Source organism: Pinus tabuliformis, chromosome X, assembly GCF_031772625.1.
Source record: "Pinus tabuliformis cultivar Carrire ecotype Pingquan chromosome X, CPIR1, whole genome shotgun sequence".
NCBI classification, from domain to species: domain Eukaryota; kingdom Viridiplantae; phylum Streptophyta; class Pinopsida; order Pinales; family Pinaceae; genus Pinus; species Pinus tabuliformis.
The window spans coordinates 637,798,377-637,870,465 of record NC_142308.1 but is presented as its reverse complement, the minus strand read 5'-3'; the positions used below and the strand labels follow the sequence as shown (position 1 = coordinate 637,870,465).

Here is a 72,089-nt window from a genome sequence, read left to right as displayed (position 1 = left end):
GTAAAAAGTTCGCTTTCCCTTGCAAACTTTGGAGTTGGCGCAAACTCGAAGGAGGAGGCAATTTGATGATAGCCTCGACTTTCGAGGGATCGACGCGAATGCCGGCTTTTGAAACAACAAATCCCAGCAATCGACCTGTTTCTATACAGAAAACACACTTGTGGGGATTCAACCGAATTCGATAATGCCTACACCTCATAAAGATTGCTCGTAGGTGGACAAGGTGATCAGCTCGATGTAAAGAATGAGCAGGCAAATCATCGAGATAGGGTTGCACAATGTGCTTGATGTCATGAAATGCATAAGACATCGCCCGTTGAAAAGTAGCGCCGGCATTCTTAAGCCCAAAAGGTAATTTGCAATAAGCAAATGTCCCCCATGGACAAATGAATGCCGTTTTTGGTTGGTCGGCAGGTAGAATATTGATTTGATTATAGCCCGAGAAACCATCCATGAAGGAAAACATTTCACTTCCGGCACAATCATCAATAATTTGATCGATATAAGGCGTAGGATAGTTGTCTTTTGGACAAGCTCGATTTATATCCCTATAGTCGATACAGATTCTTATTGTTCCTTGTTTCTTATTGACCGGAACAATATTCGATACCCAATCCGTTAACGGGATCGGATAAATGAAACCTGCTTTCAACAGCTTTTCGACTTCTGCTTTAATCGCAGCCGCTTTTCGAGGGTGAATTTGACGCAACCGTTGCCGGACGGGTTTAGCATCCGGGTAGGTCTTTATTTCATGAACAACAATGGCAGGATCAATTCCCGGCATTTCCTCGTAAGACCAGGCAAACACGTCGCGGAATTCTTGGAATAGGGCCTTGTAAGTTTGGATTTCATCTTCTGTACAAGCGGCACCTATATGAATGTTTTCCTCGATTCCGGGCTTCACTGAAATATCAATGGGAATAGTACGAGAAATATTCCCTAAATTCAACTCTGAATCAGAATGTTTCGTTGGATCCTGAGCGTCTTTGACATATTCAGCGGTAAAGATAGATGAAAAATCATTTTCAAATGCATCATCCTTAGGTAAAAACGAAGATCTGTGATGGAGATCCTCCCATGGTAGATCGTCTACACTTAGGATTTCGCGAAGTTGTTCGTCAGATGACACGACTTCGGGAAACGTTATCCGTTCTAAGGGTGAGGTGAAAAGTGACTCTTCACTGACCACATTCATTTGGTCGACTTCGGTTGAATGAAAGTCGGTAAAAGACATGAGAGCTTCATAAGCAATTTCATATGGACTCAAAGGCATAGCATTACCGAGTGAGTCTATCTCAGAGTCAGATGGGACGAACCAAGGATCATCATAAATAATGTTTTCTGATGTAATCATATGAATTGTTGCAAACGAAGGATCTGCGTTGAGTGGAGGGAGAGGAAAAGTTCCCAGTAAACCGGAATCCTTAACTAAACCTACACCAACGTCCCTATAAGGGATTGTCGTCTTACCGACATGCTGGATACTCTCTGAAGAGGCTGGGTCGGATGAAAAGTATGTCAGCTGATCAATAGTCACGATCTTACCGTTGTGTGGAAACTTAATTACTCTGAAGACCGATGAAACGACCGCTGTCATAGCATATGACCAACTTCGACCCAAAAGAAGGTTGTAGTCTAGAGGGGCATCAACCACTTCCACATCCAGACTAACGGTTTTACCTTCAACCCCTATAGGCAATTCTTGTAGAATACCAAACGGACGGAACCCACGGCCATCAAAGGCCTTAAGGATGGTGGGGGATTGGTTCAACGAAGGAGAACCAAGCGATCTCCAACATTGAATCGACATAATACACGTAGAAGCTCCCTCATCAATCACAGTCCGATGAATAGGCCTGTTTTTGACTATCACTGGAATTTGGAAAGCCATTTGATGGGGGAGACGTGGCGTACTATTTTCTAGATCAAAGATCATTAGGTTCGGGTCCTGAACATCGACAGCTCCGATAGCCGACAAAAGCAATTTCCGTTGTGCTGGGCATGATTGCAGCACTTCGAGTGCCGACATTGCTGAAGGTGAAACAGCTAAGTCCTCAACAATGTTGTAATTCTGGGCTGCTCTCGCATGTGGATTGAAAGCAGACCTTCGAAGTACACCCTTGGCGGGCGGCTTAATCACTAAGTCTGGGTTAGGTTTTTCGATCTGTAGTGGATCGGAACCAGGAGCTGAGGTTGATGGGTTAGAGTGAGAAGATTCTGCTTCCTTACCATCAACAGGAGCCTTACTACCATAATCTTGCGATCGAGTCGCAATCCTCACATGAGACATCATCAAAATGGGTTCTTCACTGGCATTCGAAGAAGAACCTATCATCTTATTCTCCTGCTCCGGAAATGGATTCTTTAACACAGCAGGAGTGGGAGAACCTTTGACTATTTTCACAACCTCGGCCCGATGAGGGCAATCTCTCGTAAAATGATCCTCTTCACAAATAAGACAAGGATATCGAGGTTTGCATTTTTCGTCATTGGTTTCCGACTTTTCAGTTTTCTCCTTTGGAGCCTTGTCTGCTTTAGCCTTCTTTCCTTTCTTCTTTCCACCGTTTTTTGATTTGGCCGTAGATGACTCTACAGCGTGAATGTCGGCAGTGAGTTCAGGAGAAGACTCTCCTGTCGGAGAATCAGGCAAAGTGATAATTGGAGTAGTTGAAGCCTTGGAAGACTTCTTCTTGCTCTTCGTAGTCACGATACCAATCATACCATCAGCGGCATGAGATCCCGAAGGAGCAGCAGCGATTTGATTCGACTTTGGAAGATCCGGAATCTTCTCGTGTAACGTACCCGACTGAGTGTAAACTAAGTCAAGGTATTGTGCCTGAGCAATGACTTGCTCCTCAGTAACTACTCCGGCCTTAGCTACATCTTCAGTAATCTTCGGTAATAATGATTTGACAAACCATTCAGCTAAGATTTGGTCCGGGATAAAAACTTTCACTAATCTCCTTCGACGTCTCCACTCATGAATGTGATCAGAAATATACGTGGACGTCGATTGTTTTAGTGAAGTTAATAACTCCGTGCCGTTATCGTATCTGACCGGCAACTGAAAGTGAGTTAAGAACGAGGTAGCTAACTGGCTAAAGTTGTAAAAAGAGGCCCGTGGTAACTCAATGTACCACTTGGCCGCGAGACCAATGAGTGTACGCTGGAAAAGACGTAAGCGGATAGAATCATCTGAGATAGAATTCGAAGCACACCAGAGGTGGTAAGTCATCACATGATTGGACGGATCCTCTCCAGACTTACCTTCGAACTTGGGTATATCGCTGGGCAACTTATTTGGCATTGGCGGCCAGAACTGAAGATATTGAATTGGATCATTAGTTAGGCGCGTCAAGTCGGGTAAATCCAAAGTTGCAATAAACGGTAACTGCCGGTTAGGATCTCTAAAACTCTCGGTCACAATACCAGTCCCAGGAGGAGGATATCCAGGATAACTAGGAACAGGAGTCGCATTTGGGATATTATATCCTCCTGGAAAACCAGGATTAACCGGACCGTACTGGGGTTGTTGAGGTTGTTGATAAGTGTACCCAGGATACGGTTGATACTGGTAAACCGGTTGTTGGACAGCTTGCCCATGTTGGTACTGTCCCTGGTACGGAGGTTGAACAAATTGAGGTTGAGTAGTGACAACCGTACTTATACCAGGCTGACCTACAGGCATCTGGACCGTGGTTTGAATCGTAGATCCAGACAACGGTAAAGATGTCTGAGGTGTGGTAACAGGGACAGTAGAAACTGGAGCCGTCGATACTCCAGAAGTAAGTATGGTAGATGTAGCGGTAGTTGCAGCAGCCGTTTGAGATGGAGTACTAGGTGCAATTGACGGCTGAGTAACTACCGAAGCTACAGAAGTTTGAACATTTGGCTGGACAGGTTGCGGTTGCTGGGTTGGACCAGAAACTACGGGTTGTCCAGCTTGAGGAACCATCTGTACACTTGGCTGCAACACCTGTTGACCCTGTGATGGATCCCACACTAACATTCCAGGGTATTGACTCGTAACAGGTTGAGGATACTGAGATCCATAACCAGATTGAGGGTAGGATTGATAATTGTAAGGTGCAGTTCCCATACTTGGAACATATGACTGACCTTGAGCCGGTTGATAACCTTGACTTGAGTATTGACCTTGAGGTTGATAACCTTGAGGTAAATACTAATACTGGGGTTGACCTTGACCTTGAGGTTGGTACCCTTGAGGTTGATAACCTTGGGGTTGATACCCTTGAGGTTGCCATCCTTGGGGTTGCCATCCTTGAGGTTGATATTGATACTGAGGTTGACCTTGGGGTACATATTGAGGCTGAGGTTGACCTTGAGGCACGTATTGCACCATAGGTACATACTGACTTTGAGGTTGCCCCCCAGACACGATTTGTGTACCTTGAGGTTGCCCCCCAGGTGTTAACTGCGGTTGCCCCCCAGGCGGTAATTGGCCACCTTGAGGTTGGGAAACGGGAACTGAACCTGACATCATGTAAATGTCTCCTACACCCAATGGTACATTACCACTATTTCCAGCAAATAACCCATGATCAACGGGTTGAGGAGATGCCCCCGCAAAGGTACCAGAAAGTGACTGATACCCAGTGGGAACAGAAGGACCGCCGTGTAAAAACGATTCAGGACTTTGAGTAAACACGGACGACTGACCAGACATATTTACAGGAGTATAAATACCTCCAGGTGGAAAAGGAGTACGAGGTGTAGAAAAACCTACTGAGTTGTCTAAAAAATTGGTTAACGCAAGGTACCAAGAAGTACTTCTAGGCGGACTGTAAAAGATGGATTCACGCTCCCTTAGATCAATAGTAAGTTGACCTTCAAGGTGAGAGACACCTATATCTTCTTCTGGAGCAAGTTCTTCTATAGCAATCAAACCAGAAGGTAGATTTTCGGTGATAATTCTTTCTATTCTCGGTGAATCAGGGACACTAGAAGTTGGAGTAACAGGTTCGGAAATTTCAGGTTCTTCGCCTGTTTCACTGGCAGATGAAAAACTACCAGCAAGCTCGGAAACTGTAACAGTTTCGGGATTGTAACCTGTTTCTAAACTTTGGTAATCTGGATGGACTACCAAGGAAGATTCTCCTTCTTCAGGTGAACCTACTCTACTGTCACTAGGAGGAGTTACAAGGACCTTTAACCCTTCGTACTGACCCGGAATGTCTTCAGGAGATTCACCCCGCGATTTACGGAGTTTTCTTAACAAATCTATTCCGGTAACAATCTCAGGAGACTTGCCCCGAAGTCGACGGGACTGTCTCGGTAATTCCGCCACAATTAAAGATTTTTAACTACAACACACGAAAACAAAGTAAAAATTTCAAATCAAACCACCTAAAGTCTTCTAAAGAAGCAAACAAATTTGAAGCACACGCCTAAATAATCTAGAGCGTCAAACCAAACACAAACAGTAGTCTTCCGGACCAAAAGCGCTAGTTGGTGATTAGGCCCAACCTCGCAGGATTCAGTACAGAAATGGCGGGTGGAACAGTTACCCCGGCAACCTGCTTAATGAATAGACCGGCACAAGTTCCTCCACTTTAACCGTCTCGAAGTGAAGTGAACCCCCCGGAAAATCCAAGTGAGTATAACCGACGTCTGCTCCAGGTACAGTGGGACCTTCCCTCCACCGTCACCTCGGTAGAACCCTAAAGATTATGGTCACTAAAGTTACCAATCACAACAATTACACCTGGGGGAACAGTCTAAACTCCGACAGCACGCAAGGGCAGAGTAACAAGCTCAATCCCCTTACCGGCTCCTTGACAATAATCCAAGGTTTACCGATAAGTGACCCCTGGCTCCTCGACAATGGTTAATCCGAGGTTTACCGTTTGTAATACGTACTGTCTGGCGTCGTTCCCAACGAGGGGGGAATGATCCCCTCACTGGTTCGGACACGAGCTCGTGCTTCTCCTTTAAGAGGAGCTTTCCCAGAGTGCAACTGAAACAATTGGATTTAATCTACTCAAGATAAACTATCTGTTTGGTTTTGTAGTCTTGGAGAGTTAAGTACTCACCTACTCCAAGACCCTAGCCTAAGCTATGTTGGTGTTTCAGAGCCCTAGAAAAATAAAAATTACTAGATTGATTTTAATTTAAGCGTTACTTTTAAGGTTGTTTCTTAAGTCAAAAGGTGATGGAAGTGAAACCAGTGGTGTGTTGACTCGACTCGAAACCACTACAAAATGCACCTAGGATGATTTACCCACTACTTTACTTTTTCGATGAATTGCTTAACTAAAAAGTTGAGAGAATGCAATCTTTATAAAAGCAACTTCTTAATTGAAGACAATCAAAGAAACAATTCGTTTGTCTTTTCCAAGCATAAAAACATGACCGCTCTTTACATGCACGAAAAAACTCTTTTTCTCTTTCAAAAACAAAAAGCTACTTGAAACAAGACTTTTAAAGAAGATGTTTTTGTATTTTTCTTTTAATAAAGCAAATAAATCTAAGGTAACAAAAATCAATCTTAACAACTATTAAAATCTACGAAAATTCACTCATAAGCAAACTAAAAGGTAAATTTACTCTAAGCAATCTTAACGAGGCCAAAACCAACAATGATTATTCTAAGGTGTTTTACTTGATCACAATCAAATCAAGGACTAGCTTATTGCAGAACCAAAAACTAGTCAAAACAAAACTCTAATCTTTTTGTTCTTTTGTAAAATGGAAATCAACACTTTATAAACAAGTAATTCGAAATTTGACCCAAAACAACTTAAATGGTAAGCTGCTCACACAAGGAGACTTTACGACAGGCCCGACTTCTAAGAAGGCTGACAAACCAGAGAGATCTAAGGCTGGACAACTTTCTACCGTCAAAGTCACTACAGGATCTATCCAAAAATCAAACCCTAGGCCTAAACTTCGTTGAAATCCACTAAAACACTCAAAGCTCACAAAACAAGTTCAGGTGAAAATTTTTGACAGGGTACTAAAGGATCTGGGCAGAAAATACTAAGAAAAAACAAAATCTAAAAGCAATTAAAGCAAAAAATGGAATTTTCCTAAATTTTACAGGAAGACGCAGGCAACCCGTTAGAACAGGCGCGGGCCCGCTCTGTGCAAACGGTAACAGCGCGTCCAAAGACGCACTGTGCAGTACTCAGAGGGTGCGTCCTTCTGGAAAAGTTAAGAAAAACCAAATCTAACTAAATCTAAAGCTAAGCCACCCAAATACTAATTCTCACAGTCAAAAACCAGAAAATAAAAATGATTTTCTCAGAGCAAAGTTCACACAAAGGAAAAGACTTTCTCATTAATGGATTCCCCAGTGGAGTCGCCAATTTGTCGTGGCGGAAAAAGTCGTTTGTGCGGACACAACTGACCTCCCTAGGAGTCTAAACTCTCTAGCGACAAACAAGACAAAATGGAGTGATCTTTCTCTAAATATACCTTTTAAAACATGAAAACTACAAGTGTTTAGGCTTACCTTATTCCAAAACGCTGTTGTTGAAGTCCGTCCTTGCCGATCCGGATGAGCTCCTCCTTCACATCAATTCCTGCAACCACAAACAATCAAACAATTACCAAGCACTTGCATTTCATATAATAGAACATATATTCAACATGCAGACCAAGGAACACATGAAATAACTCATTAACACAAGCTATTGAGAAAAATAAACCAGTTTGTATTAATAACGAAACAAAGAAACTCTTACAACCTGGCCTTGGTGTTGTGCAAGTTCCTCCCAGGGTCCATCAAGGGTTTTCCTCTACTTTAACAAAGCTCACCCACTTCCAAGTAGAATCAAGCAAAGACAATCTCTCCTTACAAGGTTCTAAATGGGAGTCCTAATTCCTGCAGCATTTACCCAAAGAAAATGTATAGCTTCAACCTCTCCTCCCTCTGGCTCAATGCCTTTATTTATAGTGCTGTAAAGAGGTTATTTAGGTCCACCATCAATGGGATAATCCCCCTCTTTGGGTGGGATAGCTCCCTTATTGATGGGATAAGTTCCTCCTTAATAGGGATACATGAACCAACTGGAGGCGCATCCATTTCATCAAACCGACCTCTAGAAAGTTCTAGAAGTAACCACAAGTAACTTTTTTAAGATGAAACTTGCGCATTTTGCCTTTTACAGAAGGACGCACCTGTCCCTTAACATACAGAGCGTCCAGGGACGCAGCTTTTGTGAACATTGTGAGCGTCCCCGCAGGTAAGGCTAGAGAGAACCTGCGACCCCAGAGATAAACACATTTTTTACAAGACTTTCTCTCTTCTTTGAGTTTGAGATGGATAGCAGAGGCATAATACTTGCCTAAGAGGGTAGCATGACTGTTGATTTGAGCCATACTAACTGTAAGTAGTCATGGTGACATTTTTTAGTGTAACATGCTCTCTATTGTTTTTCTGCTTGTTCTTTTCTCTGCCTTTCTGCCTGTTGCTTCTTTTGCCTTTCCTCCTGTTGCTTCTTCTGATCTTTTGTTATAACAGGAGGCTGGCTTGACTGTTGCCGACCAGGCTCGCTTGAAGACGTCGCTGGGGTTGTTGCCAGTAAATCTAGAGGCAGAGTTTGCAACCTCTGCTCCCTAAGTTTATTGAACTCAGTTAACCCTTCATCATTATATTTCAATCGAGCAAGTTCTTTAGCTTGACCTATTGTTTCGACTGAAACGAATAGGTCGTCAAACCAATCTTCTTGATGGTCAAATTTTGTTAATTTGGCCTGTTCCAATGCAGCATAGGCATTTTTATTTGGATCATATAGCCTATTTGGGATAGGGTTAAGGACTGAATCTTTGTGGCTTCCTTTTCTGCATGTTTGAGATCATGCAGAGTATAGACACCAATTCTCAAGGGAAAAGAGGGCCAGCCCCTCTTCTTTTCTTTCTTGAGAGTCTGTGTAGTACTCTCTGCCATAATTTGATAGGCGATTTCTCTTGCTAGCAGTTTATCTGGAATATACAAAGGGAGAACATGCGGATTGGCTTGGCTGCCGAAAACCCTAATGTAGGTAAATCTCTCTTCTCCAAACCAACTCGCTACCGCCGGTAAATCAAAGGAAGCTAAATAGGAGATTCTGGGAATGGGCTTATCAAAAATAGAATAATGAATGGGAACCATAAAGCCATTGCAGATTTGGTACAAATGGTGCTTGTAAGAAGATTTCCACAATTTCTGGTGGTATATATGAATGGGTGAGGGGTCTTGGGCAGTCCACCTCCAACCGAGGACGGGAAACTCAGAATTGAAACATAATGTATCTAAAATATATGCACTGTAATAAAACGGGGGAATTTTCCTTTCAGTGACAACAGAATTAGCTCTAAAATCACGAACAGCTACGGCTAGCTTATCAGAGAGAATAGTGGCCTAATCCATAATTGTGTTGTTTACTGCTGCTTCGATTAGAGGAACCATCTCTATGGTAAAGTTAGCAGAGTCATGTAATCCCCATAGCCTACACATCATTATCCCCGCATAGCAATAGGGAGAAGCCAAAGAATTGACTGAGTACTTACCGGAAGACTCGTGCTTGTGTTTGGCTGGATTCTGTCTCCAATCCCGGATAGGTTCGGATTCGACTTCATTATCACTTGCAAATTTCTCCAGGAACGTCTTGTTATACACTTTCTCTGGCTCAGGCAAATGATACATTTGCCTTAGATGCTCTGGCTTGAACGATCCAAAAATCCTCCCATCTCTGGTGTTAAAAGTTCTGTCGAGGATTGGAATTTCCTCAATTGCCCATCGCACAACGTCTGTGTAGGGGAGAATCTGTTCTCTGGCCGCTATCCTATGAAGGAAAGAGTCGGCTAAATCTTTGAGAGTGCAATCAGACTTGCGAGTAGGATCCGCAGTAGCTTCCGTCACTGTCTTTTCTGGTTGTTCGGCTTCAATCAAATTATACATGCCTTGCCATGTAGCTCTGGTAAGACCTGTGCATGTAGTATCTGATATTAAGCCCTTATTTTTATCTGCGGCAGTTTGTCCTGCAACTGATGTAGCAGCGGAACCCACGGTCTTCTTAGATTTGTTTCCCATCATGCTCAGGCTTCTGTTGAAAGATGAATTCTGCACAAAGGCAAGAAAAACCGTAACATAGAAATATAATAATGAGGACCTATGGTGGGAGAGATATATCAATCGAAGCGTGCCGAGAGATTAACTCTCAAAAATGGCTGCGGATCCAATCAATGAGAAGATATTACAGATATATTAAATGGTTGTTTAAGGCCTGCTACTCCTTAAATGCTTATTACACCGTTATCCGGTTGAATGACTCCCTTAAGCGTGCAATGGATATTTTGGCGGTTGAACACAGGTGATCGTTAATCGAAGGGGCAAAACTTTAAATACGAATACATCACCTTATCCCTCCATTTAACGGCTTTTTCGAAATCCGCGCTCTATCGATCGGATATCAATAATACTTTAGATCTTCAAGCTATGCCTTTTGAAATTCCGATCGCCGATAGCGATATCGCATCGTTTTAGGAGAACAGGTATTATATAATCATAAGCATAGGATCCTCCCGAACGCCGATTGCGACGTCGCATCGGATTAGTGTGAAGAAATATAACAAGGTGCATTTAGAGTGAATTTCCGATTCCCCGATCGCCGATATCGCATCGCATCGGGGGTAAGACCTGGGCGCCTTATTAATGTGCATGGGATGTTGCCGACTGCCGATTGCGTAATTGCATCGGATCAGAGTAAATGACTTAAGATGCTTTGACCGCATACGAAGTATCGCCGATAGCCGATCGCCGATATCGCGTCGCGTCAGAGCTTATGTTATGTGCGTTTTTAAGATGTGTATGGAGTATTGCCGATCGCCGATTGCGATATCGCATCGGGGGTAATCAATGTGCCGCTTATTTATATTTCTTATGTCATTGCGATATGCGATCTTGCGATCGCTTTATCGCAATGACAAAGATTTGCCTTATTTCTTTAAATGGCTTTTTTCAAAAAGGGTTTTATAAAATGAATTCATTTGATTATTGGACCTCTTTTGAACAATAAAAGCATTGATACCAATTAAACTTTAAAGGGACCCATTTCATACGTTAATATTTATAAATAAAGATGATATGAAATGGGAGGTTGTTGTAGAGCACAACAATTGGCGATTCGCTGGAAGAACCAGTTATCTCTTTCAAAAATAAAAACATTTAAGCTTTTTCAAAAATAGAGTTTCAATCAATGGGGAAAATTCTAATATAACTAGATTTCTATGTATTCTGAGAAAAATGAAACGATTTTGTTGACTTCCTCTTTTTTAAGAAAATAAAAACATTCTAAGCTTTAAAATAGGCCTTTATTGGTTTATAATGATAAAATAGAATACCTTTCCAAATCAGCCTTTATAGTAAACTCATATGTCATAGGTAGAGCCTCTGCTGCCAGCAAACATCTATAGTTTCGACAGGGATACCTTTTAACCATGTGATTGTCCATTGTCCCATCCAATTAAGAGTGTGATTAACAGAATGAATTCAAAATATTATTTCATATTTTGTACTTCATTTCCTTTTCTGTTGTTGATAAGATAAAAAGCCATTGTCCTGGTTTGGTGGCCAGCTATTGACAATGCCACTCACTGATAGTAGTCTAACTGAATAAGTTGGCTCGTGATGAGACCCCTTGTCTTGTAATTTCAAGCCATTACCCTGTTTTGGTTTGCAGTATTGGTAATGTCAGATAAACTATTTCTCTATGAACATGGTAAGCAGGCTTGTAATAAGACCTCTTATCTTTAATATCTTATATTTTAGAATTACACTCTGAATAATCATAAACTTTAGTGAATGGGGTGAACAAATTTCTCCTTAAGAGTAAATGGATGACAGGGTAAGAGTTGAAGATGCTGAGATTGGATTGATTTCTATCTTGATATTGATAACCTTTTGAGACCAATTTGAAAACAGAAAATGATTTACAATATTTCTATGCTTTGAGGGGAGTTGACAAAACTTGAATTGTGATTTCAGAATATAATGATATCTAATTCCGTAGAAATTATCCTTTTTGGTTAAAAGTTCTATCATTTAAAAGCAAATGTTCATACTAGTTCTGTGGGACAACTTTTCAAACACAGCAAAAGGTCAATGGGAGACATCTCACAACCTTATTTCCTAAAAATCCTACAAACTATAAAATCCTACTGAAATGAAAGGAGAAGGGGTTACCTCCTCAGTTAAAGAATTTCTTCAAGATAAGGCCATTAACAGGGAGAGAGTCTCTCAAACCTGATAAATCTTGCAGTATAAAGGTTGAATGGCCTATCTTCTCACAGATCTGAAACGGTCCAAGCCACAACTTCTGGAACTTGGAGTGTTTACCCTTGTCCTCATGGGCTTTGTCCCATTTCAGAACTAAATCACCGACTTGGAATTGTTTTGAACCGGATGAGACTGAATCAAAAGCTGCTTTGATGACTTGCTGATGTTTGGCATGGATAACCTTGGCTTTTTCTCTTTCCTCCTCTAATTTTAGAATCTGGTCATGTCTAAACTGAATAGAAGAGGAAGGAGTTTCCTCAATAAACTGCACTAGGGCTAAAGAAGGAAGAACAAGATTTGTGGGTAGGATTGCTTCTTTTCCATATACAAGATTAAATGGAGAAGTTCCAATAGAAGCTTTCTGTGTTATCCTATCAGCCCATAATGCAAACACTAAGGATTTGTGCCAATTTCTCTGATTTTGTTCGATAGTTTGCTTAATGATTTTAATCAGATTCTTATTAGTAGATTCCGCTAAACCATTTCCTTGGGGATAGTAATTAGCAGAATATTTTAACTTAAATCCTATTTTAATAGCGAAATCAAACATAGCATTGCCTGAAAAGTAAGATGCATTATCAAAAACAAGAGCGTTTGGGACACCAAACCTGGTAATAATGAATTGGTCTATGAATTCAATGATTGCTTCAGAATTTGTTGTCTTTAAAGGGATTGCCTCAACCCACTTAGTAAAATAATCGGTAGCAGTAAGGTTATACTTATGCTGTTTGGAAGATGGTGGAGTAATCTCCCCAATGATGTCCAATCCCCATTGCTCAAATGGTTGTTCAATGTTGACTGGTTGCAGAGGGAAAGCTGGTTTACGTTGTCTTCCACTAGCAGTTTGACAATTGAGACATTTCCTTACATACTCATGGGCATCTTTAAACAGAGTAGGCCAATAGTAACCAGCATGAATAATTTTGTGAGCTGTTGTGTCAGCTCCGAAATGTCCTCCTGCTGGTCCATCATGTAATTCCTGCAAAACCTTTTGGGCTTCAGGTTTCTCAAGGCATCTTAACAAGATAGAATCATAATTCTGCCTAAAAATGACGTCATCAATGATTGTAAAATTCTTCGCTTTTAACCTAATGGCCCTTTTGTTTTTGTAAGACAAATTCGGAGGTGCATAACCATTCTTTAAATAAAAGATTAAATCTGCATATTGAGATCCAGAATCAGTAACACTTATCTGATTAATTTCTTGAGTTTGATCTGTATCGCTTGATTCTGGAATGTTGGATGCTCCTGCCAATATCCTGCAAAAACCTTGGCCCCTAACAATCTTTGCTGGCTTAATTTCTAAGTCATACTCTTGAAGCGCTGTGACCCAATTTTCCCTTTTTTCACCCAGCTCTTTTTGGATTAATAGTTGCCTAACTACCGGGAAAGGAACTATTACTTTTGTATGGGTTTTCAAAAGGAAGGGTCTATAATGTTTGACCGCTTTAAATACAGCAAAGGCTTGTTTTTCTACATCGGAGTAATTTAATTCAGCACCCTGAAGATTTGAGCTGAAGAATGATATGGGTGCTTCCAAATTATGAGCATTTGGCTGCGTGAGAACTGCAGCATAAGACACGTCGGATGCAATGATATACAATGTAAAATGATTAGAAAAATTTGGAGTATTCAAGGCTGGGGCATTGATTATTGATTGCTTGATTACATCAAAAGCTTGCTTTTCTGTTGATCCCCACTTGAAGACTGAATTCTTCTTGATCATTGTCTGAAGTGGTAATATAATTTGAGAAAAATCTGGAACAAATCGTTTAACAAAATTGATCTGGCCTAAAAATGACTGCATCGACTTTTTATTGTGTGGGAAAGGGATTTCAAAAATTTCCTTGATCCGATCAGGATCAATATAAATGCCATCTTTGGATACAATAAAGCCTAAGAGTTTTCCTTGATCAAGAGCAAAGAAAGACTTTTTTGGGTTCAGAGAAATACCATATCTTTTGCATCGCTGAAAGATTTGATTTAAATCATGCAAATGATTATACCTCTTCTTAGAAAATACAGTAATATCGTCCAGATAGACGACTACTGTTCGATCAATCAACCCTCTAAAGGCTATATCCATAGCTCTCTGGAATGTCGCTCCTGCATTTATAAGTCCGAAAGGCATTTTCTGATACGCATATGTTCCCCATTTTGTTCTGAATGTGGTTTTAAGTTGGTCATCAGGATGAACCAGAACTTGGTTATATCCTGAGAATCCATCAAGAAAGGACATCAATTCAGAGCCTACCACTGATTGGAGTATTTTCTCCATAGTAGGTAATGGGAAGTTGTCTTTCAAGCTTGCTTTGTTTAAATTTCTGAAATCAATACAAATTCGAATGTCGCCATTTTTCTTTCTGACTGGCACCATATTAGAGACCCAGTTTGAGTGTCGGATAGGAAAAATAATCTTGGCTTTCAAGAGCTTGTTAAGTTCCGACTTTATCTGGCTCTCTAAATTTGGATGTATTTTTCTTAACTTCTGCTGAATCGGTTTATGATCAGGAAGCATAGGAATGGTATGCTGGATAATAGATGTATCATATGTCTTCAAATCATCATACTTCCAAGCAAAGACCTGTTTGTTTTTTCTTAACAGTTTGATGAATGCCTCCTTCTCTTCCAAAGAAAGTCCTAATCCTAAATTGATGTTTTGAGGAGCATGGTCAGTACCTAGATTTATCAATTCAAACCTAAGGGTAGAACTTTGAAGCTTTGCATTAATTACAGGTTTAAACCTGTCTTTGATATCATAAAGATCTTCGAGATTTACCACTGGTTTAGGAATTGAATTTTCCTGAGGTGTTTCTTTCATCTGTAGATCATGGTCATTTTCCTCAATAATTTGATTGTCATAGGACTTTTCGGAAGTTAGAAATTGCAAGATATCTTCATCATGGTTAAATACTCTCCAATTAGTGACATTGTCGGGAATTGAAGGCCTAAAAAGCAATTCTACGGAAAATCTATCAAGGCTGTAGTCTTCAGAAGGTAGAAGCTTGGAAGCTACATTGGCTAGTAGGTCGGCTGCCGAGTTTTGTGACCTAGGAATGGAGGAAATGTTAAATGCTGAAAAGTGTGAGGTAAGATCCTGTACTAGCGATTGATAATGCTTGAGGTGATTTGAAAGACAATGAATTGCATTCCTCACCTGTTTAACAATAATTTCCGAATCACCGAATACTTTTAGATATTGCACTTTAAGGCCTATTGCTTTATATAATCCCTGGACTAAAGCTTCATATTCGGCTGTGTTGTTAGTGCATTCAAATTCTAACCTACAAGACAGCATTGTCTTTTCTCCTTGTGGACTAACCAAAATGCAACCTGCTCCTGAACCCTCGCTGGACTTAGAGCCGTCAAAATATAAAGACCAAAATAAAGAAGTATTAACAAAGATATTTACATTTTCCTCAGCATCATTAAAACATCTAGACTTATCAGTTTGTGAAAAAATTTCAATCTGAGATGTAAAATGATTAACTGAAAAAGGAGATGGTTGGGCAACAAAGTTGCCAAAGAATGACTCTGACGAATAATTCCCCAAAAAGTTGTTGTTGAACGCTACAGGTTGGTTTTCTTGCTCAAATTCAGTAACTGTGTGGGTCATGTGCTTCTCTCGATCGATCCTTATTTGATTTGGCTTCCCCTTGTAGGGAAGCCACATATGTGACCAATCTGTGGAAACATACCCATGCAATTTTTCGGACCAATCCCTACTCAAAATTAAACCGTAAAATTCAGGTATGTCAGCTATTAAGATGTCAATCCTCTGTACAATTCTGGGATCGGCAGACAACCTGATAGTTACGGAATTAATTTCTCCCACAACCTGCACTTTGGTCCTGTCCAACTGTACAATATGAATAGCGGATTTCTGGGGTTCAATGTTCATTTTAGAGCAAACTGAATCTGGCATTATGTTAGATGATGCCCCTGAATCAATTAAAGAGTTGTGCAAGTTTCTGTTATAAATCTCATAGGTCAGCAGGAAGGGTGGAGTATGAGAATTCGATCTATCTCCAATTAGAACTGAATCAGTAGCTTCAACCATAACTGGAGGAGGTTGGCCTGAATCATTAGCAGCTTTTGCACTGGGAAGGGGTGTAGAGGGAACATCATTCAATTCTTTAAGAAGTAATTTTTGCTGATGCTTTAATTTAGTAAGTTCAAACATAGTTATGTTTGCTTTAGTTTTCTTCATGTCATCAACAATGTTATATTCCATTGAATCGGATACCACTAATGTTTTGGATGTTGAAGGAGAATTAGAAGTTGAAGCCTGGTTTTGGGGAATTACTACAGGCGATTTCTTTGGGGGAACTTTTTCCTTTGTTGTGGTAGCACCTGCACTCCTTTTCTTTGAAGTTGCCTGGGCAGGTTCAGAAGTACTTTTACTTCTTGTAGTAACTGGGAAGGCTTCTTCTTCGTTATCGGTATCAGAGTTGGGGAGTATAAAATCCCACATTCCGTGGCATTCAGCTACTTCTTCTTCATCATCAGTTTGTGAGGTTGTTTCCTCTTCCTCTTCTTCTTGCTCTGAATCAGCGTTAGATATGACATTAGGTGGCTTTGTTTCAGTTTTCTTATAAGTCCTAAATGGTCTTTTGTTTGAGGTTTCGGCCACCTGTTTCTTTATTTCAACCATTTCGTTAGACAAAGTTTTCAGGACCTTTTGCAAACCCTCCATGTCGTATGGGTCTTTTGGGATTTTCTTCTTGGAATCCTCTTTAAATGAGACTTTTTTGGCTTTTCTGTCTTCCAAAGCAGCTTTCTTCTCTAGAGCATTGATGCGCTTTTCCACAACAAGTGCTTCTCTCATGTTTTCAGCTAAGGTAGGTTTCCCAGCCCTGTCCACAAAAATGGCTATGTTGGCAGGTAGGGCGGTAATATACCATTCGCTTCGAATTTTTTCACTTGGTTTGGAAGCTGTAGGGATTTTATTCAGGAGTTTATTAAATCTAGCGTTAAATTCCTTTATTGGTTCCCTATGCTCTATTCTCAGATTGGAGAGGTCGTTTATTAAAGTAGCTAAGGACCTATCATCTCCATATTTGGTAAGAAACTGCTCTTGGCAAGTGTTCCAACTGGTAATTGAACCAGAGGGTAAGGAAAAATACCAGGATCCTGCTGATCCTTGCAAGGTGTAAGGGAATAGTCTTACAACAACATCTTGTTCTGTCACTCCTTTCAAGTTAACTGCTAACATAAAATTATTAATGTGTTCTTCAGCCTGGGTCCCGTCATCTGGGTTAAATTTAGGTAGCCATTTTTCAGGAGAATCTGGTAAAGGATGCAATGGTGCAGGCATCTTGACTGCACCTGGCCTAGTCCATGGGTCTGCCATTATAATAGCAACAGTGGTTGATACTACTGTTGGAATTCCAGATGTATGGGAAGGAATTAATGATGAGGAATGAACAGGTTGGGATGTTGAGGCTTCTAATCCCTGGTGAACGACAATATGTAATGGGGAAGTGGGTGGTTGACTTTGCAGAGGGGAAGATGCAATGGAGGACGTGGATGAAAACTCTTCACTATCAGATCCTTCAGTAATTTTCTTCGCCTTTTTCCTTTTGGGTAAAGGGAACTCAGTGGGTTCAATACCGAGTTTTTCGCTCTGAAGTCTAGTGAGAGGATGAGTTAAATTGAACTGCGAAGTCGCACTGCTTTGTGATACCTCAGATTTCTGTGGTGAAATCGAGAAGCTCTGAAGTTTATGGATTAGAGACTGGACTTCAGGTGATTCAAGACTTAATTGTTCTGGAGTATGATGGGTTTGAGCAGTGGTAGTTGATTCCCCTTCTCCTTGTTTGGATACCGGCGAACCAGTATGCAAATGGGAAGATCGAGGGGATTCGGAGGGAGAATTACTCTTAGAATGGCTTATAGGTTTTGACTTATGTGCCATTCACAGTTGATGGCCCTCCTTCTAGCGCCAATAATGTTGATGCCTCGAAAATCGCTGCAACAACATTGGGGAAACCACCCGATCCAGACCTTAATACAACTCCTTTTCTGTTTGGAATAGTGGCTCCGACTGGGGATAATGGGACCAGTTTCCCAAAAATTATAGGTAAACGGGATCTATGAATGACTTATAGAATATGCTGGCGATAAGCGAATAACTAAAACTATCAGTAAAATATAATAACTATGATCTATCCTGGGGACTTATTGATTTCTAAAGCGTAGCGTTTGATGATCTGTGCTTTAAGACAGGCATATAGATGACTCCATCTCTAAAACATAGATATTAAATCATTCAAGACTGTTGTGCATAAATAGTTACGCAAAGCGATAACAGCGAAATTACCACACTTTATCATTTATATCATTGTTACATGCATGATTAAAGGAAAAGGCATATCGCAACACATCCAATAGTGGAATGAGATAGAGATTTGCTGTTACAGCACATACATGTATTCAACAATAGCAAGGATAATTACAAAACAATTCATATAAAAGGAATGAATACAGACGCAGATAAAAGTACCATATAAACTGCTTGGCACTCCCATATATCAATCGCTATGTCGCAGTTCTTCCTTCGACTCAGAAAACATCCCCAACAAAAGACAGTAGTGCGCAATTGCATAAAGAAACTTCCTTGTCAAATTAAGAACGATTGGTCGAGTTTCATAAAAGAATATAGGCTAAAGCACAGTAGTGAAAACTTCAGTCTTTAAGTCTATTACAAAATTTTACGACCCTTTCCAAAACAATGAAAGGGTCTATAAATACTAAACTAATCTAAATATCTAATAAACAGAAATCCTACATAATTGGCATCAATAAATATTGATCCTATTTCCTGGAGCGATCTGGCAATCGACGGCAATGATTCATCAGGTAGGCTCTTTGCCTTTAAACCTGAGCTGACTTATCGCTAGCATTGGCTCTACTTCAGGCGGTTTGTTGAGGCGCGAACTGAGCTGAGCAGCGTATGTGGCATCTTGAATATCGGGAATTATACACCCGAGTGCATTAGTTAAACACTTGAGGGCAGACCTTTGTGTGTGTGGCTTGATCAGAAAGAGCCAATATGCATCGAAAGTCAAAGTGTTAACCCCAGCGATTAATCTCCCCTTCTCCTCTAAGTCAGGATAACTTGTTTGCTAAATCATATTTGTTGTTGTTATGCTTCCAGGTGTACACTGGGAGATCATGTTTGCCAGGTAGAGGGTGTTGTTGATCGGATCAATCATATTGCTGGGAGTTAATTTACATCTTGAAGCCGCCCTTTCTGCTTTCATCACTTGAGTGTGCCATTCTGTAAAGAGTATGTCCTTGTATGTTTCTTGGATTCTAGGCAAATTCGCTGCTTTTCCCACATCAGAATCTTGCCAATCAAGATATGCGATTATGGTTTCTTCAGCTTGGTCTAACTCATTCCTGGCTTTCTCTACCTGCTGACATACTGATGTAGTTAGTTCGCACAATGGTTCTGCCTCAGTGAGTTGATTACATAGGAGCCTAATCTGCGATATTAATGCATTATTTATTTGCGATGCCTCTGCTCTGAAATCCTCCACTTTTTGGGTGCCTTTTATGACTTCGAGCCGTGATGACAATTGAGATATTTGCTCGTCCTTCGTTTTCATCATCAGCTCATTTGTTGTCCTCAACTGTGCCAATGCCTCCGATAATTCTTTTTGTTTTTGGATCGCACTTTGGTCGATCCTCTGCCTTTCTTCCTGCAATTGTTGGGTTAATTGATCATTCATTTGCTGTTGTACCAGCAACTGCTCCTCTACTTGCGCTGCCTTCTGCTTTGTCTCGGTCAATTCTGCCTGTAGTGCAAAAATTTCTTGGTCCTTAGTCTTTAGTAGAAGACTTACCTCTGATGCCTTGTCGATAGTCGCTGCAGAATAGGCACCTGCATACTGTGACAGCTTTGTTAGGTCAGCGGAGGGGTCCAATTCCTCCTTCCATACTACATTACCCGTGACTGTTTGCTCTGGAAAGATAGAAGGTTGATCAGTCCTTCGTCTTTTCCTTGATCGCTTTACAACTGCTCTATGCCTCGGGCTGTAGAAAGCATCCAAGGGAGGAATATCTTCCACCTGGAGAACGATTTGATCGGAAGGGTCTTTAGGAATTACTTCAACATCCTTGGAAATGGGTGGGCCGCTGGTTCCACTTAGAACCTGAGGAGAAGTTATGTCCTGTGTGTCATTTGTTTTGGAGGTGTCTGTATCTTTGGCACATTCCATTCCACTGATAATAGAGTCAAATTGCTTCCACTGTTGGAGCAATTCGGGATCAATGGTGGTTTGTTTCTGCTTCTCGTCTTGGGACTCGCTCCGCTCTTTTTCCTGCTCTTTCCTCTGCCGCTCCTCTTGCTCTCCCCTCTGCTTTTCTTCTTGTTCCCTTTTCTGCCTATCTGCCAGTTCTTTTTTCTGTTTCTCCTCTTGTTCCCTCTTCTGTTGTTCCTCTACCTCTTTCTTCTTTTTCTCTTCTTGTTCCATTTGTGCTCTCTGTTGTTTTTCTGCTTGTTCTTTTCTCTGCCTTTCTGCCTGTTGCTTCTTTTGCCTTTCCTCGTGTTGCTTCTTCTGATCTTTTGTTATAACAGGAGGCTGGCTTGACTGTTTCCGACCACGCTCGCTTGAAGACATTGCTGGGGTTGTTGCCAGTAAATCTAGAGGCAGAGTTTGCAACCTCTCCTCTCTAAGTTTATTGAACTCAGTTAACCCTTCATCATTATATTTCAATCGAGCAAGTTCTTTAGCTTGACCTATTGTTTCGACTGAAACGAATAGGTTGTCAAACCAATCTTCTTGATGGTCAAATTTTGTTAATTTGGCCTGTTCCAATGCAGCATAGGCATTTTTCTTTGGATCATATAGCCTATTTGGGATAGTGGCCAGGGTTAAGGACTGAATCTTTGTGGCTTCCTTTTCTGCATGTTTGAGATCATGCAGAGTATAGACACCAATTATCAAGGGAAAAGAGGGCCAGCCCCTCTTCTTTTCTTTCTTGAGAGTCTGTGTAGTACTCTCTGCCATAATTTGATAGGCGATTTCTCTTGCTAGCAGTTTATCTGGAATATACAAAGGGAGAACATGCGGATTGGCTTGGCTGCCGAAAACCCTAATGTAGGTAAATCTCTCTTCTCCAAACCAACTCGCTACCGCCGGTAAATCAAAGGAAGCTAGATAGGAGATTCTGGGAATGGGCTTATCAAAAATAGAATAATGAATGGGAACCATAAAGCCATTGCAGATTTGGTACAAATGGTGCTTGTAAGAAGATTTCCACAATTTCTGGTGGTATATATGAATGGGTGAGGGGTCTTGGGCAGTCCACCTCCAACCGAGGACGGGAAACTCAGAATTGAAACATAATGTATCTAAAATATATGCACTGTAATAAAACGGGGGAATTTTCCTTTCAGTGACAACAGAATTAGCTCTAAAATCACGAACAGCTACGGCTAGCTTATCAGAGAGAATAGTGGCCCAATCCATAATTGTGCTGTTTACTGCTGCTTCGATTAGAGGAACCATCTCTATGGTAAAGTTAGCAGAGTCATGTAATCCCCATAGCCTACACATCATTATCCCCGCATAGCAATAGGGAGAAGCCAAAGAATTGACTGAGTACTTACCGGAAGACTCGTGCTTGTGTTTGGCTGGATTCTGTCGCCAATCCCAGATAGGTTCGGATTCGAATTCATTATCACTTGCAAATTTCTCCAGGAACGTCTTGTTATACACTTTCTCTGGCTCAGGAAAATGATACATTTGCCTTAGATGCTCTGGCATGAACGATCCGAAAATCCTCCCATCTCTAGTGTTAAAAGTTCTGTCGAGGATTGGAATTTCCTCAATTGCCCATCGCACAACGTCTGTGTAGGGGAGAATCTATTCTCTGGCCGCTATCCTGTGAAGGAAAGAGTCGGCTAAATCTTTGAGAGTGCAATCAGACTTGCGAGTAGGATCCGCAGTAGCTTCTGTCACTGTCTTTTCTGGTTGTTCGGCTTCAATCAAATTATACGTGCCTTGCCATGTAGCTCTGGTAAGACCTGTGCATGTAGTATCTGATATTAAGCCCTTATTTTTATCTGCGACAGTTTGTCCTGCAACTGATGAAGCAGCGGAACCCGCAGTCTTCTTAGATTTGTTTCCCATCATGCTCAGGCTTCTGTTGAAAGATGAATTCTGCACAAAGGCAAGAAAAACCGTAACATAGAAATATAATAATGAGGACCTATGGTGGGAGAGATATATCAATCGAAGCGTGCCGAGAGATTAACTCTCAAAAATGGCTGCGGATCCAATCAGTGAGAAGATATTACAGATATATTAAATGGCTGTTTAAGGCCTGCTACTCCTTAAATGCTTATTACACCGTTATCCGGTTGAATGACTCCCTTAAGCGTGCAATGGATATTTTGGCGGTTGAACGCAGGTGATCGTTAATCGAAGGGGCAAAACTTTAAATACGAATACATCACCTTATCCCTCCATTTAACGGCTTTTTCAAAATCCGCGCTCTATCGATCGGATATCAATAATACTTTAGATCTTCAAGCTATGCCTTTTGAAATTCCGATCGCCGATAGCGATATCACATCGCTTTAGGAGAATAGGTATTATATAATCATAAGCATAGGATCCTCCCGAACGCCGATTGCGACGTCGCATCGGATTAGTGTGAAGAAATATAACAAGGTGCATCTAGAGTGAATTGCCGATTCCCCGATCGCCGATATCGCATCGCATCGGGGGTAAGACCTGGGCGCCTTATTAATGTGCATGGGATGTTGCCGACTGCCGATTGCGCAATTGCATCGGATCAGAGTAAATGACTTAAGATGCTTTGACCGCATACGAAGTATCGCCGATAGCCGATCGCCGATATCGCGTCGCGTCAGAGCTTATGTTATGTGCGTTTTTAAGATGTGTATGGAGTATTGCCGATCGCCGATTGCGATATCGCATCGGGGGTAATCAATGTGCCACTTATTTATATTTCTTATGTCATTGCGATATGCGATCTTGCGATCGCTTTATCGCAATGACAAAGATTTGCCTTATTTCTTTAAATGGTTTTTTTCAAAAAGGGTTTTATAAAATGAATTCATTTGATTATCGGACCTCTTTTGAACAATAAAAGCATTGATACCAATTAAACTTTAAAGGGACCCATTTCATACGTTAATATTTATAAATAAAGATGATATGAAATGGGGGGTTGTTGTAGAGCACAACAATTGGCGATTCGCTGGAAGAACCAATTATCTCTTTCAAAAATAAAAACATTTAAGCTTTTTCAAAAATAGAGTTTCAATCAATGGGGAAAATTCTAATATATCTAGATTTCTATGTATTCTGAGAAAAATGAAACTATTTTGTTGACTTCCTCTTTTTTAAGAAAATAAAAACATTCTAAGCTTTAAAATAGGCCTTTATTGGTTTATAATGATAAAATAGAATACATTTCCAAATCAGCCTTTATAGTAAACTCATCTGTCATAGGTAGAGCCTCTGCTGCCAGCAAACATCTATAGTTTCGACAGGGATACCTTTTAACCATGTGATTGTCCATTGTCCCATCCAATTAAGAGTGTGATTAACAGAATGAATTCAAAATATTTTTTCATATTTTGTACTTCATTTCCTTTTCTGTTGTTGATAAGATAAAAAGCCATTGTCCTGGTTTGGTGGCCAGCTATTGACAATGCCACTCACTGATAGTAGTCTAACTGAACAAGCTGGCTCGTGATGAGACCCCTTGTCTTGTAATTTCAAGCCATTACCCTGTTTTGGTTTGCAGTATTGGTAATGTCAGATAAACTATTTCTCTATGAACATGGTAAGCAGGCTTGTAATAAGACCTCTTATCTTTAATATCTTATATTTTAGAATTACACTCTGAATAATCATAAACTTTAGTGAATGGGGTGAACAAATTTCTCCTTAAGAGTAAATGGATGACAGGGTAAGAGTTGAAGATGCTGAGATTGGATTGATTTCTATCTTGATATTGATAACCTTTTGAGACCAATTTGAAAACAGAAAATGATTTCCAATATTTCTATGCTTTGAGGGGAGTTGACAAAACTTGAATTGTGATTTCAGAATATAATGATATCTAATTCCGTAGAAATTATCCTTTTTGGTTAAAAGTTCTATCATTTAAAAGCAAATGTTCATACTAGTTCTGTGGGACAACTTTTCAAACACAGCAAAAGGTCAATGGGAGACATCTCACAACCTTATTTCCTAAAAATCCTACAAACTATAAAATCCTACTGAAATGAAAGGAGAAGGGGTTACCTCCTCAGTTAAAGAATTTCTTCAAGATAAGGCCATTAACAGGGAGAGAGTCTCTCAAACCTGATAAATCTTGCAGTATAAAGGTTGAATGGCCTATCTTCTCATAGATCTGAAATGGTCCAAGCCACAACTTCTGGAACTTGGAGTGTTTACCCTTGTCCTCATGGGCTTTGTCCCATTTCAGAACTAAATCACCGACTTGGAATTGTTTTGAACCGGATGAGACTGAATCAAAAGCTGCTTTGATGACTTGCTGATGTTTGGCATGGATAACCTTGGATTTTTCTCTTTCCTCCTCTAATTTTAGAATCTGGTCATGTCTAAACTGAATAGAAGAGGAAGGAGTTTCCTCAATAAACTGCACTAGGGCTAAAGAAGGAAGAACAAGATTTGTGGGTAGGATTGCTTCTTTTCCATATACAAGATTAAATGGAGAAGTTCCAATAGAAGCTTTCTGTGTTATCCTATCAGCCCATAATGCAAACACTAAGGATTTGTGCCAATTTCTCTGATTTTGTTCGATAGTTCGCTTAATTATTTTAATCAGATTCTTATTAGTAGATTCCGTTAAACCATTTCCTTGGGGATAGTAATTAGCAGAATATTTTAACTTAAATCCTCTTTTAATAGCGAAATCAAACATAGCATTGCCTGAAAAGTAAGATGCATTATCAAAAACAAGAGCGTTTGGGACACCAAACCTGGTAATAATGAATTGGTCTATGAATTCAATGGTTGCTTCAGAATTTGCTGTCTTTAAAGGGATTGCCTCAACCCACTTAGTAAAATAATCGGTAGCAGTAAGGTTATACTTATGCTGTTTGGAAGATGGTGGAGTAATCTCCCCAATGATGTCCAATCCCCATTCATCAAATGGTTGTTCAATGTTGACTGGTTGCAGAGGGAAAGCTGGTTTACGTTGTCTTCCACTAGCAATTTGACAATTGAGACATTTCCTTACATACTCATGGGCATCTTTAAACAGAGTAGGCCAATAGTAACCAGCATGAATAATTTTGTGAGCTGTTGTGTCAGCTCCGAAATGTCCTCCTGCTGGTCCATCATGTAATTCCTGCAAAACCTTTTGGGCTTCAGGTTTCTCAAGGCATCTTAACAAGATAGAATCATAATTCTGCCTAAAAAGCACATCATCAATGATTGTAAAATTCTTTGCTTTTAACCTAATGGCTCTTTTGTTTTTGTAAGACAAATTCGGAGGTGCATAAAACACTCTTTCGCCTGCCTGGGTCCCTAAAACACTTCTCCTTAATCAATTTGTTTTATATTGGTACATCTTTAATGGCCTGGAGAAGTGGTATTTTCACACACAATTGTTTCAGTTCTCCCAGAAGTTTAGTCTCCTCTGGGTTTGGTTGCGTGGTTACTGTTAGTCGCTCAGGAAAGGGTGGAATGGCTTTGGGTTCACTTTCCTATTTCTCTTCCTTGTCCTCTAGGGGCGGAGGTTGGTGATCTGGAAGGGTCTTTCCGGATCACAGGTTGATCTCCTGGATCTCCACAGCATAGGTAGGACATGTTGTCTCCCCAGTGTATACCTGTTGGGCCTGTCAGTTGTTGGGGTTCGGGTTCGGTTGAGCAGGCATCTGGGGCTGTCTTGGAGGAGCAGGAGGTAATGGTTATGGTTGAGCTGGTGGTGGAGGCAGAATGGTGGGAGGAGAGTTGCATTGTGGCCTCCACCCCGGTTGAGGTGCATTCCACTGAGGCTGTGGCTCGACATGTGAGTGAAACAAATGAGCAGTGGGTGGAGTATGGTATTGAGGTGGATAGGACCACAGAGGAGGCGCATACAAGGAAGGATGAGTAGGGGGACCCCAAGAAGGCATGTGAGCAGATTGGTTGGGGCTATAATAAGCTTGGGATGTCCCTTGCATCCCCTGATGGTAAGGTCTGGGTCCATGCGGCCTCCTTTGGTTGAGGAAGTAGAGAGGTTCAGTGGGTGCCTCAGTCCCTTGGTACATGGCTTTGAATCCGGGCAAGGTTGGGCATTTGTTTTTAGGGTGGTTCTCCTCATAAACGAAACATACCTCTATTGAGTGCAATGGACACTCGTTCTTGGGGTGCTTCCTCATACATCTGGGATAGAAAATGGACAAATCCCACAAATCCCTCTCAGCTTCCTCTTTCTTTTGTTGGATTCAGAAAGTATCAAGTTGCATGGAAATGGTCTGTCTCATCTCACTTTTGAGGTCTTCCATCTGATTAGAAAACTCATGCTTGGAGAAGGTAGTACTAGCTAAAAGTGGATTCCCCCTACCTCTTCTCCGGGCTACCCTAGAGTGGTTTCTAAACACAGTCTTTATGTTCTCATAAGGTAGTTGGTAAATGTCTCCTCCAGCTAGCATGTGAAGGGTATCTAGAAGGTCTTCAGGGACTCCTCAGAGCAGAACCAACTTTAGAGATTCAGGGTCAAGTGTGCACCTGGCCCATTTATAGCTAAGTGGCAACCTTTCCTCATAGTCCTCTAAACACTCATCATTTCCCATGGTCATCCAAAAGATTTCTCCCTTGGTTTCCTTTGACCTATAGTAATCCAGTTATTTGTTGTTAAAGGCTTGCTTCATCTGAGCCCAAGTAGTGATACTGTTTCCAGGTAACCCCATGAACCAGCGTAATGTTGCATCCTTGAGGGTAGAGGGAAAGAGTTTCAACTTTTTCTCATCTTCTGTATAGTCATAAGTTCAACAAAGGACAACAAACTCAAACAGGAAGGTATCAAGGTCTTCAGTGGTCAATCCATGGAAATGAGGTAAGGCAGAGGGACTCATGTTCTTCATTTTCATGTCCCCATTGGTCTCTCAGATGGGGAAGGTACCTTCTATTCTCTCATCATCATCTCTACCATTTTTGTTGTCAGCCATGGTCTCAAGAGGAATGCTTTCTTGCTCTTCTTCTGTTATATGATCTTCATATATCTCAGGAGGTTCACCTATAGGTTCTTCTGGATCACTGCCACCAAAGAAGAGAGAAGGGTGACTCAGTGAAGTGGTGGGGGTGTTGGGTAGGAATTTTCCGGTATTATCTCTGTTGCTATGAGGCATGAAAGGATTTTTGGTTGCTTTTGCTTTTTTCTGCTTGTACCTGCAAAACTTAAACAGATGGAATTACAACTAACTAAAATCCATCTTGCAGAAATGGAAATACGGAATTGAAATGAAAGCAGGAAAGGACTAATCTAATTTGCTGAAACCAAATTGCTAGAATGAAATGCTAGACTACACTTGCAGAATTGAAGTTCTATTCTACGCTTGCAGAATTGAAATTTTGGAATTGAAAGGATAATCTATGAAAGCAGGAAAAGTCTATTTTACTTTTGCAGAAATGAAATTGCATAATGAAACTGAATAAACTACTTAGCAGAAGACTAGAGTAGGAAAATAGAAGAAAAGCACCAATCACAAATACTCTGACGCTTCCCCGGAAACGGCGCCAAAAAGAGTGGTGAGCTCTAGTATTGCAGCAATAATGTTGCAACTCCTAGGACTCCCTTCTTTACTTTTATCAACCTGGTAGTTTGTAACAAACTTGGAAGCGACGGTGCTGTATGCACAAGTACTAGCTCTTGCCACAGTTGTCACTTGGTCAGCTGGCACAAGTCTGCTAGGGGCTTAAGCCAACTTCTATGAGCTCTGAGAAGAAGCTTTTTAACTCCTGGATGAAAGCTAACTCAAAGAAGGCTGATCTACTTGTAGAAAGAAACTGGAAAGCAAAAAGGAAACGTAAACCCTAACAAACCCTAATTTTACCAGCTATCCCTACCGATGCAAAAAAGAGGATGCAAGCTACTGAAGAGATTCCATTGACTTCTAGGCAGGTAACTACATGTATCTAAGCTACGTCTACAATAACATCTAAAAAAAAAATCTTTTTGTATTTTTGAATAAGTTGCCAAGATTATTATGCATGCGATTTGACTGTTTTGAATGTGCAGAGGTGGATTGGCCAGGGGAAATGCTTGGATGAGGTCGGGAAGGTTCAGAGAGGGCCTAAGGGGTCACTAACACCCTTCCAGAGAGTTTCACAGAGTTTGACTATCAAGAAACCTCATTCGTGAGCTTCTACAGCAAGTCTGCAGGGGTTCTACATGATGTCTGTGATTTTCTACAGGATGTTCTGTAACTTTCTAGAGGATGTTCAGAAATGGGATTTTGGAGGATGGATGGATGGAGAAAGATGAACGAGTGGGTATGGAGGTAGGATAAGGGTTGGAGGTGGTCTAGGACTTGGTGGATGGAGTTTAGGATAGATGTAGATGGTTGGATTTGTTCAAGGAGGACTGAAGAAAGGATGCACAAAAACTAGGGTTATGTGAGCAAATGGCAAACGTAAGGCTAGAACCTGAGCTGAGGGATGGAGCAGATGGGTTTGATGGAGTATGGGCTGGTAGAGAAGTGGTACAGGTGCTCTGCAAGTCGTTTTTCCAACTGAACCAATGAAAACTTGAAAAAATCAAAGACCTAGTTACGCTGACCTAATCTGATCTAGCTGTCAGTAAAGAGAATGAACAGAAGTTGAACTACAATGCAACTGTGTACTAACTTATGCAACTAAGCAAGAAAATGTCTGAACTTGTAACCAACTTCTACACATGAAAATCAAACACTAATGATTGCATGGCAAAGCAAAATTAGTGTTTTTGTGGGCAGCAAGGTCACCCTAATCCCAGCTCCTGATACCACTGAGGGAGAGGTGAAACCAGTGATGTTTGATGGCCCTTTTCTGGAGCTTTTCCCTGTTAACAACCTATCAACTAAATCTGAGCATCAAAAAGTCTTTCTAACCATTAACAGTGACCTAGTTAATCAGCAAGATTTAATCTACTTAACAGAAATAATTTTGCAAATGCATGAAGAACAGATAAGAATACATAAAGGAGGCCTTATCACTTGGGTTGGACCCAACCCCAAGAGCTACAGGCTCCTATAAAGAACTCAGATTTGATGCCAAGTAAAACTACTTCTCATTACTCCAAAATAATCATCACAAGAAAGTGTGCAGCAGTAGCTAAGAAAAACGAGCTGAAGAAAGGACAACACTATAGTGCAAATACCAATAGTTCAAAAAGTAAACTATGAAGGCTGAGACCTCCTTATTTATACAATACGGGGGAGCTAACAGCCCTCCTAGATTCAAGGGACTCGATTGTTCCAACTGCTAGTAAACAATCACTCTTCCCAAAGCTACTTGGCTACCTTTAGAACTCGTTTTGGTGGCCTGTTGAGCTCAGAGTTGAGGGTGGAGATTTCAAGGAAGGGCCATTTAATGCCACAGACAACCTCCCTATGAATCCTCACCTCAAGCTTGGCTATCACCTGGGCTATAATTGCTTGGTTTTTCCCCAAAATTTGTCCAAAAAACCTGAAATGACCACGTATTAGCCTCCTAGGTAGAGTGACCACCCTTATTTGTTCAAATAACATAAACATACTAGAAAAACATGCATAATGTATGAAAAAGGGAGGCTTGAACAAGAACAATGAGGCAAAATGAGCCCAATAAGTTACCCAATTCGGGGCTCATCAATAAGATCCAACAAGGAGATATTCCATGGGGAGGATGCTATTTTAAGGTGAATTAATTAATTTTAGAAATTAAAGACACAAAAAAATTAAAGGGGTAGTGTAGAAAAAGCGCTTTCCAAGTCACCATGAACTACAATATACACCTTGGTGAACCAAGGACTTAATGTATGGAAACCAATCACCCCAAATGCTATGTTCGGTGTATCACAACATACAAGGAAACATAATCGGTTAACTATGGATGGATAGTAACCTATAGGGGACTCCCAAAATATACTCGACGATACATGGGAGTGTAGTCTGTAGTAGTGTTGTCTATGTGTAACCGTTCAATGAGAGCGTTCCTTTATAATTTTCATGCGTGGAGCACCGTCTGATATACCTGAAGGTATGTGGAGAACAATGTTATAAACTTACATATGTGGAATGGGATTTCACCCCTGGGATACAATGTTGGAAAACAACGAAATCTCCTACATTTAACGATGCCAAAACACATCTCTAGCCTAGACCTCTAGATGTTTACGTTAACATTCCAAATGCTCCTTAGGGTAATTGAGATAAATTTTAAAGTTGATCTTGAACTATGTTTTTGTTTAAAGGCTAAAAAATCGATGTCACCTGAACACACCTACAATGCAACTAACATGAAAAAATGATTTTTTTCACTTTAATGAAATTTATCTAGTGTAGGGAACAAGTGCAAACATTGATGTAACAATCAAATATGCAACTGACAATAGATTCCTAACTAGATCTTTCAATTCCACAATTCCAATGCAACGATAAAAAAGTAAATGAATTTTTATTTAGTAAAATTCACCTACATGAATCATTTCTGTTCTAATGGATGAAGATGCACTTATCATCCTTCAACACCAAGCAATGTAATCTATTCTCAATGACAATCTCAAAAACAACTTTCCAATGCAATATAATCTAACGCAATTTCTGAAAGTAATGATCAATTTTGAGATGAAGGCTTAACAAATGAAAATGAAATTTATTTATGGTTTCCAAAAGAACTAAAAATGATTATCATACAACAAATTAGTAACACATTGAAGCAAAAAAATAGTAAATTCAATTATCCAAAGAACTAAAGATTCAACCAAAGTTCATTTTCACTACTTGAACATGGGACAAACTTTCACAAACCACAAAGAATCTAACAACAATAAGCCAAAATTATATGCATATAGAGTAGGGGAAATAATTTAGAGATCAAGACATTATAGGTATTCTATCAGAAACCCTAGAAAAATATCATTTTCTAGACCAACACTATTGTAATGGCGAAAATCCACACTGATAGGGTCATCAACACTACTGTAATCAACAAAATATGTGTTGGAAACACTATGTTTTGCATAAAAATGTGCTATGGGAAAGAAAATCTTAGGAAGAAACAAACAATGTTGAACAGAGACCTTTATTTGACACTCTAAACCACACACTAGTGAAAATGTGGATCCACAATCAATCAATGTTATGGATCACTAATAGGTTGGCCAAACTTATCAAATGAGACTAAAGACAAAAGAAGGTTTGAAGGTTTATGTACTCCCTAGTGTGATTGTCATTTTTTCGTGCATGAAATCCTTTCTGCAGATAGAAACAATCCCTCTAGTCCTATGGGAGGATCTAGCAACTACATAAGACAACTACATGCAACCCTTCCTAATTCATACTAGAAAATACAAAGGAGGATATATATCCTACCTCTACCTGAAGCTAATACCCTTCATGTCAACCTTGACTCTTTGGGTTCCAGTCTCATGATCTCCTCTTCCCTGGTATAGATGACTGCCTACAATAAAGATCAAGTGGAGACAACAAAATTATACAAAGCATAACATTTTCTAATACAAATTATGTAACAGATCAAGGATCATCACAATAAATGGACAATAATTGACACATTTATGGAAATAAAACGCATATTGTATTATTAATATATGAAAAAGGGATCATTACAATCAATGAAGTCTTGATGTTGGAAGCCTCCTTCAACGGAGATTCCAAGTCCAAGCCTTAGCCTTCAAACAATTTTTCTTCTTTACAAATGGGTAACATTTGGGCACAATTCAGCACTACGATGGCAACCAACCAACAACCAACCATTAAGGGATGGTGGGAAATTCATTTATAGGGAAGGAGAGGGAGTTGATGATCCATGAAAAGAGGGAGGAGTTCCACATCTCAAGGGAGATATCAATAGAAGTAGAGTCTAAGGCTAGGAATGGGAAGTCTCATTCCATTTATTTACCTGAAACCACATTGTCATTCTCCATCTTTCTAGTAAGGGGAGCTACTCCTCCATTTTGGGGAAAATTATCTGAAGAGGACCAACATGGATTTTACTACTAAAATTAGTGTTGATAGCGCTAGTCATATGTTATGCCAGAGGCTACCAAAATGGAGTTTCCTATTAAAAGTAGCATCGAGTTTGCAAAACAAGGCTTTTGAAAATCTCTGCATAATTATTTCAAGGAAAGTTTTCCTCCTTTTCTTCAGGGACGTTCTGAAAATGTTTGATGGCGAATACATTGTTTGTGACATGTTTCATCACTTCTGACACTTGCGACATTGACGACACAAAGCGCGATACTTCAAGATATGAGACTGGGAGTGTCATAAAATACTCTGTAACAAATTCCCCCTAAAGCATGAAGTCATAATGGGAAGTGATGGCTGAAATATTTTACAAGCAAAGGCAAGGAATTAGAGAGCCACTATAAGGAGACGTGCAAATCAAACATAATACAATATATCTTACGTCTCTGATGCAAGTATGCCTGAAAATACATCTCTGAGAAGGCATCTAACAATACATGGATCCATGACATGGATGTAGCCATCACAATAGAAAGCATCATGCTTACAATCATGAATACTTAATAACTCTACGTAGCCTAGATTTATCAAATGAAACCTAGGGTCTTCATCTCTATCTCGATCCAACTAAGGTAAGAATATCACCATGTGAATAGATGTGTCGAAGTTGAACATGTTAGAAAACATCTAATTAATGGTCAATTATGTAAACGATTAACAAGCACGAGAGAAACCACCAATGATGACAATGGCTATCAAGGTACAATAGCACAATCCAAGAGTGTGAACAATGAAGCCAAAATTGAACACTCAGAATAATTCGATTAAAGGACAATGATGTGAACCTATCATCGAATGTGAAGAACCTTACATTGAGGCATGCAAGCTCCAAGGTATTGAAAGGGAGTTCGTAGATCATCTTCCTAGAAAATGAGCTAGGGTCATGTTGATGGTGCTGGACCGGCCAACATTAGGGGATCTCCCCAGTATGAAGTCCCAACTAGACTTCACATTGCTTAGTGTATGAGTCCCATCTAGTACGATGGCCCAGTTTCCATTATCTTAAACATATGCCTTATCTCTTGCTTGTCATCACATGAGAGTGATATTTTTCATCTTCAAACAATGAGGTTTGTGTACCTAGTGAGTGCTAGTGCTACTTGTGTCAAGGTTCTTTTGCTGCAAAGAGAGAGGGTGGGATTAAGTCTCAAGTCAGAAGGGATGAAGTCCCAACTCTATTAGAGACACACATCACAACAGGACATGCACAACTTTCATAGGAGTAATCCAAACAGATGTGGAAATCACAAAACATAAGGAAAGATAGCGTGTATGAAATCCACTAGGATAGCTTGCACGAGTGCGAAGATTGTTATAAAAAGTTTACATGAAAGTTTATGTTAGATATTCGGGGAGGTAACCAACACAGGCAAGAAAATGTTAACAACTTATATAATGCATTTTCATAAGTATATGTATTAGGAAAACTGAATGAGTTCAATTGTTTAACGCGGGTTAAAGCAACATGTATTACAAGTGTTTAAGATTAATATTACAAACAGTTACAACATGTGTGAAAATGTGTTGGCCTATTAGCAAGCTTCTCAACTAAGAGACATTTCCAAGACACATCAGTACACCATTACATCACTAACCCTAATGGTGGATCATTGGAGCCATTGCTCGCTCCTCAGAGAAAATATTACAGACTCTCAAGGCTATATGAGAGGAGACAAGGTGAAAAGTCCTTTGCATGTACAAATGAGGGTTATTTATAGCCAAGTGTCAAACTGGCCCTTGTGACTCTTCGACTTCCCTAATGACTTTTTGACTTTCATGACTTTTCAACTTTACATGACTCCTAAGATTACAAGTGGGTCTCTTGGAATTCCATGTTTCATTACATTGATTTACAAAATTATGGCCCACGGCAGTGATGTGGCTGACACAACTCGACATGATAGTGATCATACATTCATGGTGGTGGTGGTGTGCATGTTGAGCTACAGTCCTACAGAGTGATGGATGTCCTCTTAGTGTATCACAACTCCACCTCCACATGGCAAGGTGTGAAGATTCCTCGATGGCCACTGGGTTTGCTTGATGTTGCATGTGCATGTTGCTCATTGCTTGTACCTTTTCATGCTTGACATGGTCATCTTTTCACAAAAATATCTCGTCACATGTTCATCCATTCATCTATCTGCGAACACATCCTTGAATGTTCATCCATTCGTCCATTCACGAACACATATTTTCATGTTCGTCCCTTCATGAAAATTTCTTCTTGTATGTTTTTCTATTCGCTCATTCGCGAACACATCTCCTTACATGAATTTCTTGTTTGTCCATTAGCGAACACATCCTTTTGCATGTAATCTCCTTCTCCATCCCATCTATAATCACATCATGTCTATTCATGTACCTGTGTCTGCAAGCACTCATGATGAGACAACATCAAATCCACAAACCTCCTAGTCTACCATGATGCATGGTCATTTTCTTTTGGATGCAGGTGACTAGGAGAGACGACAAGGTTGCAAAACTATGTGAGGAAAGTTTCAAGATGGGATGCGAGCTTTGGGCACTGCTGGTGAAAATTGTGTAGAGGTCACTTGGAGACTAAGAAGGAAAATCTGGATGAGAAGTGACAATCCGCGGGATCTGGCTCGGCTGGAGGAAAGGTTTGAGCGATTTATGGAGGGAAGCAGTGCGGGTAGGAGAGGGACTTGGCAGCAAAAACTACGTAATTTATGGAGGGAGCTGGTTGTGGTCTACAGAAGCTTGGAAAAAAAACTACGCAATTCCTTAACGAAGTTGGGAGCAGGCTGCGGGATTACTGGAGACAAATACTATGGAATTGTTGGGAGGCTAAATTTTTGAACACCTCTACGCAATTTTTGAGCTAAGTAGGATGTTGGGAAACTGAGGGGCTTGCTAATGAGATCTATGCAATTTCCTGGGTGAGTAGTTGGCCAACTGTCTAGGTGGGTGGCTGGAAAAAATGCACAATTTCTGGTGGGAGACAAGGACGGGCACTGGGCCTATCTGCACAATTTTGTCAATCAGTCGAGCGGGGAAGGTTTGCAGCATCTACACAATTTTTTAGGAGAGTGAGTCCAGGGGTGAATGCCTAGTGTCTCTGGTTGACCAAAAGAGGCTTGGTTGATTTTCTTTTAGGTAGTGAAAATTGAGATGACTTGCTAAGGAACCTTTGCATTGTTCTGGATGACAATTAGTTTGGTCAATTTCAGGATTGTGCAGTGCAGGCTGCCTAGGAGACAGCATCAAGTTCTACACAATTCTAGGCAAGTGTACATGTTTAGTGAGGGCTGAAATTGCACAATGCAGCTCAACAAAGGTCTGGCTGTTGGAGAGTTATCTGATCGTTAGAATTTTAGCAAAATGACTAAGTGCGTGAGCGACTAAACTTGTGCATACACAACCTTGCGAACACACACTCAAGATGACTCAATGACAAGAAACCTCAAACCATCAAGATAACATATACTTAGTGTGATTGACCAATGGTGTGAGCAAAAAGCCCGACACTTATGATAGATCATTGAATGACTGCGATGACACTTTCGCAACAGTTCATACAACTGATCCGAATGGAAAATGGCATCAACCCATGGTACTCATACACCCATATTATTCATCAACCCATGGAATTTACCCATGGTATTGTAAATGGCATCTGCCCGTGGTATTGTAAAATTCACCCATGGTATTGTAAATGGCATCTGCCCGTGGTATTGTAAAATCCACCCATGGTATTCATTCACCCATGGAATTGACACGTGGTATTGTAACTGAAAAATACTATAAGTAACAAGTCACATTTTGTAAAAGGACAGGTTGTCCGCCACAATGTAGCCTTTACAGTTCAGAGGCATGTAGCCACCACATCTCTTCTCAGAGATAAGCTACCATCGCCCTAGCTGGTTTATTTCCATTACTATTTTAAATAAAAGTTTCTTTGTGGTTTTGTTTATCGGGCATTCTCCTCTCTCTTTTTCTTCTGGCAATTCAAGTTTTCAGATCTTGGGGTCTTTTCCCCCAAGATCCATTGCAAGTTTTCAGATCTTGGGGGTCTCTTCTCCCGAGATCCATTTCAATCTTTTAGATCTTGGGGGCCTCCTCCCAAGATCCGAATCAGTGGTATCAGAGCAGGTTATGATTCCATGGGAACGAGGGTTTGATGCATGTTTCAGTTTCAAATTTTGCAGCAATATTCAACAAAATTCAGGCATGTGCTACAACCTCCACATAGCACTTTCTTGGGTCAAGCAGGAAGAATTTTTCTTTTCTCATTTTTTTGCAGGATTTGTTTTTGGGCGGCGACTTTGCAGATCAGATCTGAAACATTTGGTACAAAATTTACAAAATCAAATACCAGATCTGGATTCCTCTCGAAAAATCACCCAATTTCAAAAAACAAATGGGTCAAATCGGAGTCCGGATGTGGGAGATATCGCTGATTTAAAATCAACTATTTTATCAGAATTTTTGTGACAGCGGAACTGTTGCAGCACAAATCTGAGATCTCAAAGTGCCCAGATAAGGATTTCCATCACATGGGAAGATGCAAAATGGTCCTTCTGCTTCTAAAAACAAGTTATAATAAATATTCTGAGTTATATTGGCCGAGTTATGTCCATTTTAATTCTGGAGAAGCATTCGGAGTGGGTTTCCATTGGAGACGTGCCCTCCCACCCCACTTTAGTAGGCACCTGCTTCACATTCATCAGTTTCAACATAGCAGCATTTGGCTTGGGTTATTTGGAGACGTGCCCTCCCACCCCAGGCTATGTAGGCACCTGCTACTTCATCAGCAACAAACATCACGGTTGTGGGTCATCCATAAACCCACAATTCGTCGAAGTCCATTTTCTAGGCCATACACTATCAGAATCACAGTTGGTCACAAGCATTACAGGGTATCTCTATCCTCGGATCTTCATTTATCAGGGTTTTGGGTTAACCACGTAAAACCCTTATCTTCAGTGGCTCTTCATATTCAACAAAGGCTTTGTAGGAGGGAACTTTACGCAATGGGGACCATTGCTTCTTAAGGAGGGAGGAATGATCCGAATGGAAAATGGCATCAACCCATGGTACTCATCCACCCATATTATTCATCAACCCATGGAATTTACCCATGGTATTGTAAATGGCATCCGCCCGTGGTATTGTAAAATCCACCCATGGTATTCACCCATGGAATTTACCCATGGTATTGTAAATGGCATCTGCCCGTGGTATTGTAAAATCCACCCATGGTACTCATTCACCCATGGAATTGACCCGTGGTGTTGTAACTGAAAAATACTATAAGTAACAAGTCACATTTTGTAGAAGGACAGGTTGTCCGCCACAATGTAGCCTTTACAGTTCAGAGGCATGTAGCCACCACATCTCTTCTTAGAGATAAGCTACCATCGCCCTAGCTGGTTTATTTCCATTACTATTTTAAATAAAAGTTTCTTTGTGGTTTTGTTTATTGGGCATTCTCCTCTCTCTTTTTCTTCTGGCAATTCAAGTTTTCAGATCTTGGGGTCTTTTCCCCCAAGATCCATTGCAAGTTTTCAGATCTTGGGGGTCTCTCCTCCCAAGATCCATTTCAATCTGTTAGATCTTGGGGGTCTCTCCCCCAAAGATCTGAAAACTTGCAATGGATCTTGGGGGAAAAGACCCCAAGATCTGAAAACTTGAATTGCCAGAAGAAAAAGAGAGAGGAGAATGCCCGATAAACAAAACCACAAAGAAACTTTTATTTAAAATAGTAATGGAAATAAACCAGCTAGGGCGATGGTAGCTTATCTCTGAGAAGAGATGTGGTGGCTACATGCCTCTGAATTGTAAAGGATACATTGTGGCGGACAACCTGTCCTTTAACAAAATGTGACTTGTTAGTTATAGTATTTTTCAGTTACAATACCACGGGTCAATTCCATGGGTGAATGAATACCATGGGTGGATTTTACAATACCACGAGCAGATGCCATTTACAATACCATGGGTAAATTCCATGGGTGAATACCATGGGTGGATTTTACAATACCACGAGCGGATGCCATTTACAATGCCATGGGTAAATTCCATGGGTTGATGAATAATATGGGTGGATGAGTACCATGGGTTGATGCAATTTTCCATTCGGATCAACAACATTGTGTGTGAGTGCGATAGATGTTTACATAGCGAACATAACTCAAACAAAACCTTCAACATCACTAGAATGAGGTCACAAGAATGACATAGCAATCAACATGTGGAAGATGATAGTTGGTTGAAAAAGTGATAAAGAAGCAAGACATGTAGAAGAAACACATAAGATGACTTTCCATGTTTGCGCACATGCATGTTATTAAGGACATTGTGATATGACAGTGACAAGAAGTCCTGTAAACTAAACTAAGAACTGTACTTTGAAATATGTTCCGTACTTACCATACTTACCCTCAAGATGATCATGCATATGACAAAGTTTTCATGTTGTCCTGATCTTTTCCATTACTCGGTTCCTTGGTCCTTCTCCTCAACTCCTTGGAAGAAATTTTAGCATGTAACCTTTTCTTATAGTCACTGAGAGGTAGATCTATGCAAATTCTGCGGAAAGTGATTGTTGCCAAAATGAGACCCTAGGAGGCCCATCTGTGGAAGTTCTGCATGCAAGACTAACAATAAAACTTTGACAACACTCTACAATTTTGAGGCTCAAAGAATTGTTGTGGGACAGGGGTCCAGGGAGGACACCTCTGTACAATTTTTGAGTGCAGTGTAGATGGATTGATCTACGCATATCTGGAGAGCATTGTTGGCTTAGGTCTATATGGGCTGTAGGGTTTCAACATGAAAGGGAGGTTGGTGTCTATGCATATTGTAAGGTTTCGGTAGGCAAGGGAGGAAGCTTGATGGTCGCAGAAAATAATATCATAGTTCGAGGAAGGTGGATGAGGCTAGGTTGCTTGGGAAAATGGCTAAATGTGAGATTAGTGAAACATATGAAAACGTTGGTAGGACTCGACTGTGATCGCACAGAACACTAGTGACACAACATTGACCATCTAGAATACATAAGGCATACTTTTCTTGATGCAACAACATTCATGACATGAGTACATGAGGTGAGTGTGAAACATGTATATGTGATGACAACCACACATATGCACACAATTCCCTTGAATCAAGAAAACATCCCCTTTTGCATGACAAACAAAAACCCATGTGCCCAAATATGACACATGTTGCATGAAGATGAGAATGCGGATAACTATTAAGATCAAGGAGGGGAGCTTGAAATCATCATCATACCAATCAAGAAACCAAGGATAATCGATTGAAGGATTCGAGGTAGGCTCCAAAATTTGCATGTGAGCCAAAATTTTAGAAGGTGGATGTAACCACTACAACACTTGGTGACACATTGGTAGAACTACAGCTCTCTATATGGACTTTGTTTCGTGAAAAGTGAGTCTAACCCTTCCCAATGTATTGTTCAGTTCTTTGATCATCGTAGTTCCAACACGAGCTTGGATGAAAGATGTAGTCCCTACCATTCTCTTGATCAATCATCACACATTCCAAGCCAAGTCAACCTAGTTGTTTCAATTGGGGATGAGTGGTATCTTGGTGCACAAGTAATATGACAGTTACAGTTTAAGTTTCATCTCTGGTGTTGATCCGCTGCCAGTAGGACTAGACAGTACCCCAGTGGAGTCACGCAGGAAAAAAAGCATAGCTTCGCTGCTAACAAGCCTAGTCAGTACCTTGATGGAGTTACTTGCATCACCTCTCTATTTAGGAAGCCTTTGACTTCTTTTTCCTTATTCATTTTTTCAAAATTTTCATATTTTTATATTTTCATAGAATTATGCATAGGCACTTATTTATTTCATGGGCAAAAGATGGATCCCAACTTATTAAGAGAAGAAGAGGTATTTTCATTCAGAGAAGTACGTTATGTATACCTTTAGCATACTTGTTAAGGTTTTCCCCCTCACCTTACTCTACTTGACTGAGATGACAAGGGTTAACCCAAAACAACCGACTATAGGAGGTGGTGCTAGTTAGAGTGCAAGTGTTGTGTTTTCACCAAGACTCACTCTAAACAGAATGCATTTTCCATCAAGGAATCATCGACTAACAATAGGTTCCTCATAAAGAGAGAGGAAGAAAAAAACCAGATGTTGATAGCTATTCAATTCCTCTTAGATTCGCCCTATCTGTCTTGAGAACCAAACACGGTTTCACGAGAGGCTGACCTGTGGGTACAAGGAAGCAAAGAAAGAAAAAAGAAAAAGTAGAAGTAAAGTGAAATAAAAACAAGTAAAGAAAGAAAGAAAGAAAGAAAACCAAAGAAAGTAAGCAAGAAAGAAAACATGCAAACCAGAATGCAAAGTAAAGAAACCCAGAGAAAAAACACTACTCCTACTCCTATGTTAAACAGTGCATGGGCCTACTTACATGAAGTGATATTTCCAATGTCACCACCGGTGCATTGGCTTGCCCATGTTGGTGAAGGCATGTTTCACGAGAAGAACAGTCAAGCGAACCAACAAACATAAAAAATACAACAATGATAACCAACACGCTCTGAGTTCTAAAAAATCCAATAAAAAGAAAAGAGTGAATGCACAAGACATACATTCTGTAGACTTAACGTGGTGTTGTGACACACTGTGTGCAAATGATAAATGTGCACACTCTTTGTACTATGACATACAAGTGAATCTGAGAAATACCAACAACCTATCTTTGCAAGCACGCTTGCTGTGTAAGATGCCTCCAAAGATTGAGTGATGCGATCATGCGATTTGAGTGGAGGAAGAGAAATTTGGGTGTTTGGTTGATATTTCATGCGAAGTAGAGAGTGATGAGGAGCCTCAGGTGTTTGACAAATTTTATGATCAGAAGTGGAACTAACCTCAGGACGATGAGGGCCTGACATAACCATCATCTCTGGCTGAAGTGCCTCGATAGACTGTAGGGTTTCCACTTCATCGATAGATAGATCATCGGAGACTGGTGCCTTAGATATATTAACAACAAGTGAATCAACATCGCAATCAGATGAAGTATAAAGATTAGAATAACCAAGATTAGAAAATTCAGGATATTTGTTGACATCCTCATGTTTTGATGAATCACACAGAGGGGTAGATGAGAAGAAATAATGTTCACCCTTTGCATTTCTAGAAAAAGCAGATGAAAAATCAAGTGGATGTTCAATTAACAATTAGTCCCCTCCATTGTCAAATGATGTACTAACATCCGATGCATTCCATGAATGATCAAAAGTAGATGCATCCATGGATGGATTTACACAAGGAAAATCAAAGATAACAAAATCACCAACGATGTCAGGAAAATGAAGAGGAGGCGCGGATAGAAGGAGGTCATCCTTCACCATAGGTTCATTCTTAGATGCTTAGTCATACTCTTTGTGAATGACAACATAGGTTGGTTGTGCAACATCAACTCCATCGATGGCTTGATCCTTGTTCACAAAAGGTGTAGAATTAGGAATGGAATAACACAAGAAAATGTAATCCGAAGGATCAATAAAATGTGGAGACGGAGGTTGAGGTAAAAAGTGTGTACGAAAACTCATGGACTTCCCAGCCAAATCTATGTAGATATTGAGAATAGTGAGGGTGGGAGGATGTGATAGTTGAACAGATGTGTGTGCATGTTCTCCCACATCACTCTACGGTGGTGGAGCTATTTGATGAGGGGAAGGAAGACAGTCACTTGTGACAACAACTGTTTCCACTTGTGATTGGGAAGATCCATCACTGAATTATTTCGAGTGGGCTTTGAACTTCAACGTCATCTTAGGGCAGAGCGATTTGGTAAGGTAATATTAAAATCTGTCCGTGAGATACTAGAATTTCATCTAACTTTTAAGAGCTTCAATCATGATTAGATGGAAGCATTGTGAAAAATCCATTAGTGATTCATGTGCAACTTTCTGTTGTTTAAAAAAAAAAATTATTAATTGCTTTAGAATCAAAATGGTGAAAAATAGATTCGATTAGATCACTAAACTTCTTCAATGAGTTCACTAAGTTATGAGGCAGTATGCCACACCATCACAACAGGTGGTCGTGAAGTGTGTGTGTGTGACTGGCAAATAGACCTCATTTTCATTAAAGCCTTCCATGTTCTCCATGAGCACATGAAAGTCATCTAAGTGCTCAGGCCAGGCCACTTCGCCTTCACCATCATATGTGATTTGTGACAAGTCATTCCAAAACTCCCTCTCAATGTGAAAGGTATGTCTGTTGGACAGAAATTTTGGAGAGTGAACTATAACACACTCCATGATAGATGTGTGAAGATTCAACATAGATTGTGAGGACTTATCTTATCATCTGGCCCTCCTTCTAGAACCGAAATTTTGATGGTGCTAGACCTCCGAACATCATGGGATGTCCCCGATATGAAGTCCCAACTAGACATCACACCGTTTGGTGTAGGATTCCCATCTGGTACAATGGTGTGGTTTCCATTGTCTTAAAGATATGCCTTAGATCTTTCTTGTCAGGACATGAGAGTGGTTTTCTTTGTCTGCGAATAGTGAGGTTCACATGCCTGGTGAGTGCTTGTGTTACTTGTGTCAAGGTTCTTTCACTGCAGAGAGAGAATGTGGGAGTGAGTCTCAAGTTGGAAGGGATGAAGTCCCAACTCTGTCAGAGACACACAACAAAACATGACATGCATAACTTCTAGAGGAAAAATCCACATGGATGCGGCAGTCACAACACACAAGGGAAGATAGCACGTATGACACCCAACAGGACAGTCCGCATGAGTGCGACGATCGTTATGACAAGTTTACGTGAAAGGTTACGTTTGATGTACGGGGAGGTAACCAACATGGGCAGGACATCATTAGTAACTTATACAATGCATATTCATAAATATATGTATTATAACAGCTGGATGAGTTCAATTATTTAACATAGGTTAAAGCAACATGTATTACAAGTGTTCAAGATTAATCTTACAAATAGTTACAACACATGTGTGAAAATGTGTTGGCCTCTTAGTAGGCTTCTGAATTAAGTGAAGTTCCAAGACACATCAGTACACCATTACATCACTAACCCCGATGGCGAGGCATTGTAGCCACTACTCGCTCCTCAAAGAAAAGATTAGAGACTTTCAAGGCTCTGTGGGAGGAGCCAAGGTGAAAATTCCTTTTCATGTACAAATGAGGGATATTTATAGTCTAGGGTAAAACTGGCCTTGATGACTGTTCAACTTCCGTCATGGCTGTTTGACTTTCATGACTTTTCAATTTTACATGACTCTTCAGACTACAAGTGGGTCTCTTGGACTTCCATGTTTCATTACATTGATTTACAACAGTATGGCCCACAATAGTGATGTGGCTAAATTGACTCATGACATGACTTGACATGATAGTTCTTGTACGTTCATGCTGGTGGTGGTGTGCATGTTGAGCCATAGTTCTGTTGAGTGATGGATGTCCAATTAGTGTATAACAACTTCACCTCCACATGGAAAGGTGTGCAAAGTCCTCGATGGTCATTGGGTTCACTTGATGTTGCATGTTCATGTTTCTCCTTGCTTGTACCATGGCATGCTTGACATGTTCGTTCGTTCAGAAAAATATCTCCTCGCATGTTCATTCATTCATCTATCCACAAACACATCCTCGCATGTTTTTTCGTTCATCCATTCGCGAACACATCTTTGCATGTTCATCCATTCATGAAAATTTATTCCTGCTTGTTAGTCTGTTTGCTCGTCTGCGGACACATCTCCTTTCATTCAACATTTGTTCGTCCACTCGCGAAAACATCCTTTTGCATGTGTTCTCCTTGTTCATCTCATCTATCTTCATGTCATCTCTATTCATGTACCTATGTCTACAATCACTCATGAAGAGACGAAATCAAATCCATAAACCTACTAGTCTACAATTATGTATGGTCATTCGCTTTCAGATGTAGGTGACTATTGGGACTCAGAAATGTCATATTTTCATCCACCTTTTTCTTCACTATTCCTTACATTTCATCATCCCATTAACCTTTTATCGTATCATTTTCATAAATACATTTGGGTTTCACCTTCTTATTTTCCATTTTATTCATTTTTGTATTACAACTGAATTTATGATTAAATATTAGAAAATATACATATTTTTATATATATCTCAAGAATATGTGAGTTCTGTGATGTGTAGGAAATATGTGAAGAATTAATTCCAAGAGACTTCTCAAATATCTCCTCCACCATATTAAGGAGATAATTATTCAAGTCTATTCCTAAGGAGAAGATCATGGAGGATTTGGTCGGCATATCTTATCCAAGATATGTGAGAGATGTGTGGAGGATTCTAAGGGATCATATTTTGTAATAATGGGAAAGTAGTTGAAAGTGCTTGAGAGAATATTGGATATGTAAATATGAGATGGTTATCTTCTTCATGTATATAAGAGAGTTCTCTCTCTTCATTTGGAAGGATAGAGATTAGCTTTAAGAGATAGTTTTGTAATTAGGAGAAGGGGATTCTTAGCTTTGATTTATATTCTTTTATTGTTACACTTTCATAATTTGTTATTTGGTTCTTGTAATATAATTTAAGATATTTTTATTGTTATGAGCTCACATATGTTGTTTGTCATTCAAATTCTTCACATGTTGTATTGCTTTTCCCTTATGCAATTTCTTGCTTTTATAGTTAATGTTTCAATGCCTTCCTAGATTAATTTGATTTTAGTAATTTAGATTAGATTAGATTGGATTAGTTCCACTTCGATACTGCATATATAGTGCATCTGCCTCGTAAACCTATGAACCTCGGATTGACAAATTAAATAGTTGGGCAAGTACTACAACAAAATTAAACAATAATATTTTCACCCAACATTTTGGCGCCGTTGACGGGGAGGCACGATGGATTGAAGTTTAGTTTGATTTTTCATGCAAGTGTGTTTAGACATGTTCCTAACTCCGAGGTGTTTAGGTGGTAAGACGTGGGGAATAGCCTACACATCGCATTCGAGATACCGTCACGAGCTCGACCTCTTATGGATCAGGGCATGTAGGGTGTGTTTATATTTATGCAAGTGTGAATTTCAATTTCTGCAAGTGTGTTTGATTTTCGCAGTTGTGAAGAGTGTTTGATGAATTCATGGTTCATGGTTGTAGTTGAAGAATTTGATTACTCAATTAATGAGAAGTCCTTGTAAGAGGGTTTAATTTAGTATTGAATTCAAGATTATTTCTGTTGTCCTTTTGTTTTTAATTCAATTTTTAGTGTGCTGATTTGGAAGAGTTTTTGTGAACTAAAACCTTGTAAAAGGATTAAAAACTCAGAAAATTATTAGTACTTTGTTTAGAATCTCTTTCAACATGGTTTTATAATGAGTGTCAGCTTGGAACTACTCACTCAGATCCTTGCAAAATTTGGAATCTCCTCTTCCCTGGAAAAGGAGATCTTGACAAGAATTGAAAGTTCAACTACTCCCCAAGAAATAAATGAAGATTCAATATCTGAAGAACCCTGCGTATCTGATGGCGAACAATCATTCGAACAGGAATTCGAGGAAGAAGAACAACAGATTGGAGAAGAAGAAGAGGAGTTACAACATGATGTAAGTGAGAGAAACTGTGCCTATCAAAGCTTTATTGAACAATGGTTCCAGGTAAGTACTAGATTATATTCATCTTTTTATTTTAGTTGATTTGCAGTCACAACAACTAGACTCATTCACTCTCGAATATTTTCATCCATCATTTAAAAAAATTGCCACTGAATATATTGTTGTTATTGCTATGTGAATGGCTTCATTGGAAGTTTAATTACACGTAACTAATTTTTTTTTTAATTAGAATAGAGTAGGTAGGATTTCATTTTTAGTTTTTGCTTTCAGTTTCAGTTTTTCTTAGAATAAGTATGCTCTCCTCCGCGCTTAGTGTGATCGCGAGGATCAGAAAATAGGGATGATTTAGACTAATTTCAAGAATAAATAAATGTTTTGCAATATGCTTGATAAAAAACATCTTTCGATATGCAAATCATTGTGTCCATTTGTTAAAAATAATTAAGTCTAGAGGAAGTTTAGTTTCTTTCTATATTTTAGTTTTTCATTTAAAAAATAAAATAAAACATTCATGAAAACAAAACAACGCAAAATAATAAAACAACTAAAAGAAAAAAAAAAAAGTAAAGATAAAAAAAATAATAATAATAAAAAATAAAACAGTTAGCGCACTCATAAAAGAAAGAAAAAAAACAAAACATAAAACAATTCATATATCACGCAACATATAAAGGGCTGAGAGGAAAAACACACTGCAGGCCCAAGACGAGAAAAAAAACACATAGCATTGCAGGCCCGAAACTGCAGATTCACCAACGCCATTCCGACAACGACCTTCTGTTGGGTCCCTATAATACTAGTGATTACCCCATTACTATTGTAGTTATACCCCCTATTTATATTGTTGTGCCCCTATTACCCCCATATTGTTATTTCTGTGCCCCATAGAATCCCTCTATTGTTATTTTTGTGGCTTTATATTATTATTGTTAGGTCGGCTGGATTATATTGTGACTCCTTAGACTCCTATATATAGAAAGGAGGTTTTGTCATTTGTATCATCCAAGAATTGTTCATTTATGTAATGTAAATGAGGTTGCCCCCTCGAAGAGGCTGAATTCTAAGGCGTTGATCTATCTTTTCTATCTTTTCTTGAGCTGGTTTCATAACATTTGGTATCAGAGCTTTGGATTCTAGGGTTTCGCTGCTCCAAACAGGTCATCGTGGCATTTTCACTATAACTTTTTTTCTGTGACATTTCAGAAGTCGCAAAAAAAACCCATTTGAGAAGAAATCGCGCTGAATCTTGATTCCAAATTTCAGAGCTTTTTACGTGATATTTGCGGAGATATGATCTGAGGAATTTGGTCTTTTTGCAGACTCCTGAATTACATTCAAAACAGGTGACCTGGGGAAAATCATCATAACTTTCTCTCTGGGGATCGGATTGAAATTTCGTAAGAAGGTACAGAAAGAGAACGGACTTTAGTTTCTTGTATGTGTGTTTTAGATTCAAAGGTTGAAACGGGGACTCGTGGAACGTCGTACAAGTTAGCTCTACTGAACGAGTCTAAAAGCAAGTCACTGTGGGAGATTTCACATAACTCTTCCTTGGAGAATCCAATTTGGTTCAGACTTGTGGCATTGGAAAGAGGACATAGAAGGCTACTACAGGTAGCAATTTCAGAATTGGATGATTTGAAATTACAGAGATACATCAGATTCAATATTAGGCTTCTATAAAGTGAAAAAAGATGTGTAGTTTTTTTTTTAATTTTTGTGTAAGCTTGGTTTAACGGAATTCAAAGGGCATAGTAAAGCATTATTATCGGTAATTGATGCCCCGAGGAAATAAAATGCAAACACCTAGTAAGGAACCTGAAAGATCTAGCATGACTCATGAAGAAGAGGAAGAAATGCTACATGATATATCAAAATTACAAGAACAAGTGCAACAAATGTCACGCTCACAAAAGCTAACAGAAGCTAAGGTAAATGGCGTGGAATCTAAGATAAAGGGCATGGAAGCTAAGATGGAGGATTCGATGGCAAATTTGAAGATAGATTTGAAGACAGACATGGAAGAATTGAAGAAGTTGCTACAAGAAAGGGTCACTAATGGTGAAAAGGTAGTAAAGAAAAATCATGATGAGAACAAAAGAAATGTTAATCATGATTCCATAGACTCTATTGTTGGATCGAAGACTCACCATGTTCCAAAAATCGATATGAGGAAGTTTGATGGCAAGGATCCCGCCACATGGATATTACAGATGGAGAAATTCTTTGATCTCAATAATGTGCAAAACACACAAAAGGTACGTATGGCAACTTTATATTTGGAACCAAATCAGTTTGTATGGTATCAATGGCTTTGTTCTCGTAAACAATTTATCACTTGGGCAATTTTTACGGAAGAATTGATAGCACATTATGAGGATACAAAAAGCAACACTTTTTTTAGCCAATTGATAAGCCTCAAACAAAAGGGTTCAATAATGGAGCACATTGAGGAGTTCCAAAAATTGAACATAAGGGTAAAAGATATTCCAGAGGAGCATAGGATTGATGTGTTCATAGGGTTTTTAAAGGATAATATCCAACATGATATGCGCCTTTGGGAACCTGATTCATTAGAGAAGGCATTCAGGTTAGCAAGAAAAATGGAAAGCAAAATTATGGCAACTAGGAAGCATACCATTCACAACTATAAAGATGGAAATGTTGTTGCCCATAGTCTTCCACAACCTACAAGGTTGACACCACAACAATTGGAAGAAAAAAGAGCAAAAGGTCTTTGTTACAATTGCGATAGCAAATACACAAAAGGTCATAAGTGTGTTGAGAAGAAATTATTCTACATAGATTGTGAAGAGGAAGAAGAAAAGGAGCAAGAAAGGTCAAAAGCAGAGGATATATTCCAGGAACAAAACCTAGATGAAGAACAAATAAATCTGACCATATCTTGTAATGCATTGGCGGGAATTACCACTCCTCAAACCATCAAGATAGAAGGACAAATCAAGAAGAAAAAGGTAATAGTGTTGATTGATTCAGGAAGCACCCACAATTGTATTCATTGTAGGGTAGCAAAAGAATTGAATTGCTTCCTATATCCAACACCAGAGTGTCAAGTGATGATTGCAAATGGAGGAACAATAAATTTTTTTGGAAAGTGCCATAATATCAAGCTATCCATGGGAGAATATGTATTGACTAGCCCAATGCTTTCCATTCCAATGGGAGGTGCTGATGTTGTACTAGGAGTCCAATGGCTACAATCCTTGGGTACAATAGCTTTTAATTTTCAAGAACTTTTCATGAAATTTTCTGTGGAAGGAAAGGAAGTTGAATTAAGGGGTATTGCAGGGAAACCAGGAAAGATAATCAGCTCTAATGGCATGACAAAGCTTCTAAAAAAGGAGCAAAGAGGTGTAATTGCACAATTATGTTCGCTAGATGTTTCCACATTGGAATCGTCTATTTCTCTAGATCTCCAAAAAGTCTTGGACAATCATTCCAAGGTATTTGAGACTCCCAAAGGTCTCCCACCTATGCGTGATCATGATCATGCTATTCATCTGATTCCAGGAAGTGTTCCTCCAAACATTAGGCCGTACATATATCCATATGTCCAAAAAAGTGAAATTGAACGTATGGTTGCAGAAATGCTAGAGGCTGGTATAATTCAACCGAGTCAAAGTTCTTTCTCAGCTCCAGTAGTATTGGTGCACAAGAAGGATGGATCATGGTGCATGTGTCCAGATTATAGGGAGCTCAACAAGCTCACTATTAAAGATAAGTTCCCCATTCCTGTTATTGATGAATTACTGGATGAATTGCATGGATCAATTTACTTCACCAAGTTGGATCTTCATTCGGGATATCATCAAATTAGAATGAAGATTGAAGACATTTCGGAAACGGCATTTAGAACTCATGAGGGTCATTATGAATTTTTGGTCATGCCTTTTGGCCTTACCAATGCACCTTCAACATTTCAAGGTTTGATGAATTCAATTTTCAAACCATTCCTTAGAAAATTTGTGTTAGTATTTTTTGATGATATACTAATCTACAACAAGTCTTGGAAGGATCATGTTGAACATGTTGACAGGGTGTTACAACTATTGGAGGAGAAACAATTATATGCAAAAAGATCCAAATGTTTCTTTGGAGTCCAGGAGGTGGAATATTTGGGTCATATTGTATCTCATGAAGGAGTTAAGGTAGACCCTAGCAAAATTAAATCCATTAAGGAATGGAAAATCCCCACATCCATAAAGCATCTGCGAGGATTTCTTGGGTTGACAGGGTATTATCGCAAGTTTGTTAAGAATTATGGGAGAATAGCAGCACCTCTAACAACATTATTGAAGAAAGATTCATTTTCATGGACTTCAGAAGCAACAAAGGCCTTTGAACATCTTAAAGAGGCAATGTGCCAAGCACCGGTCTTAGCTACGCCGGACTTCACAAAAACCTTTATTGTGGAATGTGATGCTTCAGGAAATGGAATTGGTGCTGTTCTAATGCAAGATGAAAGACCCATTGCTTTTGAAAGTCGTCCAATCAAGGGAAAGTTTTTAAGAAAAGCCATTTATGAGAAGGAAATGTTGGCAATACTCCATGCACTTAAGAAATGGCGACCCTACCTAATGGGAAGACACTTCAAGGTAAAAATGGATCATGATAGCCTTAAATACTTTTTAGAAAAAAGATTATCCTCTGAAGAGCAACAAAAGTGGGTCACAAAGATGTTGGGTTATGACTTTGAAATCATCTACAAAAAAGGGAAGCAAAATGTGGTGGCAGATGCACTCTCAAGAAAGGATGAGGATGTGGAAGCATTGTTGTGTGCCATTTCTATTATCAAACTAGATTGGATAAACGAAGCAAGGGAGGAATAGAAGAATGACGAAGAAGTGTGGGCACTTATTCAAAAGCTACAACAAGATTCCAGTACTTCTGATACATTTAGCTGGCAAAATGATTCGTTATGGTACAAAGATCGCTTATACCTCTGTAAGAATTCCCAGCTAAAACAAAAGATTCTTATGGAATTGCACACTTCTCCCTTAGGAGGGCACTCAGGATTTTTAAAAACTTACCACAGGGTTAAGAAGGAATTTTTTTGGGATGGCCTTAAATCAGATATTCAAAAGTTTGTGGCGGAATGTTTGGTTTGCCAGCAAAATAAAGTTGAAACAATTAAGACACCAGGTCTATTACAACCTTTATCCATTCCAGGCCAACGTTGGGAGGAGGTTTCAATGGATTTTATCACAGGTTTACCCAAGTCTGAGGGAAAGAGTGTCATCATGGTGGTAGTTGACAGACTTACCAAGTATGCACACTTTTGTGCATTATCACATCCATTTAAAGCCAATACAGTTTCTACTGCATTTATGGAAACAGTTCAAAAGCTACATGGAAACCCAAAGATTATTGTAAGTGACAGAGATCCCATTTTCACTGGAAATTTTTGGACAGAATTATTTTCTTGTCTTGGTACTCAGTTAGCTCATAGCTCATCTTATCATCCTCAATCTGATGGGCAAACTGAGATAGTAAACAAATGTTTGGAAGGATATCTTCGTTGCTTTGTATCTGATAAACAGACACAATCGCTCAAATGGTTTCCTCTAGCTGAATGGTGGTATAACACTTCCTTCCATACAGCAACAAAAATGACCCCATTTATGGCACTTTATGGGTATCAACCACCATCCATCACATCATATTTAAGAGAAAATTCTAAGGTTCAGGCAGTGGAACATCACATCGAACATCAACAACAAGTCCTCCAACTCTTAAAGGATAACCTCGTGTTGGCACAAAATAGAATGAAACAACAGGCAGATCAACATCGCAGTGAAAGAAGTTTTGATGTAGGTGATTGGGTATTCCTACGGCTACAACCATATAAGCAAATGTCCCTAAAGCAAGCTAAGAATGATAATAAATTATCACCAAAGTATTATGGTCTGTAAAAGGTGTTGGAAAAGATTGGTACTATGGCATACAAATTGGAGCTTCCTGCAGCTTCTCGATTGCACCCAATTTTCCATGTTTCATGTTTAAAGAAGGTTATAGGTGACAAGCTCCCAATTCAAACAATATTGCCAGAACTTGACGAGGAAGGAAAAATTATATTGGAACCGAAAGCAATCACAGAAACAAGAACTCGACAGCTACGAAATCGATCAATTTCAGAGTATCTTATCAAGTGGAAGAACTTATCCGCTGAATATTCCACATGGGAGGATGAGAATTTTATGCAGAAGTATCCAGAACTGCTCAAGGGTTGAGGACAACACTTTTTTGAAGGAGAGGGGCATGTTGGGTCCCTATAATACTAGTGATTACCCCATTACTATTGTAGTTATACCCCCTATTTATATTGTTGTGCCCCTATTACCCCCATATTGTTATTTCTGTGCCCCATAGAATCCCTCTATTGTTATTTTTGTGGCTTTATATTATTATTGTTAGGTCGGCTGGATTATATTGTGACTCCTTAGACTCCTATATATAGAAAGGAGGTTTTGTCATTTGTATCATCCAAGAATTGTTCATTTATGTAATGTAAAGGAGGTTGCCCCCTCGAAGAGGCTGAATTCTAAGGCGTTGATCTATCTTTTCTATCTTTTCTTGAGTTGGTTTCATAACACCTTCGCACGCTGTTATTAATTGAAAAATGGACGCAGCAGTTTAGTCAGATTTCAGCAACTATTTGGCAAACTGCATATAATTGACAAGGTGGAACTATGAAGCTAGATGGGTCATCTCTATTACAAGTAACTTGGTTCCAAGTTTGATGCACGATCTTATCATGGGAACGATCTTGTTCAATGGGAAAGATGAAGCTCTGAACAAAGTGTTATCTTTGATGCATTGGTTTTTTTTTGTGAGCATAATCTGATTGCTCTTAATATAGCTTTGGCATAACTTGGTGGTTACCCTACACCCCTCTTCCTATTGAGAAAAGGATCCAATTTTGCAATATTTTTCGAGATTTTGGCAACATCCTCTATCCTTGGCCAGTGTATCATTAAAAAAATTCCCTTCGCCATCGCAACTCCCTCAGCAACACCCACAAAATCCTCCAAAACATAAATTAAAAATCTGGCTCTTTGTCCAAAAAATCAGGAAACGATAATACAAATTCCAATTTTTCAGGAACAAGTCATTATATGATAAGTAAAATCGGATTTTTCTATCACTAAATCAAGAGGAGGCTTTATTGTTAACACAGATTGCAAGGAATTAGTCACGTGTTGTACGAAGGGATTCAACATTTTTGCATCAAATATTGGGACTCAGGCTGCGTCGATCTTCAGCTTGATGATGAACCTATTTCCCTCAAAGGCTTGGTACACCATTTCCCCAAACTCAGGCGATGCATTTGAATAATGAAACACTATGCTTTCAATGTAAAAAGGCTTTCGCATCATTATATGGTGTTGAAGAAGGCCGATGAGGTCAATGCTCAGATTTTGTGCAGAAACATTCATCTGGCCTCCATGCGTTGAAATAAAATGGCTCTTTTAGATGTCGATGTCTGGTAAAGGTTTATGGTGGGTTTTGCATTTTCTGCAGTAAGTATGTTGAAGCCCAAATCTCCTCTTGATGCAACTAGGCTTAGCAGCATTATGGAGAGATTGGGGATCCGCCCTCCATATACGGATGCTCTGATATCCAATGCTTGTGATAAAGTCATCGAAGATGAGTGCAAGTCAAAGATAGATAAGGATACGGAAAAGCTGGAACAAAAGATCGTTCGCATGATGTTAAGTGGCAAAGGGGACGGATTGAAGCCCAATTCCTACAATTATGTCAAGGATGGGGAGCATCACATCTGTGTTGCCACTATGGAAGAGTGGACGGAATCGAGTGATTGAAAATGGCAATGACTATGGCCAAGGTTGTACTGGTGAGCATATGCCTTCTAGTGGCAATAACGACTACAATGGGCTGTAGTGTGAAAACAATACTTGATCTGTGAAAACCCACGGCAACTAGCTGAGGGCATATGCTTGCGTTGTGGATTTCAATATTGTCGGTGGTTCTTCTTACTCTCCTTCCATTCTGCCTACTCTTTGCCAAGCCACCCAGACAATCTGCATAGGATAGTTCCACAACTGGTCGTTTTCATCTCACAGCCCTTGGTCGTTTTTTTTTTTTTTTTTTTTAATTAGGGTTAGTTTTCTTATTATTTTCATTATTAGTTTTGTTTTTAATTAAAAAAAATTGACATAAATAATAAATTAAAAACTTTTGTTTTTTTAATTTGTTATTTATTAAAAAATGATATAGATATATATATATATATATATATATATATATATATATATATATATATATATATATATATATATATATATATATATATCTATATATATAAAAAAAAAAATAATAAAATAAAATTGCTCTCATTCATTTATAAACTAACTACTTGTTCCCTAACAAATACAAAACCTTTTCAAATGTTTTAAATCACTTTTCCTGCAAACCAATAAAAACATTTTGAAAAAGTATTTCACAATCAATGAGTACATTGCATGGGGACATGCAATATTTCTAGTTGGGGGGAAATAAAAGTATGTTAGAATTTATCATTTATTTTTGTGGGCAAGAGTTAGAATGCATATATTAACAAGTGAAATGAGATTCGTGTTATGTGTAGGTCAATGAGAAGCTTATGCAAAAATCTCAACATTACGATGCGACACCCTTTTCATCCACAATTAGAGTAACTTCGAAAAATAATTAAAAAAATGGACATTTCATAAATTCTTGAAAATGAGCTAATTTATTTTTACAGGAATGATCGATGGAGATGGTACACAAAGGTGACAATTTTTATGCAGGAATGGTGCTAAGTTTTTCAGAGTTGAAGAAAATCTAATGCAAAAGTGATTATTTGAAATCACAATGAAACATGTGTCATTGGACGCTTGAAGGAATTAATTCTTCACAACACATATCATGACATTTTCCACTAGACAAAAAACCTTTTGCGTCTTGATTACTCACCTTTTTCCTTCCAAACGCCTAGACCATCCTTGTGTTGAAGCCCATTTTCCACTACCTTATCTTTCACGACTTCATGCACGCCTATTTTTTTGAATCACATACATTCCTTTATCCTTTTCAGTTTATTGCCTTCTAGTTTGCCTTCTGAATAAAACGCATTCCCTTTCCATGATTACATTGCCCTGTTTTTTTCATCATGCTGATCCACACTGCTTGTCCATGAGTTATTTCCATTTATAGTCCTACCAAATCTTTTTGTACAAACTCGCATTGACTGATGTGGGATTCCTTAAGGCCCACCTTTCAACAAGTCTTGCCCCATCGACATCAGCACCTTATCTGGGAAATAGACTAGAGTTCCTTTTGGGTGCCTTGACACTTGCATGCCTCAATGGCAAGTTTTCTCCCTGACAATCATGCTAATACATCAATGTCCCATGATCGTCAGATCTTGCAAATGGCTCGACGTCAACACCTCTATTTGCATTTGCAAGATGTACCCGGGTACCTTGGCACTAATTGACATCAATGGTGAGTTTGCCTCACATTGGTTAAAGGCATGCATCAATGGCCGATAATACAATGATCTCTTTTCATGCTCGACATCAACACATTCTTTTGAATGAGTAGACTTGTACCATCGGTTTTGTAGCAGACGAAGACTATACACTTTTTCACGACTCCCTTAGCAGTTACAGCAGCATGAATTCTGATCTATGAGAGTACCACAGTTCCACTTTCAGCGTTTATCTTTTCCATGATTCAACATCAACAATTTAGATTCCTTCATTTCCAATGATCGAGTTACAACAACATCAGTCACATTTTCCTGATCCAGCAGCAACTACATTCCTATTGCATACTTCATGATTCTTGGGTAAGTAGAGGTATGTTGTTTTCTAATCTTTAATCATGCGATTCCTTATATGCTAACTTGAATATTTTGGAAAATTCCCTCACCATGCTACATTTCCTTTCATGAGCCATGTCAAGTTGCATGAGGACATGCAACCAATGGCAATTTTGTTGGGGGGGGGAGAACTATATTCACTACATATTCACTACCATGATTCCATTTCTTCACCACTATCACTCCATTTTTTTTCTCATTTACCATTCACCAACATTTATTTTCCAATGATACTTTGTTGCACTTTGCTTCATACGCAATATTGTCATGCTTCATTAATATTACAAAAGGGCTTCCTTATGCACATAATGATTTCCAGTGAGTGTTTACATTACTATTGAAGAAAAGAGAACGGAAACTGAAATGAATGTTGTTAACACAAGAACCAACATTCTTTGTATTCATGGTTGTCACAGAGGAACCAACCATAAGAAAACGTAAGTTGCTACTCATGTATTTCACATATCCTGGAAACATTCATTATTAGAAGACATCATCATGTAAAGCCAAAGTTCAAGATGCCAAATGTTCTTAAAGAGACCCATGCATTGTTGCATGAGGACATGCAACAAGTTCAGTTGGGGAGGATGTTGGGACTCATAAATGTCATATTTTCATCCACCTTTTTCTTCACTATTCCTTACATTTCATCATCCCATTAACCTTTTATCATATCACTTTCATAAATACATTTGGGTTTCACCTTCTTATTTTCCATTTTATTCATTTTTGTATTAAAAGAGAATTTATGATTAAATACTAGAAAATATACATATTTTTATATATATCTCAAGAATATGTGAGTTTTGTGATGTGTAGGAAATATGTGAAGAATTAATTCCAAGAGACTTCTCAAATATCTCATCCACCATATTAAGGAGATAATTATTCAAGTCTATTCCTAAGGAGAAGATCATGGAGGATTTGGTTGGCATATCTTATCCAAGATATGTGAGAGATGTGTGGAGGATTCAAGGGGATCATATTTTTTAATAATGGGAAAGTAGTTGAGAGTGCTTGAGAGAATATCATGTATATAAGAAAGTGCTCTCTCTTCATTTGCAAGGATAGAGATTAGCTTTAAGAGATAGTTTTGTAATTAGGAGAAGGGGATTCTTAGCTTTGATTTATATTCTTTTATTGTTACACTTTCATGATTTGTTATTTGGTTCTTATAATATAATTTAAGATATATTTATTGTTGTGAGCTCACATATGTTGTTTGTCATTCAAATTCTTCACGTGTTGTATTGCTTTTCCCTTATGCAATTTCTTGCTTTTATAGTTAATGTTTCAATGCCTTCCTAGATTAATTTGATTTCAGTAATTTAGATTAGATTAGATTGGATTAGTTCCACTTCGGTCCTACGTATATGGTGCATGTGCCTCGTAAGCCTACGAACCTCAGATTGACAAATTAAATAGTTGGGCAAGTACTACAACAAAATTAAACGATAATATTTTCACCGAATAGTGACTGGGAGAGAGGACAAGGCTGTGAAACTGCGTGAGGTAAGTCTCAAGCTAGGATGCGAGCTATGAGCATTGCTGGTGAAAATTATGCAGAGGTCACTGGGAGACTAAGAAGGACAATTTGGATGAACAGTGACTTCCTGCGGGATCTGGCTTCGCTAGAGGACATATTTGCACAATTTCTAGAGGGAAGTAGTGTGTGTAGTAGAGGGCCTTGGAAAAAAAAAAAATCGCAATTTCTAGAGGGAGCTAGCTGCAGGAGGCTTGGGAGAAAAATCATTCTTCAATTTCTTAAGGGAGCTGGTTGTGGGCTGCGGGATCGCTAGAGACAAAAATTGCACAATTAGTGGGAGGCTGACCTATTGAAAACCTCTGTTAATTTATGAGTTGGAAAGGATTTTTGGTAGCTTAGGGGCTAGCTCATGAAATCTATGTAGTTTTCTAGGTGAGCAGTCAACCGACTCTCTGGGTGGTTAGCTTGAAAAGCTATGCAATTTCTCGAGGGAGACAAGGACGGGCACTAGGTGTTTGTTTATTCTCTCTGTGAAATTTTCTCAGTTAGTAGAGCAAACAAGATCTACAATTTCTACACAATTTTTAGGGGAGTGAATCCCAGGGTGACTACTCGATCAAACTCTCCAGTTGACCAAGAGGAGGATTGGTTGATTTTCTTATGGGAAACACAAATTGAGATGGCTTGCTGAGGAAATTTTGCATTGTTTAGGATGACAATCAGTCTGGTTGATTTCAAGATTGTGCAGTGCAGGCTTCCTAGGAGACAACCTCAAGCTCTGTGTAATTCTTGGTAGCGATACATGTTCAACGAGGGCTGAAACTACGCAATGGAGCTCAGTGAAAATCCAGCTGTAGGAGGGTGATCTGGTCATTAGAATTTCAACAAAATGATTAAGTGTGTGAGTGACTGAACTTGTGCATACACAACCTTGCGAACACACACTCAACATGACTCAATGACAAAAAACCTAAAACCATCAAGACAACATATACTTAGTGTGACTAACCAACGATGCGAGTGACAAGCATGACACTTATGATAGATCATTGAACAAACGCGAGGATTCTTGTGCGACATTGCATACAACATCATGTGTGAGTGAGATAGAAGTTTACACAGTGAACACAAATCAAATGCAACCTTCAAGATAACCATCATGAGGTCATAAGCATGATATAGAAATCAACATGTGAAAGATAACAATTTGTCAAAAATGTGAAAAAGAAGCAAGACATGTAGAAGAAACACATAAGATGACTTTTCATGTTTGCACACATGCATGTTATTGAGGAGAGGGCGATATGACAATGACAAGAAGTCGTGCAAACTCAACTAAGAAGTGTACCTCGAAATATGTTCTGTACTTACCATACGTACCATCAAGATGATCATGCATCTGAAAAAGTTTGCATGCGGTCTTAATCTTTTCCATTACTCATTTCCTTGGTCCTTTTCCTCAACTCCTTCGAAGCGATTTCAGCATGTCACATTTTTGTGTAGTCATTGAGAGGTAGATCTCCACAATTTTAGTGGACAATGACTACCTCCGAAATGAGGCCCTGGGAGGCCTGTCTGCACAATTTTTGCATGGAATATCGATAAGACAACTTGGAAAACACCGCAAAGTGTTGAGGTTCAAAGCACTGATGTGGGACAAGGGTCCAAGAGGACACCTCTATGCAATTTCAGAGTGCAGTGTAGCTAGACTTATTTGTGCATTTCTTGAGAGAAGTGCTAGTTGGGGCCTCTACATGCTGTAGGGTTTCAATAGGAAAAGGAGGTTGGTGTCTCTGCACACTATGTGGTTTCAACAGACAAGGAAGGAAGCTTGATGGTTGTACAAACAAAGTGCATAGTTCTGGGAAGTTGGATGAGGTTAGGTTTCTTGGGAAAATGCCTAAGTGTGATATCAGTGAAACATATGCAAAAATTTATAGGACTCAACTGTGATCACACATAAACACTTAGTGACAAAACGTAGACCATCCAGAACATATAAGACATACTTTTCTTCATGCAAAAACCTTCGTGACATGAGTGCGTGAGGTGAGTGTGAAACATGTCTATGTGATGACAACCACTCATATGCACACAATTCCCTTGAAGCAATACAACATCCCCTTTGCATGAAAAACAACAACCCCTATGCCCAAATATGACACATGCTGCATGAAGATGAGAATGCAAACAACTGTTAAGATCAAGGATGGGAGCTTGAAGGACTTGTCACCAATCAAGGAGGTAGGCTCTGAAATTTTCATGCGAGCCAAATTTTTGGAGGGCGGATGTAGTTGCTACAATACGTCAGTAGGAAGTGATCCGTCGAAGTAGGGCCATAATTTTTCCCACATCATTGACATAAAACATAGGATTTTACAAATTTGGCAAGAATGATTAAGAATTGATGCAGAAAATTTCAAACAGGGTATAATTGTTTTGAAATTGCAGGTGGGACTTCTCTTGAACATATCAACAACACAACTCCAGAATTTGGCAGCATTTGACTCAAAATAGGATCATAGGTGATGGTGACAATAGAGTATAATTAAATGAGAGTAAAATGGATTTACAAAACCCAGTTAGCCAAGTGATAAAGTGAGGATGTCCAAACCTAACAAGAGATAAAGATAAATGTTATGTTCAAGAGTGACATACTGCCTTTCACACAAAATACAGGCTATATGCTTCTTTCCATTTCTCCCCACTATTTCCAGCGATTACCTCTTTATTTTTAATCTCAATATTGAAGAGGATACCATATGCTTGTCCTTTAAGTTCATCCTTCGGATGAATCCATCCTAGTATTTATAACGAGCCATGGGAAGGAGTAGCTCGTTCTCATCATGGTGAAAAATCCTTTGTCATTTTAATTTTACGAGTTTGATGGAGGTGTAACTTGACATCTTTTTCATATTTAGAGAGTTTGAAAAAGAGGAAAAAAGAAAATTCCAGGTGTCGCTTTTCGTACATAGTATTTTAAGTCTAAAAAGGTAGAAAACAATACTAAAGAGAACTTGTTAGCCATGTTTGACCAAGGTATTCATTTTTCGTAGCTAGTTTATCTCAGTCCGGAAAAGGGTTAAACTTATACTGAGTAGACTTCTTTTCATTTACTTTAATGAGTTCGAAAAGAGAAGTTCTTGACAATCTTTTCAAATTTTTGGAGTCTGAAAAGAGTTGAACAAGGAATCCTCCTCGAGGAACGAGTGGTATAAAATAGTAGCAACTAGTTCCAGCCATGATGGAATTTCTCAAAGCACAAAGAGGTCAAGAGGCTTGCTAGTAATTCCACTCATTGCAGATGTTCCCCAAGCAAGGGAAAAACAATGAAGTGAAAGTGTATGATCAACCAAAGAGATGGTGGCGATGGAATGAAAAAACAAAGGATCATCTAGCAAAAATAGGTTGATAAAAATGATAATCATGAGAGACAATGTGGGAAGGGTTTCATTTTTACAGAAGCTTGAAAAATGGTAAACTATGCTTGAGGATACTTGAAGATGATTTCATTTTTCACAATCTTGAAACATGAGAAAAAACTATGCTTGGATTTGGTTTCATTTTTACACAAGCTTGAAATAGGGACAAAATATGATTGACATTAGTTGAAGATGGTTTCATTTTTTTCAAAAAGTTGAAACATAAGAAAAAAAATATGATTGGATTTGGTTTTATTTTTACACAAGCTTGAAACAGAGATAAACTATTCTTGAGATTAGTTTCATTTTTACACAAGCTTGAAACAAAGAAAAAATATGCTTGATATTGGTTTCATTTTTACACAAGCTTGAAACAAAGAAAAACTATGCTTTAGATAAGTTTGCATGCACCAGTATAATGACTCAATTCAAGGTACATGCCCAGGAAGGAAACCAATCATTAGTCAAGCATTAGTGGATGGTGGGCAATTCATTTATAGGGAAGGAGAGGGAATTGAGGATCCATGAAAAAAGGGACGAGTTCCACATCTCAAGGGAGAGATCCATGGAAATAGTATCTAGGGCTAGGAATGGGAGATCTCATTCCAATCTTCATGTACCCAGAACCACATCATCATTCTCGAGATTTCTAGTATGGTAAGGTTCTCCTCCATTTTGGGAAAATCTACTTGAAAACGACCAGTGCAAATTTTTCTCGTAAAAGTAGTGTTGGCAGTGCTAGTCATGTGTTATGCCAGAGGTTACCAACACGAATTTTCCTGATAAAAGTAGCACTGGTATTGCAAAACAAGGTTTTTGACAGACTCTTCAAAATTCTTTCAAGGCAAGTTTTCTTCATTTTCTTCAAGGATGTTCTCAACATGATTCATGGTGAATACATTGTTTGTGACAAATTTCATCACTTGCACCACTTGTGACATTGACGACACAAAGTGCGACACTTCATGATACAAGACTGGGAGTGTAACAAAATACCGTATAACAAACCCCCAAGTGCTGGTTTAGTGCTGGGTACTAGCAAAACCTCTTTGATTGCCAACTTTCAAGATTTAACAAGTAAGATGAAATGGCTTTCTACCCCCTAAATTGTTACAACAACTGCTTCTCAATCAAATGTTACCTATGTTTGTTCTTCTTAATTTTTTTCCTTGATTCCCCATGTTGTATCTTTGTAGATAATACTTGGCTAAAGAACTAAGCCAAAGAATCAATGTGAGGAATTGAAAGAGAAATTGAGAGGAATATAGAAGGCTAAACATTATCCCTGAACATTTAATCTTCTAATAATAGCAGAGACATATAGATGAACCTCTACAATCAACACATATATATCCAAATACAACACAGAAGCAACAATCTAAAGATTTAAGGGTAGTAAATTAAACAAATTGTTCAATATTTAACTCAGTTGTGAACATAACTTGGCAGAGGGACATCATGGAGATTGATACTCAATCTATCACTTCCTAATGTCCTATACTATTCTCAAATATGCACAGAAACAAAATATGAAAGTACAAGAAGAACTCACAAGTACACAATTATTGTCATGAACGAAAACCAAAATCCTTTGATTATGTCCAAGTTGAAAGTATTACAAAAACTTTCTCCAAGTATCAACCCTTTCTACTTAAAAAATAAGGTATATATAGAGTGCTTTACAAAATATCAAATCTCTTAAAATATTTACATTCAAATTATTCTTTATCCAAAGATTTGGATAATGCATAAACAAATTTTAACCAATGTTGCATACATTGACATCAGGATAAGATTGACAAGGGTATGGAAAACCAAAAAATTGTAAAAATTGGCAAACATACAAAAATCAAGATACCACTAAAATATTGGTAAGAATAGGAAAAAATTGGTTAGGCCAAAAAATCATGATTTCGAGATAAAATGGGGATGTTATCAAGATTTTTGTAACACTACTTTTAACAAAAAATAGAAAATTGCTCCAAAACTGTCTGCAATTGCCTTGATTTCTGAATTTAGGTTCAATGTATTTGAATTTGCTATGTTCTTGTTGCTCGAAATGCTTAATAGTTGTTATATGTTGTTAATATCCTACATTGATAAGCTGAATTTATTTTAAAAATTAGACCAACTACTCCCATTCTTCATCTGTTGGGTAACTAAGATCCATCATTTGTCCATACGATTCATCAACATCAGTATAATTCTCAAAATAAGGTTTTACTATGAACAAGTGTTTGATTTCGTAGCAAACAAAAAGGTCATTAGCTAACATTTGAAATTGAATTTTACCATTAATACCTCCCTTGATTCCAACAAACTTTGTCCTATCCCTTGCCTCTCTATTCAAGAATATTTCATATTGGTCTTATGTTACCATTTGGCCATCTGAATTTTTAAAAGATGGAAGACCTCTCTCTTGTAGAATATAAAAATTTAACATTTATTTATTTGCACTTAAATATTTTCACACATTTCCTTTGTCTTCAACATCATAGTTTTCTTCATGAGAGATTTTATAGTTTGAATAACTGATTCTATTCTATCTACAATTCCTAGTTCTTCATGTGCTTCTATGGACCTTGTGTTTAGATCCTTTATTATATAATTTCCTTGTCCAGGTTTATTTCCCAATTGCATTTTGATGTCATATATCTTCTTTGGCTCTTCAAATAACCTCCTCATGTTCTACAATAACCTCCATAGATTTCCAAATAGACACATATGAAATAATTTCTATCCAAATTTGTTCTTTGGCCTATGATAAACATTGAATACTATTAGGATTGCTAAAATTTTGTTCTAATTGCTTTTGTAAATTTGCGGTTTTTCTTTATTTCCTCGACTAGGGCATAGTGTGAATCATTTTTGTTCATATCAACTATGTCAAATTTTTCTTTCAATCTTCCAATCTTGATATCCTTTAGTTTAAGAAAAGGTAATTCCTTTGATAGACTTTCTATAATAATATCTTTTGTGGAACCTGTTTATGTTACTAGAATTGCTACATTGTCGGTTTGGGCATTCTCTTTTAACGAGTCTTCCAACCTTTCTTCAATTTGAATCTACAACTTTTGTTCAATTAGATAGGATAATAGAGTTTAATTCTCCTTCTCTAATTCCCCAATTTCTTGTGTTTGGGTATGCTCTGTTGTGGGCATCTTCAATTGTCTTCTAGGTTCTTGAATATCTTCATTTTTAGTCTTAACAATCTCTTGAGATGCATCCACATTTTTGGGATCCAAGCCTAATTTAATTACGATGTCTTCCAGTGATTTGATCCTAACATCCATTGTGAGAGAATAACTCTTTTCTATTTTAAGTTCAACAATAGTATTATCGAATGATTCTGCAATTTTGATACATTTGAAGTAGAACTAGTGAGAGAGGAATAGATCATCTCACCAGTTTCTCTATGCAGATCAATATCATCAATAGGATGGATCTATTTAGTATTGAAAGATAAAACAAAAATCTTATAATATCCAATAACTCTATGAGTAGAAAATTTAGGTTCAAGAAATGCTAACTTAAATTACCTTTTTGAGTATCAAGAGCTAAAAGAAACTTGTTTTTAGTGGAAGAATATTTCTTGTAGAACTTGGTATAAGTTACTTCCTTCAAATCCTTAATATTTTTCTTCATTTCCAAAAACTCAGAAAATGTGTTTTGGTTAGAAGAAAGAGGAGAAGAAAATTACATCCCTAGATCCAATTCTTGCATTCTAAAAACATGATCACCTGAAACAACAATAGTAGCTAGTGAAGAAATGTTGGGTGAGACATTTTCTGATTCCACTCCCTCCATATCATTTGTCTTCTTTCTCTTGTATATTATGAACTATTCCACTTCTGACTATGATAAGATTTGATCTGTCCTCTTAATTTTCTTTTCTTTCATTGGAGGTGCAACCATGGTTTTTTGTCCTACTGGCTACTCCACAATTTGTTCTTTTGTCACTTCCTGAAATTGTTTTTCCTCTTATGTGTCCTTATTATAAAAACTCTCTATCTTAGGCTTGGACAAATAAAAATAAGGTGGGGATTTCTGTTGAACTCTGATTGTTGAAATTCACCCAATGGGGTCATATGGCTAAGTAACCCTGAATTTAAACTTCATTTGTGCCAATAATTTTTCCAGCTCTTTGCCTACTGACCTTTGATTCACTTTAAATGGCCCTACTTATGCCTCCAGTTTAAACAAGGTGTGTTTTCTTCTAGGTAAAAAATGCACTTGATTTACATTAAGGCTTTTTCTGATGAATTTAAGTGTAGAAATATGCATAGGCAAAAAAAATCGCAACTGATAGGGTGGGAGTTTATAACCATACAATCTAATTTCTGTAAAATGTTGGTACAAATACCAATAAACAAGCATTGTTTGTTCACTAAGATGCATAATCCTTTTGATTTCAGGTGAAATTCTTGGAGGACTATCCCTAATCAATAGACTATAGCATAGGTGAAGAAGTTTGTTCACAAAATCAGTGAAGGAAAATTCCTCAGAAATTCTTCTGAACAAGCACATCCAATGAATCACAGACCATTGATTCCCTTGAAGATATTTATTTTTCAACTCCAAAATTAAGAAGCTAGTCATGAATGGCCTCAGATAAAAGCTGACTAAAATTGAATAATATTTGTGGTTTCGTATTTGGAAAAGAAGTTGATAAGCTAGAACTACTTCATTGACTTTATTATCACTCTGATACATTAGAATACAACATAAAATTGATATGATTTTTCTTTAAAATTTTGGAAACATTGATGAAGGGTAAGGCATACGGTGAGTGGGAATACCAGTCCCGTTGGGCATGAATAATTAAAAAATAGTTGCTCCTTTTTCAAAAGTTAACTTCTGATATATTTTGAAGAGAATGGGAGAAAAGAGTTGGGAAAATATATGCATAGGGCTTTTGAAATGGACTCAAAAGTTATAAAAAAATAGGATTTCACTGTTTTGAGAAATTATGGTTTTATCAGTAGGATAGTGATGAGCACCAGTACTACAGCAAGAACTCCTGGGGCTACCAACTTTACTTTATCAACTTGGGGTTCGTACAAACTTGGAGGTGATAGTGTTGTATACACAAATAGATGCAATGGATCCACTCTTTTTCACTACAGAGCTAGCGATAAATCACTAGGATTTCTCAAACCAACCTTCTATTGATTTAGAAGAAGTTCGATTACCAATGGAGAAAGAGGAATTTCACCCCAATTGAGAGAATTGAAATGTTATCTACTGTACTAATGACAGACTTAGATAAATGTTTAAGACACACCACTCATATAGCTATCTGTTAAGATATTTTTCTTAAGAAGAGTTATAAGATAACAAATGTGGAACCCTAACTATCCTAAGCATGCAATCTAATCTAATCAAACACTTTACTACTGTGCATATGAATGAACACAACAACCTTTCCTTTTTGTCCTTTTTGTGAAAACATGAATGCTGATTCTTGTTGATTGTATGATAGGTGGAGTAGGTGTGGAGAGAGCTGGTTGTTATCGGTCAGATGGCTTGAGAGGCAAGGGAGGTCTTCTCCTATCTTTCTTGATGCATTCTCCACAAATCGGCCTCAAACCATGCCACCACAAGTCATCCTATAGGATGCCTACAAGATGTCCTAATGCACCTACAGGATCCCCTGTTTTCTTATAAGATCAGACCGAAAGAAAAAGGAGTGATTTAGATAGTGGTATAAGGCTTAGGGAAGGTGTGTGATGGAAGGAATAAGGCAGGTAAGTGGCTAGGATTTGCTCAGAACTTAAAGCAAAGTTTGTACGACGGTTAGGTTTGCTCAACAAGCATGGCAAGTTGGTGTTATGAAATGATAACTCAGTTTATGGACTTAGTGGCTTTTTGCGATTATGGATGGATGAGGTTAGGATGTGGCTATTGACATGAGATTCTTCCTGCACTCTTGAAACTCTTGAAATACACACATCACTGGCCTTTTCCCATAAATCATGTCAAAACAAGAAATATCTCCATCAACATAAGAAAACAAAATTTCATCATTCATTTGCCTAGTTCCTGCATGGAAATATTTGCAGCCTATTATGAAACACCATGAAATCTAATACCAAGCTAGATATATCAAAAATAACAACTTCAACCTATCCTTGAAAACTAAAAGATGATAGCCTATTTAGCAGAAAACCCTAAATTTCGTAAGAAATCAGAATTCTATCTTTTTGGGGTTGAATGGGAGCTTTTCCTTCAAACCATGGTCCCTGAAGGGAGGAGTGAGGCAAGCACCACATGTTATCAAACTTTTTGGTATTCCTTTACCTCTCTAAAGCCACTGCTAAAGCTATGCACAAATGGAAGCAAACTAATCAAATTCATTAATACTTGCAAGGAAATAATGCCAAAATTAATTCAACAAGTAATCTATGAAATAACATAAGCATAAGTATAGTAAGAGGAACCTTTTCTACTAGGGTTGGTCCCTAACCCAATAGCTTCAACCCTCTGAGTCAACTCATTGATGGATCAAGGAAATTCTCATTTTCATTGACATATAAAAAAATACATAACAATGTTTTTTCACAATCCTTCAACTCGAAAGTGCTTAGTTATATTGCATTGAAAATATGAATCCTAATGAGGCTCTAGGCCTACTTATTTATACACCTGAAGTTTCCAACAACTTCCTTAAATCTTGGGAGTCTTGGCTCCTAATCTCAAGATGAACTAGTTATTTAACTATCACTAGCTCGGCTACCAATGATCTTCATGACTTGGTTTCCTACAACTCTGAGCTAGTGTGATTTGATTGGAGGATATTCAAATGAATGAGGATTTAATGAGGAAGATTCATCTCCTATAATCTCTCCTTCTTGTCTCATTCGAGTTCCTACACCTTAATTAGCCATAATTGCCATAATTTTCTCCCAAAAACCTACAATCAATGCACATTGGATCACTAGACATAACATCTTACTTTTACTCATCTCATTAAGAAGAATATAATTAAAACATGTAAGTAATTATGAGAAGATTTGAATTTAGTAAGCTTGGAGGTGTATTAAGGTCCATATATTTACCCAATGATGAGCTTGATCAGTAAGTACATGTTTACACACCATACTACAATTACAAAGAAGGATGAGTTTGGGGAATATAAACTAGGGTAGAAAGGACTCCCACAAATAAAAATCATCACTATTATCTTGAAACCTTTCGGAAACCCAATTCTACAATTCATATAGGTCAAAATCTGAGTTCGTATCTTCTATTATGCTTTCCCTATCAACTAAGGGAAACTAATCAGTTTTCTGGAGGGTTTCAAACTGATCTTGAGACTCTTTTCCTTTAATTGGACTCATTTTGAACAATCAACTTGTAGAAAGCAGAATAATTACCTATAAAATGTACCGCGGGTTGTATTTTTGAGTTGCCACTAAGGGATTTCGGTAATTCTAGAATTTGATTCTTTATGTCTAGCGACTAAAGGAAAGGTGATATGGGATAGAAAAAGGTGGGAATGATTAAATTATTAACCAGAGTGAGAACACAATGGAATAAATGTTTGGGTAAGGGGCATATTTAGAATTAAATGACAAACAATATTCAGAATTAAATGGCAAACGATTGATAAAATAGTGGAGGGGGATATTTATTATCGAAAACTGGGAATGATTTTTTACGCGGGGAGGTGGGGAGCATAGGCATTAAGTGGTAATGAGTGGGGGGGCACGCAATTTATATGTCGCTACCATATTCTAAAAGTTATTTTGGAAAAATAACTTTTTGTGTTGTCCCCCCGCCCTTCATTTAACGTTGAGCAAGCTTGGGGTCCCCCCTTCCCCCTTCATTAAACGTTGAGCAAGCTTGGGGTCTATGTAATAGAACAAGAGCCTTTGATCACTAAAGTGTCAATCCTGACAAAAGAAAATGCACGGTAGTTACCGTGCAAAATTTTGACAGTTTATTTTTTTAAATAAAAGAGAATCATATATTGTGTCATTACATATTTTTTTGCAAACTATTACAAAGTGCAATAAAAAATTATTTTTTGAGATTTTAATCAAAATTTTGGAATTTTAATCAAAATTTTGAAATTTTCAATCTAACAACAAAATGTTACAACACACCAAGTGCTGGTGTAGTGTTGGGTGGCATAAACACCTCTTCGGCTACCCACTTTCAAGCTTTGATAAGAAATATGAAATGACTTTCTACCCCCTCAATTGTTACAACATCCACTGTGATGGTCATTATTTCAGTAGTTTCAATAGTAGTAGCTGTTATAGCATTAGCGTTTACAAGAGTTTCAACATTTTCAATAGTAATGGGTCTTGCAACATCAATTGCTACAACATTTTCAACATATTTAACATTGACATGTTGTTATGGCATTTGTTGTTACAACATCTAATTTGCAATCCATCGTTAACTATGTTTTTGATTCACAAATTGTTTTCTTGATTCCCTAAGTGCTAGTGTAATTTTTGGTGGTAGGAACACCTCTTTGGCTTCCCACTTTCAATCTCTCACAAGCAATATGAAATGGCTTGTTGTTACAACATCTACTTCTCAATCCATTGTTACCTATGTTTGTGGTTCTCAATTTGTTTTCTTGATCCCCCAAGTGTTGGTGTAGTGTTGCATGGCAGAAATACCTCTTCGACTACCCACTTCCAATCTTTGATAGGAAAGCTATGTGTTTCAGGCCATATTGTTTCGTATTTCTAGTATTCTGGTTTTATCACAGGTCAATTGCATGACAAGTAGTATTAGATCACTTTCCCGGGCTAGTTGTACCTCCAATTTTCACATAATGTTTTTTAGGCTACAAATGTGTTCTGATGTCTTTAAACCACATGATTTGTCATTGAGCAAATAAACATGTAGATTTTGGGAGGCATGCATGAAATAACTACAAGAGTACATCACACTTGTTGGACTCCCTTATAGTCCTTGTGGGCACCCCTTCGAATAGTAGCTCATAAGACAAAATCACGTATGGACTTCACTTCCACGTACCCTTGGGTGTATCAAAAGGCCCCCTAGGGTGACTTGAAACCTAAAATTATATAAGTCGATGACTGTCTTATTGCTACATTACACTAAGAATAGCACTTAGGGAGGTTACTTGCATGTACAATAGGGTAGTCAGGTAGTATGGCTCAGGGTATGATCAATCCTCCTTAGATAGCACCCTGAAATATTAGGTCGAATACTATTGTTTGACCTCTATGTATATTGCGAGTTTTAGCACCTGTCACTCCTTTGAAACCATAATACCCTCATCTATTTTAAGATCACCCCATACCTTTTCATCCAGATCAGATCTAGCAGTTGGGTTTTGGCCACCACTATCTAGATTTGATCCAATAGTTGGGATTCTGCCACTACCTTCCAGATCAAATTTAAGACTTGAGGTTTTCACAACAAAAATCAAACTCTCTGTGTAGTGAGATTTTTGGCTGCCATAGTCCAGATCAGATTTTCACAGCACATTATGTCGTACTGAGATATTGGGTTTTCTATTACTATAGTACATGCCTGATTTTTGTAGGATATTTGGCAGTATCAAGAATTTTGGAATTCAGCCACTACAATATTGATTAGCTAGGAGTAAAACTCCTTTCAAGTAAAAGGAAAAGAAAAAAAAAATTGGGCCATCCTTGGATGCTTACCAGAGACCTATCCCATAAGATTCAAGATGATGAGTTGATCACAGTGGTACCATTCACTTGTAATCCACCAATTTTCAAGTCGTCCCAAACTTTTCCTGACGCAGATTCAAGTGACCCACATACTAGACTCTTGAGCTTTCCCTCTTTCCAACCATATTTCTCTTAAGTAAGCTCAAAATTTAATGAGGGCTACTGTATGCACGGTACTACGTCTCAATTTATGGTTGCAGAGAATTTATTAAAGAGAGTCAAACCTCCCAAACAAAGACTCAATGAATTCCTCACATCCATCAACAATATCACAAAAAGAGTGACCTCCCTATAGGTGTCTTGTGAACCCATAAGGGAATAACATATTGTTGATTCACATAGAAGTAGAATCCAATCGTCACTTTCATTTCCATAGAGGTCAATGATATTTGAGACACCAGACACCTAAGCTAGACATGTACAAATTTGATGGCACTAACCTGGTGGTATGGGTGGCATAAATGGAATAATATTTATGCCTTAACAATATATGGGAAGAGGAAACTAAACTACATGTGTGAGCTCTTTACTTGGACCAAGAATGATGGAATTCGTGGTAATGGCATTAGAAATGCTATCCATGGATGCCAACTTGGAACATGTTCTACAAAGCCATTTGTGACTGCTTTGATTGGGAATCTCACTTTATGGGTCTTCTCACTAAGCTTAGGCAATCAGGTACAATACGAGACTACATTGCAACATCTAAATAATTAGCCACCCGGATTAAAGGACTAGGAGATGCCTTTTACTTGAAATGTAGTCAATGGCTTAAAGGAATATAACCAAGCCCATGCTAAAATGCATCACCCAACTACTTGGTTGGAAACATGCAACAAGGCCTTACAGATAGAATTTGCTTTAAATTCCCAATACAATCATCCAAAATTTGCTACATGGGCACGTTCCACCCCAACTACGGGGCCCAATGAAACATTTAAAGTTCAAAAAGTGTCACTGATAGAAATTGATGAAAGAAGGAAACAATGACTCTACTGCTATTGTGATGAAAAATACCCCCAAGACATAAATGCAAGGAACCAAAATTCTTTCAACTTGACGTTACTGAAAACCACTCTGTTGATGAAGCTTCGTCCACTGAAGTGACTAAGGAGGAAGAGAGTTAACCCTTATAAAAACTAGACATTGGTGCTACATCTATGCCAGATGAGCCATTTATCTCACTCCATGCCCTGGTAAACATTTCCTCTCCCCGCACTCTCAAAATGTGAGGTTTTATTAAACATTGTCTAGTAGTGGTGTTGATTTATAATGGAAATACACATAAATTTATCCATAAGAGAGTAGTAGAATAAGTTCATTATTTTGTTAGAGCGATATCTAATTTCCAACTCCTTATCATTGATTGGGGGGCCATGAAAGGACACTGTGAAAATATTAAGCTTCAAATGGGGGATTATCACCTCAAATCCCACATGTTTTCCATTGAAATGGGTGTTTGTGAAACTGTCCTTAGCATTGAATGGCTTCACACATTGGGCCCTATCAC

The 72,089-nt window shown here is 38.6% G+C and overlaps 1 protein-coding gene across 1 annotated transcript; it reads left to right on the top strand.

The window, feature by feature from the left end:
• Positions 1 to 53,613: 53,613 nt before the first annotated feature.
• Positions 53,614 to 53,940, top strand: LOC149141603 (uncharacterized). Its single transcript, XM_089451276.1, has one exon. It carries the CDS (start codon positions 53,614 to 53,616, stop codon positions 53,938 to 53,940), a length of 327 nt encoding a protein of 108 aa, XP_089307402.1.
• The last annotated feature ends 18,149 nt before the right edge of the window (positions 53,941 to 72,089 follow it).

Bases quoted from the DNA above. Each gene is read 5' to 3' on its own strand.
- LOC149141603 (XM_089451276.1), top strand. From the start codon at position 53,614: ATGGTGGGTTTTGCATTTTCTGCAGTAAGTATGTTGAAGCCCAAATCT.